This window comes from Heterocephalus glaber, unplaced genomic scaffold (genome assembly GCF_053883595.1).
Source record: "Heterocephalus glaber isolate CG9 unplaced genomic scaffold, H.glaber_assembly_v1.0 deba00001550, whole genome shotgun sequence".
In the NCBI taxonomy this organism is placed as follows: Eukaryota; Metazoa; Chordata; class Mammalia; order Rodentia; family Bathyergidae; genus Heterocephalus; species Heterocephalus glaber.
In genome coordinates, this window is record NW_028258343.1 from 21,281,951 (window position 1) to 21,342,946 (window position 60,996).

Sequence of the window (60,996 nt, forward strand, 5' to 3'; positions counted from 1 at the left end):
TATGTGCACCCATGTTCATAGTGGCACAGTTTGTAATAGCTAAAGCTTGGAAGGAGCCCAAGTGCCCATCAACTGGAAACTGGATAAAGAAGATGTGTTTTTTTCATAAAATGGAGTACTACTCAGCCATAAAGAATGAGAAACTAGAGACATTTATAGCTAAATGGATGCATATTGAGGCCATACTCTTAAGTGAAATAAATAGGACACACATGTAAATACCGAATAGTTTCTCTAGTGTGAGAAACTGAAAGTATAAATAAGGGTTGAAATGATTAAAATGAATAGTTGATCATTTGACATAGGAAGAAAATGTCCAAAGGAGTAGGGGTGATGGAAGGGAAAGGGGAAAGGAAAAATTATAAGAAAAGAAAAAAAAATGGAAATGAAGTCTATGTAAATAGGGAAGGGTGGAGGCGGTGAAGGGTGCACAAGTAATGGGGAAAAAATAAGAACCAAGATACATCATGTACAGGTACAAGCACCCAATGATAAATGTAAACATATTGTATACCTAAAATGTACCAATAAAAGAATATCAGAAAAAAAGAAAAGAAAAGAAATCCCTGCTAAGTACACCAGACCTATGAATGCTTTCAATTCACCTCGTGAGGTGCCCATTTTTAATATGGCTACTGGTCCATACAGAACACTTTATTTCTATTTAAGCCTTTGTGTATTTCACATCTTGTAGCACTTTGTCTGTTACAATTTCCAACACTGAATGGCAGTGTTGGCATTCTACTAGGTTTCATCCCTGCTAAGATCCTCATTATTTTTGGATCTAGTTCTAACATTGGATCAGTTTGTTTGGCTGCATGACCATTTTGCCACATTTCAACTAGTCAAATATGCACTCACATTGCTGTTTTCTTTGTCATCTGAATCAGAGAGATCTGCATCCCTTGTGTCTCTATCAGTCAATTCTTGCTCCATTTCACTGTCTCAGAAACTTCGGATCACATGGCCAACATCAAAATCATCATCATCATATACCCACATCACTCTTCTGTTATGAAAACATGTATTTTACCTGATGGATTATCTTCACCATCTATGCGTCAGTAATCTGATGATTATTTTTTACCTCCTTGCAAATCTGATTTTTCATGTGCCATTATACTGAATTGGCCTACTTTTTTGAAAAACAAATTCTAGAGTTGTGTGGGTGTATTAAACCCTCTGTGATGCTCAGATAAACACACAAAACCTGTAAGATGGAGCATCATGTTGGTGAAAATCCTGGTTTGACTCTTTTACACACATGCCCACACCTTGCCATTTATCATACCAAGTAGGTAAACACAAAGATTGCTTCCTATATCCCTCAAGGAAAGGTACTGAGACACACAGCTGGCTATTGTTACACTAAAATCAAAATTTACAGTAGAAAAGGTATATGTTTGTGAAACCCAGGGTTATGTTCTTAGCTAATGGAGAGCAGATATGAACACCATGGGAGGCTTTCATGAACTTCATGGACTGAAGCTGTCATCATGTGACTACCCGGGAGAGGAGGCATCTGGAGTGGCTATTGTGCATGTTGGAGAGGAGTCTTGGACTTGCTCGGGTATCGATCAAAGCTGACCAGGAGTCAACTGACCAGCTGACCAGCTTTACCAGGAGTCAACTCCAGTGCCAGCTTCACGTCCTACCCAGCTGCTGTCTCAGGGGAAATCCCTTCTGAGAAGATTTGCCAGAGTCCAGTCATTAAAAACCAAGGGGATGCTTGTGCAGTGCAGGTAAAATAGGAAGCATATTGCTGCCCGAATGCTCCGTGAGCCCTCCCCTCCCAAGGCACTGGGCTTTCTTAGCTCCAGCCCTGAGGACCTGGTATCTGATGATGAGCTGGCTGTCATCAGATCACAGGAGAGGACCCAATAAACTTTCACAAAGAAGGGCCAGGGATTTAGCTCAGTGGTTTCGCTGCCTGCTGCGCAAGCACAAGGACCGGAGTTCGATCCCCAGTACCAAAAAAAAAACTTTGACAAAGAAATGCTAATAGATAATATTGTTTACCCTTCCTAAATGGATGCCTTATTATGGAATTAAAATATAAATAATGCATTACATATAATACATGCATTATTCTACAGTGAAATAAAATACAGTAATACCTTGATTCACGAACACTTCTGTTCATGAACAATTTGGTTTGCAAGCAGAAGCTTTTGGCAAAATTTTGCTTCCATTCGCAAACTTCACGTCACGTGGCCAATACAAGCACAGCCATCCTCCCCAGAATTATGGAACAAATTAAGTTCGTGAGCTGAGGCATCACACTTATGATGAAGTTCTCACAATAAACCCATTATAAATTGAGCATATCCTGAAGTCAAACATGCATGTAACATATCTAACCTACCCCACATCATAGCTTAGCAACACGGCCCGCTGTGGCCTGCAGGGTGTCGACCCGTGAGGCTGAGTGGCTGAGGGCAAACCAGGCTACTGCCGCCCAGTGGCACGGAGCACATCATGCTGCGTATCACTGGCCAGGAAAAGGTCAAATCCAAAATCCGAACTAGTGAGTTACAGCTGTATATCACTTTCACACCACTGCAGAGTTGACCAATTGGAAACCGCACCACTGTAAGTTGGGGGTGATCCGGGTGTGTGACGTTTGGTCCCTCTTACCGGAAGCCATTACTTCCCATAGCGGAAGTGAGGTGGAGGGGGAGCTCAATTTCCCCAGAGTCATTGCTGAGAATCATCATTATAATAAATCTGTACTGAAGAGCGTGCAGCTCTCTCTGTGGCCGTGGACAGCCTCCCTGAGCGGACCTGCGGTCGTGGAAGCTGCATGTGCTGCCAGGACCGTCCCGAGACAGGCAGAGAGAGGACACCCAGCCAGGGGCAGACACCGCGACTCATCATGGGGCTGGCACAGTACAAAAAGAGTGTGGTTGCTCACACGTATAATCCCAGCACTCTGGAAAGCTGAGGCAGGAGGACTGCAAATTCAAACCTAGCATGGACAGTTTAATGACTTAGCACCACCCTGGCTCAAAATCAAAAATGAAAAACTGGCTGGCGATGTAGCTCAGTATGAAAGCCCTGGGTTCGATCCCCAGTACCAGGAAAAAAAATAGCTGGGTGGTACACGGGATTTTACAGGTGACACTTTCAATGACAAAAAGGGAGAGATGCTGCTCCAAGTGAACCTTTTGTAATTTTTCCTGTTCAGTAAACATTTAATGCACACCAAGCATCCAAATCACCAGTCTATGTATTTTCACAAAATGAACTGAGATTGGGAACAGAATATTTCCAGCCCCTCAAAGACCTTGTGTTCCCAGTGTGCTCCACAGCTATCTTCACCAGCTCCCAGCATCTCCCGCACCTTCTGCTTGTCATACTGAGACCGTCTGCTTCGAAATCCAAGACACAGTCGTTCGAGAGCTGAGGTTCCCTCAAGACACTCATTCTTCAAAGTGTCTGCCTTTCTGAAAATTCATCAACTCAAATTAGCAGACCTGACAGCGCCAGCTTGGAAAAGATGACTTTTTATCCCAAAGTCCCGCGCAGAAGAGTGGACACAGGAAGAAGCCACTGTGGGTGAGCAAGAGCATTATTACTGCGGCAAGGAACAGCGTGTGGCCCCGCCATAAACTCATGGTCCACAGGGCCGGGATTTACGCGGTACCAAAAGAAAACAACTCACAACACACTTCCCTAATGATTGACCTGCTGTCATTGTATTATTGTTGAGGAGAAAGATAGCTTTGCCTTTAGCCCTGTTCAAACCTTCTAGGAGGGAATATTAAATATATAAATGAGTGAGGAATGGACTTTAGCATTGTAATACATTATAAATATATCTGAGGCCTAAAACCCATAATAAATGGATAGAATCGGGACTAGTACACTTCATGCTTAAAGAGCAGCTGCTAATCTTTCTTGCTCAGACCTTCATAGATTGGAGAGTTGTTTTTCCTGCTTTTCACTCAAATGGCCCATCCCTTTCCCAGTGCCTTTAAAGGTGGGATGGTAAGTTAATCAAAGTCTGCTTTCTCTTTTAACAATTTTACTTTTTTCCAGAGAAGTAAACTGAGTTACAAATTCTCAATATTCTTTAGTAATGTCTTCCATGAACTACACATCTTGGAAAACAAAGCATGAGAAGAAGGCAATAAAGAATATTATTGCATAAATGTATTAAGCAATTGAATGGATCTATTTTATTGATAGCTGGCCAGCTAATAAAACAAATATGGTTGTAAATTCTATGGACTGAAAATTAACTTCAGTCTTGAACTACATCAACCTTTTATTCCACAGGAAACCCACAGGCAGTCACATCCACATTTTCCATGAGAATGGAAGGGGTCAACCACACAGAGACCCCAAATTTTACCAAAGCTGTCTTCAAGGAATGTGCACTCAGCTGTATTTAAATGTAACCCTCTCTGGTACTTTAGTAGCTAAGTCGTAACAAAATAATGGCACAATCCTGTACAGGCCTAGTCATCAAGGTGCAAGGAGTAACCAAAATTTGCTTGATACAGTCTCAGCTTCTCATGGAGCCCTATTTCAAGCTGGGACAGCAGCCACCTCTCCAAGGGATGAAGAGCATTCTCCTCCCCTCCTCGAAGCTTCTGTTCAAAGAAGGAAAACAAGTGTGACTCCAAATTATTTATTTGATGTAGAAAAGGACATAACAGAGGAACAGAGCAGACAGCTATCAGTAAACCAAGGGCAAATACGAGTAAACCCAATTGATTAGAATGGCTGCCAATTTTTAAAGTGATCTAGATGCCAACATTTTAATCTATTTCACCAAGGGGAAGTACAGAGGAAGTCAGGCTTACTGTTTTAAAAGAATGGCCTAGGATAAAGGCCCAGGCAGAGAGGAAGATCAGAGAGAAGACAGCAGGAGAACAGAGGCTAGAAGTGGCCCCTGGAAGGCGTAGCAGCCACCCACGGACCCAGACAAAGGCAGGTCCAGAATGGGCTTCAGGATACTGTGGAGGGCCCAGTTCTGGGAGCGCAGAAATGCGAGTTCCCGGGCTGCACCCAGACTGCTGACTTAGCAGCTCCGAGCAGGGCCTGCTGCCTGCACCTTACACTGCTCCGCCGGGACCCGATGAGAGGCACAGTCTGGCGCCGGATCAGAGCAGCGCTGTCAAGGCCCAGAGTAAACGTCCTTGGTTTGCGATCTCTGCCAGGGTTGCTCAGCTCTGCTGTGTGACACTAAAGCACACACGTGGCAAGTTGTGGCCCGGTGCCTGCCGTCCTCACCAGCCGTGGTTGGACACCGGAAAGGGGGTGGCAGAAGCAGTGTCCCAGAATGTCCTAACGGGTGAAAACACCACTCCCAGAAACGCTACGGATCCGCAGGGGCCGCAGCAGAGGTCCGGGCAGGCAGTGTTCCCCTGGGAGCCAGGCTGGGCCGGGCGCTCACGGGTCCGCCAGCGGCGCTGCCTTTCCAAAGGGCAAGGAAAATGAAGACTTTCTCAGCCTGGAAAAGGCAGAGGGGCTGAGGGGCCCTCGGGTGCCAGTGAGAGCTCGACCAGGAGGAAAATGGCCCGACGCTAACTGGGGTCTGCACGAGGGGCTGAAGTCACCATGAGCAGTGAACGTGTAACACACAAGGCCACATCACCCAGCTGAGATCTTTTGCTCCAAAGCTACCTCCTGCTCTGCCTTTTTCTGAGATAAGGTCTAAGGTGCTGACTTACCAGGCCGGGCTCACCTGTCGCATCCTCCTGCCTCAGCCTCCCGAGTGCCGACCACGCGGGCTCCGCTCAGCCTGCACCTCGGTTCTCCCACGTGAAGGGCGCGCGGTGGAGCCTTCCCACTGCTCCTCCGGGACCTTCGATGCTGACGGCTGCTCCCCGCCTGGCTCGGCTCGGCTCGCTGGCTCCCGGGCGGTCACTCTCCGTCCTGGGGAACCCGGCTCTACAGTGAGGCCGCGCATTGCGGATCTTCGAACTCACTTACTTACCGGTGTTTGTTGACTGAACCTACAGTGTCGTGCGTAACCCTGTCACCAGAGGGCGGCATGGCACCACTAAGTGTTTGACGGTGGGCGGGGAGCGACCGAGACCCAGAAGCAGCCCGACCTGCGACAATTTCCAGACACACTCCTGCCTGGGCTTCAGCTTATTCTAACACAAGGGCCAGCGCCCGAGTCGGCGGCTCTGGTTGACTCTGGGCTCTAAGGGGCTGTGATTCCAGCGCAGTGAGGCCTGCACCGGGCCTGCCAAATCCCACTCTCAGGCCCAGGCGGCAGAGCCCAGAGCCCGAGATGCGCCAGACAGAGACCCAGCCCGGTCCGCACTGCTCTGCGGGGACCTCAGGGCTCCGGGAAAGGGGGGACCCAGCCTTCTCCGCAGGGCCCGGGGCTCAGGAGGGGTGGACTACACGCTGTGGTTTCTCTCCTGCTTATTACAGAGGACCCTCAAGTTACGACCGATTGACATACGAACAACTTGGGTTATGACCAGAGATTTAGGGGGATTTTTTGGTTCCAGGGATCGAACACGGAATCTTGCGCTTTCGAGGCAGGCGGGGAAACCACTGAGCTAAATCCCCGGCCCAGGAGGTTTAGTTTTAACCTAGGACCTAAGTCTTGAGTTATGACCCGAATGCCGGCCACTTGTGCTTCCAGGTGGCCTCAGACACAGCTTTAACCCGTAACGAGCTCTGGAAGGAGCATGACAGCGTCCTTTCCCGTGTGGGGCTCACTGAGCAATCCCGGGCCGATGTCTCTCTAAGGACACTGAGATCTGCCTGTGTACAGGAGAGAGGCTTTGAAGGCTGTGTAGGAGCCTGAGCCTCAACTGACCAACCTGAGTTACAACCAGCCCCTGTGCATGAATTGAGTTTGTAAGTCAAGGGTCCACTGTATGTGGGCAAGAATTTCGTGCGAATAAATGTGAGGCGCAGATGTTGCCCCTCGGGAAAGCAGCGCGGGGACTCACGCGGGAGGAGGGAAGGAGCGACCGCCTGCATCTGGGCGGAGGAAGAGCTGTGTGCCCCAGAGGCGCCGCGGTTCCGAGGCCGGCCAGGAGGGGGCAGTGCAGGCCGGGACCGCGGAGAGATCTGGCTTCAGACCGGCTGCTTTCTGTGTCACCGCGCGGTGAAATGCAGCGCCCTTCTGCGGATCTGAAGGAATAAAAACACCAGATGGGCGGAGCCGGCCTGGGCGGTTTGTGAACCCCGCACTTCGAAGGAAAATCCTCCAGGGTGGTCACCGCGCTTCCCACCAAGGCAAGCAAACCAGTTGCATCAAGAGCGGAGCTTTCAGTGCAGGGGCTGAGTGGGCTCATCTCTGGTTGTTCCCGCTCTGGCCATTTAAGAATGCCTGTCTCACGCATAGTCACTGCTCATGGACTTTGATTTCCTCACTGGTAAAAAGAGGACACACGCAGACACATGACTCAGACTTCTAGGACTGGCTTTGGTTTTGTTTTCTTCTGTTTGTTTTGGTAAGATCCACCTAGGAGCTCTGTTTATTTGGCCTCCCCGTACACACCTTAAAGCCCAAAGATAATGTTTTGTATTGGTACACATTAGTAACATAGAATAATGAGATTAATTTTGGTATTTTTGTGAGTGCATATAACATATTTTGATTATTTTCATCCCTGTTACCCCATCTTTTTCCTCCTCCTCTGGTCCCCTTCCCATTTCTGAAAGTCTACCTTGAAGGGAATTGTAGACATTTTTAATTCATCTACACTGAGACTTCCATCCGCTACATGAGGCCACGTGTGGAATTTTTCAGCATCAGATTTTCCTTTTGGAGCATTTCAGATTTCATATTTTTCGGATTACAGATGTCCAATCTGTACTTTCTTTGTCGTACTTATCAAAACTGCAACACGCAGGGAGGCCGAGGCAGGAGGATTCCAGCATGGGCAACTGAGTGACTTGAGAACTTGCCTCAAAATAAAAAATATTTGGGGGGATGTAGTTCAGTGTGAAGGCCTGCTTCCCATCCTCAGTACCACAGAAAGAAACCTGTAATATCTCATGATTTCTGTTTTTAAATTCTGTCTTCACCACCTAGAGCTCCCACAGTGTGGGTTATTCAGAGGCGGAGCTGAGCCGCCCTCCTACGGCAGAGGCTCGGGATATGTGGAAGTGAATTCTCCTACGTGTGAGCTCCAGGCCCAGGCAGGCGTTCCTGGTGCTCTGCACCGGTGAGGGCGGGGCCTAGATCACACCAGGGCTGACTTGTTTGTCCTCTTCATGCTTCACTGCAATGAACAAAACAAGTTTTGTGCTTTTCTGGGAACACTAGTGGGAGGAGAGGGGTAATCAACCCCTGTGCGTGAATAATAAGTAATTAAAGTATCAGACTGTGGTAAGCACAGCAGACCTGTCTAGGGCGTCCCCAAAGCCTACTGTGGGTAATGGATTCCTGAGCTTGGACTTGCACCATGGAGAGGGCTGCCAGGCTTGGGAATAGCATGTGCAAAGGCCCTGAACACGAGTTTGGCAGCTTCCATCCAGAATTGCCAAAGGACTCACAGGCGTCCATTCATGCCACACTGCTCAATGGCGGCTGACTTAAAGCAGCTCAAGGAGAATGACAGCGGATGCATCAGAATGGTCTCCTCAGACACAAGGCCACAACGCTCATTTAACTGTCAGGACACCAACATGACCAGAGGGGACAAGTTTGACCAGGCAAGGGCAGGAACAGGCAAGGGAAGAAACAGAACAATATTCCCGCTTGTTCATCAGAGTATGTTTGGAAAATATCTAGAAAGTGGCTTCTAGAGTCAAGCAGCGCCCTTGGTGCTAGAGAGGCAAGAGTGAGCGAAACGGGAAAACACCTGTCCTCGTGAAGTTTGCGTTAGTGAAGGACAGATGGCCCAATTTCTAAAAAATTAAAGCTCCATGAAAGGCCAGATCATGTCAGCAAAACAGCAGTCCCGGGCTCACCTGGAGGTGGGCACTTCCCGGCCCCGACCAAATAACTCCTGAGATGAGCAACACAGCGAGAGAGGGGACGAAGCCCCTGCATCATGGACTGGAGACAGCTCCTCCTCCCGCACGTTTTCCCAGTTGTTCCACCAGGAGAATGTTACTCCAGTTATGAAGCCAAGCCTTAACGCCCATGAAGTGATGGGTAAAGATGCTCCCCTCGGCATCCCAGACACTGCAGATGAAGCTGAAACTTCCTCGGCCAGGGGAAGCAGGAACCCGTGCTGCTCAGGGTGACAGAAAGCCCTGCCGCCCAGCTGCGCCTCTGCTCAGAAACAGTCACCGCTCCCGGGAGGACAGAGGAGTGTGTCCCAGGGTTTTAACACAGCGCCTGCCCCTGGAGCTGGGGTAAGTCTCCTCAGCGAGGAGCCTGGCTGGGCTCCTGTGGCCACAGCGGGCTTTGACTGCGCAGCAGGAAGGCTCGGTGGCCTGGTAGGCCTGGAGGGGTCGGGGCACCAGCGGGAGGCTCTTCTGGACCGGATCCAAACCCAGCTGGAGCCCTGGGCCCACTTCTGGAAAGGATTACCAGCACTGATTACACTGCTTCACAACCCCTGGGGCTGAGTGGCCCCGGATGACACGACACGGTGGGGAATCACTGTCTCCTGCTATTTCTGATGTCCCTGCGTGATCCGAGCCCCACACTGTGGGGCGTGCGACCTGCTGGAAGCAGAGCACATAGGGGCTGGAGGGAGGAGACCCGAAAACCGGGAGAAACCTTCTCCTCTTGATGAGACACCTCCACGCCACAAATCACCAGTCTGCAGTGTCATGCTCTGCTTCTGCTCTGCCGGCCGGTGAGCGTGCACATTTTAGGGTAAACGTTTTTAAAACTGGGGAAGGAATTGGGGCTGAGGGTTGAAATCGGCTAGCAAACAGACAGAGCTGATACGCTGGACCCAAGCTGCAGGAAACTGGAAATTATGTCTTGCTCAGAGTTCTGTCCTCCTTCACTTCCCTCCTGTTACAGAATCTCATTTGAAAACATTACCGTGGCAAACAGTATTGGGTATTGCTCAAAGAAAAGCAGGTATCGCTTGCTCTGTTCCCAGGCTTCTTTCTCTCTCCTTGGAAGACAAAATATAAAAATAAAAAGGGAAGCAGGTGAGGCTGCTGATTGCTGGCAGGGGCTGGGGCGCTGACTGGAAGCCTCTGACTGGCCACAGTCTTCACACAAAGAGGACGGCTTGGAGATAAAGAGTAAAGAGTAAGCAGAGGGGCGAATGAGAGGGGAAACGCAGTGTCACGCAGGAACGTCCCGACTGTTGATGGCTGCTGGGTTTCTGCTTTGCAGTGACCTCATGGACCATCCCCGCAGGAACTGTGTGAACGGCGACCACTTTCCTGTCATTTCTCTTCCATACAAGCACAAGGGAGAGAGTTGTGTCATAAGTGCAATGCTTGTGTTTGGAAAGGATTTTTAAATGACAGCAGCCAAAAATTGCCAAACAATACCACTTATAGACCCCCTGAGTAGCTCAGTGATTCTCAGTGTAGAGTGTCAGTTAATATTTACAAATGATTCACAGTCACAAAACTGGAGATCTCAGGAATGGAAATGCAGCCCCGAGCTTTGAGGCCCTTCTCTCCTCTTTACTTCTCTGCTAACATCACCTGCCCATTTTCCCCCATCTCACCTGTGCGTCTTTCTAACCATTAGACTCACCACTGCTTGGCTGTATTGACCTTGTCCTTTTTGGCGGACTCAGACATTTTATGAAAGATCCAAGAGTCCCTGGTAAGATCCTTACAGGGAGACTTGCTCAATCCCAATCTGTCAGATGCCAGTGTTAGCTTCCTCCTGAGAGAGCAGAATAATAAGAACGCTGGGCCTGCTAACAACTGAAAGTGACATATGTCAGGTTTTAGCGACAAGATGAAAAGAAAGTTAAGAGATTAGTTTATCCATGCATAGCTCACTTCTTTTATTTAATAATGCTAATGCACAGTTAAGTAGGGCTTTTTTTTTTTGGCCAGGATCTATTTTATAGAAAAGGAAATCAAGCCCCAGAAACATGTAGAAGTCTTATAACTAAACTATGTTGGATACAGGGTTGCAAATGTAGCTCAGTGGCAGAGCACTTATCTAGAGGTACAAGGCCACAGGTTAGACTTTCAGTGATATTTAAAAAAATAAAAGAGCTAGGAGTTGAACCCTGGTGATCCATACCTAAAAGTTAAGTTCTTATCCTCTATACTACACAGCTTTCTGGGTGAAGATATATTTAAATGATCTATAAATACCTTTCAAGTTTTGACGCCTTTGTGTTTTCTTTTATAATTAAAACTAAATGTCATTTTATAAATTTACGAAAAGAAATGTGAGCATTAACTGAATCAAGCTGTGATTCTAGCTAGCTGGGCAGTCAAAACAGTGGAAGAATGCTTGATAAAGAAGAAGTTAGGAGGAAGGACTCCTTGGATCATGCTTGCAGCCAGCTGAGTGCCTGGGTGGATGACTACGGTGAGCTAGGTGGCAGTTCTTGAGCAAGTGGCCCAGGAGACTTCTTTTCAATGTCTATACATTTGTACTGTTGACCCTGGGTTCAGGAAGTTCTGGCTGATTACTGAAATGCCTTTAAGACATATTTTCTACTGTTCTGATGTAAAGTATGTGGCTAATTAAAATGTTAATCTTTTCAGAAACCAAGCTTTCTTCTCCTTTATCTTTGCAGGCACTTCTTTTCTGGTGAAACTGGAAACTTTTCATGTCATTCAGCTTTGCTCTTTTCTCCTGATTCTCACAGTAGATCTGGTTAAAAGAAGGGGGCAGTACTCATGCCACAGCCTGAACACTGGGTTGCCTTGAAATTTCCCCTGCCAGATTAGTCTGCTGCCCTTAATCTCAAACTGCTATAAAGTCTGAGCTAGGGTCAAAATATAGACACATTTTTTATAGAGTATAATACACATGGCTTCTAATCCAACTGTTAATGTAGTCCTTATTCCCAACTGAAATCTTCTGAACCTGGCCTTTACTGTCCACATTCTTATCAGCATTCTGATCTGAGTTCTGAATGGAATCACCTATCAATTTCTGTTTACAGCAATCTACGGCTTTGCAGGCCCAGTTTTCCAAATTTTTTCATAATCTTCCCACAAATAAGTTCAAGTCCTTTTAAACCACATGTTCAGCTATAGTCACAGCAGTGACCCCATTCCTGGTAACAAAATCTGTGTTAGTTTGGGTTCTTTAGAGGAGTAGAATTAATAGAAAATACATGTATAATTATTTAAGAGGATTTATTAGGTAAGCTTACAGCATCAGAGGTGGGAGAGTCCACAATGATCATACTGAAAAAGCCAAGGGATCCAGTAGCTGATCAGCTTTAAAATATGGAAGCTGCAGAACAAGAGAGATTGAGGATGCAGAGCCAGTCCAAATGTGAAGGCCTGGAGACTCACAGGAAGGTTGCTGGTGTGAGGCTGAAGAATGTGGAGACAAATTTCCAAAGGTGGCAGTAAAGACTGGAGCACTTCAAAAATTTAGAATATTTTCTTCTTCATTCCATTTTTATTCTGTTGGTTGGTGCCACCCAGAACCAGGGTTAGCTCCCCATCCCTCTGTTTGCTGTCCTACAAATCAGTAATCCATAGACACACCCAGAATTGTGCTTTACTAACTTGCTAACTGGATCTTAATCCATTCAAGTAGATAAACCACAATTAATGTTCCCAATCCAGCCCTTTTCAATTTCATAACCACACATCCCCTTAAACCACACTTGATCTTCAAATACAATGGCAAGTGCATAATATAACTAACATGATTCTACCATCTTGCATACAAATGGAAATACACCAATTCTCTTCCCCAGAACAGAAGACAGAGTTGTTTTGTTTTGTTTTGTTTTGGGGTAGGGGGTGCTGCTTATGTTTTTCCTGGCATTCCACACCTTAAATAATATAGTACAGATTTAACAATACTTAACTACCCATATTAAATCAATCAATGTTTTATGACAAAGAAAGAAAACAAAGATATCTACTTAACATATGTGTATACATGCACAAGCATATTAATAAAATAGGGAAGAAATACTCATGAAAATTACAATTTGGGTCATGCAGTAGCCATTAATAACTCCCTTCTTCTAGTGCCCATCCTGTATTCCCTTGGCCTTCAGCAAGCACCTCAGAGACCCTTGGTTCTTACCTGGCAGGGTAACCCATATCTTCATTTCAGAAGGTTCTGGGGCATTTGTCCTCCTGCCTGCCTGGATTGTATTATAATTTCCCACTGAAATTAATAACAGCATGTGCTAATACTAGGAGATTACCTAAGGAATCTCCTGTACTCCAAACATACTCTTCCTTACCTTCATTATGCATAGTAGTCCAATTTTCCTTTGGTAGTTTGGATCAGTAATCCCTGCCAACACTCTGACGACTCCTTTTTGGACTCTGAGCTTGTTGACTCAGAGGCAAGAGGAGCCCAAAATGACCAAGGGGAAGGATTAGCTTCCAGTTCAATGAAATGACTGCTGTTCCCCCACCCACACCCTGGAACTAAGACTTCTAGGGCAGTAGAGGATAAGGTCATGGGAGCAGGAAGCAAAAGTGTTGCCAGTGTGTCTCTAGGGGTAATGGTGGGTGGTGCCATTCTCATTTTCTCCTCTTGCTTCCTGGATGCTGGAATCTTGGCTATGGGAGACACAGCAGCACACGTTAGATACTGATTTAGAGCACGTATCACCACCTGGAGAATCTTGTCCTAGCCCTGCGAGCTACAGACATCTAGTTTGTGCAGTAATTGCATTTTTAAGGGCCATTCTACCATCGTGTCAATGCAGCTGCTTCCAGAGAGTGGGGAACGTGGTAGGACTAGTGAATTCCATGAGCATGAGCCACTGCTGCACTTCTTTGATGTGAAGTACCTACCTTGGTCAGAAGCAATGGTGTGTGGAACACCACAATGGTGGATGAAGCATTCTGTAGCCCCACAGATGTAGTTTTGGCAGCAGCATTACATGCATGAGAAGCAAATGCATGCTCAGAATAAGTGTCTATTTCCATACGGACAAAGCACTGCCCTTTCCATAGTGGAAATGGTCCAGCATAATCAACCAGTGAGCAGATTGTAGGCTGATCACCCCACGGAATGGTGCCATGCCTGGGACTCTGTTGATCTCTGCTGCTGGTAGATAGAGCTTTCAGCATGACTGTGGTCAGGTCAGCCTCAATGCATGGAATCTCATACTGCTGAGCCCATGCATAATCTTCACCCTTGCCACCATGGCCACTTTGTTCATGAGCCCACTGGGTGGTGACTGAGGTGCCTAAGGAAAGGAGCTGAGTGCTATCCATGGAATAGATCATTGAATAGGCATCCCTTCCACTTGATTATTAAAGCCCTCTTCTTCTGAAGTCGCCTTTTGGTGAGCATTTACAAGGGGCCCAAATACCATCACATCCTTCACCCATACAAAGAGATGACCTACATATCTCCTTCCCAAATGTCTTCCTCACCAGTTTTCCATGTTCCTTCCAAGTCCCAGACCATCCATCCAAACTGCTGACTACATCCCATGAATGAGTGTATAAGTGTACATTGGGCCATTGTTTTCCCCAAGCAAAATATATGTCAAGGTGCACTGGAGCACTTCCAGATCTGATGGCTGTGAAGACTTCCCTTCACTACTGTCTTTCAGGGATGTCCTGGAAAAGGGCTGCATGCTCCAGCTGTCCACTCTCAGGTGTGCCTGAGAACATGGAGAAGCATTTATAAAACAGGCTCCAGGCTTCTCTTCTGTCTGACTCAGTAATTGTTATGGTTTCTACCTGGCTGTCCCCACTAAGTCCCCTCACTCAAAGGTGATTGGATTGTCAGTGCAGTATAGCTGACTTGCTGTTAGGAGGTGGGGTCTGGTTGGAAGAGGTGGGTCACTGTGGTTGTGACCTGGGAGGATATATCTCCCTTCCTGTTCCTCCCTGATCTCTCCACTTTCTGTCCACCATGCCATGAGCAGCTTCCCTTGGACAGGCCTCTCTGTCATGCTATCCTGCCTTACAGCTTTTCAGCCATTATTTTCTGAAATGTGAGCCACAATAAGCCTCATCTCCTTTAAGCTGTGGGTGTCGGTTACTTTGTCCCAGGCACAGAAGAAGCAACTAAGACAGTGGTCATCAGGTAACACCCAGTTCGCGATGGGCAGCTCAGGTTGCAGCCTAAACTGGAGCCCAAGATCAAGGTTCAATTTCCACTAAGGCCCACAGCAGGCTGGGAGCTGCTCCTCAGAGGGAGAGTAGTTTTCTGCAAAACATGGTAAAGCCTTGCTCCAAAATCCTAAGGGCTTTCACTGTGCTTCACCTATGAGTCCTGCCAGAGGCTCCAAAGAGCATCCCTATCTGCGATTGACCCTCAGGTACCACTGTACCTGCTGGATTATATGGCCCCAGTGTCAGACAGACCTGCATGGCAACCTAGTCCTGCTGGAGCTCCTTCACTTGCTCTGGGCTCCACTCAAAACTAGCAGCGTTCCAAGTTACTCAGTAAGTGGGCTGGAGTAACAACCAATGACCATCACCTCTGTGTCCTTTAAGTCCTTGAAGGTGGCACTAATCTCTGTAGTCCCTCCAGATGCAATATCATTTTTAATGTACTCTTTTCCCTGGTAGAGGCACCTCTAAGCTTCCATTTGGCCTTTCCTACCACAGTAGCCCTGATCCTGCAGGTTAGGGAACCAATGTGAGAAATCTGTCAAGTACTGACTAGATCTATCCCAATTACACGCTCTGGAAATACAGGAATGACCACAGGATTCATGGACCTACTGGACCCACTGTGTCTTAGACCTTGGCTAAAATTCCATTGATCACCTCTATAGACCCCTGCTCTTATTGGAGGGCCACAATGAACCCTTTAGATCCCCTGGAATCGGTAATAGTTCACAGCCAGTGTCTGGTAGCTCCCAGGATGTCTGATCATGTCTTTTTCCCAGTGTACAGTTACCCTGGTAACCTTCCTTTGAAGAAGAATGGAAAAATGTGCACAGTATGCACAAATGTGCAAAAATGGCAGGGCATCAATGTCCTTCCTCAAGGGCTCAGGGTCCTCAGTGTTCTTCAAGGGCTTCTGGGTCTGTACAGTATCTTAAATCTGGGGGTTGGCTCAAGATCATGATTCTCTTTTGCTATGATCTGAGGTAGATTTTTGTTCATTTGCCCTATAATTTTTCCTACTGATATAAATCCAGTCAAAATTTAGTAGGCCTTCAATCTATTTCACTTCTGGGAACACCATGTCTAATCAGCCAGTGGCACAGGTCTACGTAAGTCAGGCGATTCCGATTGTGACTTTTCCTCTGCTGTCTATTACAGGATGGACGCCATCCTGTCATTGATGGTTGAGGGTCGTCACCTGGTCCTGTCACTCCAGGATCCAATGGTACCCATCACATTTGAGTTCCCCAATTGAATGACTGCCATCCCCATTGTAGAGAGTCCCACATGGAGAGGGCAATGACAGGGTTCTTGAAGGATGCTGGTGCTCCCTCCATGCTTCTGTTCCTTAAGATAGTAGTGAAGGGTACACTTTTTGGACCTTCAAAGGTTACACCCTTTGGACCTCAGATATGTTTTATGTAACAGATCCCCAATAGCATTCCCATTGCCCTGAAGCTTTTCATACCTTCATTAACAGGAAACCAAGGAGCCTTAGGCATCTCTAGCTCATCCCCCATGGCCCATCTTTTGATCTATATTTTACCCCCCCAAAGATACTATATTTGTACCTTTTTGAACACCACAAAGGGCAATATTAAACCCAGAATCTGTACTTAATGGACTCATATAAAGCAGCCTAACAAAATGCCCTGTTGCTAAGTACATTTTTTTTTCAGTGATAATGACAAAATAGCAGCAAGAAGCACTGGGAAATGATGAAGATCCTAGGTCACTGTTATTATGAAAATACTTTCTACACAGTGCTCGATAAGTATGGGTATTACAGCCTTCCAAATTTTATCAACTTCAAAAATGTTGAAAACAATGTATTTGATTAACTTTCATGACATGAGTTAACACAATCACACTTCATATTTCTTTCTCTTCCAAATTGCCAGGTGAGCTGAGAGAAGTAGTCCTCTGTCCCAGGACAGTGTAGCTTACACTCATTTACTTTGTGGTTACACACGGATGAATTAATGGGGGGAAATGAAATATTTTCTTCTAGACCATTTTTATAGGGACTAGAATGCCTAAAGAGATGCTGAAGTGGTAAAGAGCCGTGCTAGGCAGGTTATGCATTTTCTTTTTTTTCTTTTGGTACCGGGGCTCAAACTCGGGACCTTGTCCTTGTGAGGCAGGCAGCAGAACCACTGAGCTAAATCCCCAGTCCCAGGTTATGCATTTGCAAAGCTCAGAAAGTAACTGAAAATGGCAATAGGAAAGTAAACAGAATAATCCACGCAGATCTTGACCTTAGCCTTTTGGGGGAGCACAGATATTCTACCCTGTGCTTACAGCGCCTAATCCGTCATCCCAGCAAGAAGGACCACAGTGCAGGCAATCACCTCGGCATGTCACCAGGGAGAGTGGGCTACCTGCCCCACTGCTCATTGAGTGACAAGGTTTAGGTGGCTGACACAGCCCCACAACAAGCAAGACTAAAAACTCACAATGTGAATGAGGATCGTGTAAAAGCAACCGCATGGTGCTCTGCGAAATCCACTGCTCCCTTTTTAATAGAGACAAAACAGTTTGCCTAAAACAGATGTCAGCAAGAGAAGAAAATCCTCAAGAAGACAGTTAGTTGCATCCTATGTGCAATTTCGTAAGCTACCTAGACCAACTAAGAAATAGCTTATGACACCAAAATGAAAATACAGGCATCTTAGAGTTTGCTGCAGTAAAAGGTGTGTAAATTTCAAAAGCCACACAAATCTTGTTCCTGTTCCAAGCCACAGAGTGGAGGAAAAAGCAGCTATAGTGGTTTAAGAATTCCTGTTTTTTCCTGCTTTGTTTTCTTTCATGTTTTTAGTATGCCAGTTTTTCTTAAATGAACTTTTCTAGATTCTATCTTTAAAGATTTTATTATAGTATATGTAACTTGTATATGCATGCGTGCATTGTGTATACATGGGAATGTGTATGCTAGCTTTATTAAATCCAGCAGACTTGGCACTAATACAATATTACACAATACATAGTGTATTTCCAATTTGTACTAATTATCCTAATATTCCCTGTGGAAATTTTTTTATTCCAATCCAGGATTATACATTGCATTTGTCAGATTTCTTAGTCTCCTTTAAGCCAGAATAATTCCTTGATCTGTCTTTCTTTTTCTTTTATGACATTATTCATTTTGCAGATTGGAGGGCAGATATTTTATAGGAATGTTGTTAAATGTATGTTTTATGCATTTTAGGCATGAGTAGTATATTATTTGTATATCAAACAGCCTCAGCTGTGTGTCTCATTGATAGTGACATTAATTATGAAGATTTGGTTGAAGTGGCATCTAGCAAGTTTCTCTACCTTAAAATCACATCTTAAGTTTTACAATCAGGCCAGTCCCAGCACCCGGAAGGAAGCTCCCTGCCTCCATCCCAGGCTCCTAGGGCAGAGAAGCTCAGCGGGTTCCAGCACACAGAAAGAAGCTCCCCACCTCCATCCCAGGCTCCTAGGGCAGTGAAGCTCAGCTGGTCCAAGCACCCAGAAGGAAGGTCCCCGCCTCCATCCCAGGCTCCTAGGGCAGAGAAGCTCAGCGGGTTCCAGCACCTGGAAGGAAGCTCCCCTGTGCCATCCCAAGCTCCTAGGGCACAGAAGGTGAGCTGCGTGGGTGCCAGAAGCACCCTCCCCTCCGTGGAAATGAGAAGACACATAAACAAGTCTCAAAAACAGACTTCCAGATCACCTACAGCAACCCCAAAGGGAAACGAGATGGAACACTCTGATACTCAACCACCTGGACTCTCTGAACTGGCAACAAAAGAGGATCTGGGAAAAATGAAATCAGAAATAATTACTCAGATAACAGCAAAGATTTTGCTCATGGTGCAAGACATGATTAATAAATCTAGAGAGGACACAGATAAAAAAATAGAGAATATGAGGAACATGATGGAATCCCAACATAGGAAACAAATGGAATCCATAAAACAGATACAAACAGATTTCCAAGAGATTAAAAACTCCATCGAAAGTCTGTGCAGCAGAATGAACCAATGTGAGGATGGAATTTCACATATAGAAGATAAGATTGCAATTAGTGAGGAGGAAAAGAAAAATTGCTTTAAAATTGTAAGGGAACATGAGAAATCAATCCAGCAGCTGCTAGACAATGCAAAGAAGAATAACATAAGACTGATTAGAGTCAATGAAGAAAGAGGAGAGAGTGCAGATGACATAAAAAAATTCTTCACAGAAGTGATGGCAGAAAACTTCCCAAAGAAGGGAAAAGAACTTGACATACAGATAAGTGAGGCATATAGGACTCCAGCTAGCCTGAATCAAAAAAAATCTACACATAGGCATATAATAGTTAGGATTCCAGAAATCCAACAGAAGAATAAAATTCTACAAGCAGTGAGAGAAAAGAAACAAATCACATACAAAGGAAAGCCCATCAGAATCACAGCAGACTTCTCAATGCAAACCCTCAAGGCAAGAAGAGCTTGGAGGGATGTATTTCAAGCCCTAAAGGAAAACAGCCTCCAACCCACATGGATGTACCCTGCAAAACTATCTTTCAAAATTGATGGAGAAATAAGATACTTTCATGATAAAGAGCACCTCAGGAACTTCATGAATACCAAAGCGGCACTCCAAAAAATTTTAGACAATACCCTAGGGAAAGACAATGAGTATCACAACCCCAGGAAACCCAGCAAAATGAATCCATTGGGCATGACAAATTAAACGCAAAGAGGGAGAATCCAACAAAAAGAAAAAGTCATGACAAGACTTTTAAAACTTTTAACTTCATCTCCCTAATGAATGTATAATTCAATCTTATTATTGTACTGATTAGTATTTTTCTGTTTCTAGAAGTGCACACCATTCCTTGTGCTATACTGGCTATTTATCATCTTCTTATGTCTACATTTTAATTGGGTTGTCTATTAATGAGCTCTAAGAATTCTTTACATATTCTGGTCATAGGTTATGTATTGTAAATACAGTCTGTTTAAGGACTACTTTTCATTTTAATGATGTCATTTAAAGTTCTAAAATTTAATGGAATCTCATCAATTTTTTTTCTTTTATACATCATGGTTTTTGTATCCCAGGTAGTTCTTGCCTACCCTGAATTCATAAATGTTTTCCCTTATACTTTCTTCTTAAAGTTTTACACTTTTAGGCTTTCTTATTTTTCATAGATCCCTTCAAGTTATTTTCATGTATAGAAAAAAAGGGTTGAGGTCAATCTTTTGTATACAGATACCAGGTGTTCTAGTGCCGTTTGCTGAAGACACTATCTCTTCCTCAGCTCTTGAATTGAGTTTATATTCTATAAAATGCTAATGTTAAATAATCTTTCAAATCTCAGTGGACCATATATGTGTGGTTCTATTTCTAGATTATCTGTTTTATTCAAATGATCTATATGTCTTTCCTTACACCAACACTGCCTTGATTACTGTAGCTTTAGAAGAAGTCTTAAAATTGGGTGCTAAACATCTTCCAACACTGTTTTTGTTTTTGTTCTTGGCTTTTCTGGGTCCTTTGTACTCCTACATAACTTTTAAATTTCAATATCCAGTTCTTCATTTATAGCAAGTATACACAGACCTGAATTTTTATATACACCTTGTGTTTTCTAATCCTGCTAAATTCAAGTACATGTTCTAGGGGCTCCTAGAGATTTTTTAGTATTTTCTCTGTAGATGATCATTTCATCTACATATAAAGATTTTGCTTCTGCCATGCCAATCCTATCCTAGTTGTGTCATTTTATTGCCAGACTATTTTGGTTTAGACCTATGTTTCAAAGTCTAATGGACAGATGAAGAGTAGGCAGATATGCCCTTGTTCCCCACCTTAAGGAGAAAGCATTGTATCTTCTCCATTTATATAAGGCATTCTCGCTGGAAGTATGGGGTACATGTCTTTAATCTGTTGAGAACTTTCTGTTCTACTTCTAGTCTCCTGATAGCTTTGACCATGAACAGCTGTAGAATTTAATCCAATGCTCTTTCTCCAACTAGTGACAGGATCATATGGCTTTCTCCTTTCCTCTGTTAAAATGATGACTTTGGGTGGTGGATCTTCCAATGCTGAACCAACACTGCCATCCCTATAACAAAACCACTTTCTACATACCCCCAGATCTGACTTCTAAGAGTTTGTTTTGTTAAACAAATTTCTATCTATGTTCATACTTTGTTCTTCTATTATCTTTATCCAGTTTTAGGATTAGCACAATGTTGAGTTCCTAAAATGAGGGGAGAAGTGTTGCTTCTTTTTTCTCCTTTAATTGTTTGATATAATTTATCAGTTAAAATGCTTATGAGTTTGCTGTTGTCATATAGGTAGGTTTTCAAGCTAGGAATATACTTTCTTTAATAGGTGCTATTCAAATTTTATATTTCCTCCAAAGTTAGTTTCATTAATTTGTCTTCTAAGTTACTTCTTAGAAGTTGTCAAATTTATTTCAAAAAAGATTTTGTAATATGCTTTCTATATCCTTTTAAATTCTGTAAAATCTGTGGTAATGTCTCCTAGATCTTAATATTATAATTTAAAAAATGTATAACTGATATTGTGTAACAGGAGGAAAAGGTCTAAAAGAGCAGGGGAATTGGGAGGGGTAGGAGAAGGGGAAAAAGGGAAAGGAAAAAATATGCGAAGAGGAAAAAAATAGAAACAAGGTCTTTGCAAATAGGGAAGGGTGGAGGGGGTGAAGGGAGGGCAAGGGAAGGGGAAAAAAAATAAGAATCAAGAGACTCATGTAATGGTACAAGATCCCAGTGATGAATGTAACTGTATTGTATACCTAAAATGTACCAATAAACTAAATGGAAAAATAAAAAAAATTTTTAAAATTAAAAAAAATTTTTATAGTCAGTTTATAATCTGTAGAGATTCATTGAATTAATGCAATTTATTGTTCCTCTGAAGACTTACCCACTAGTTTTAACATCCATTTATGATACTTACTTGAAATTATTATTGATGTGTTGGCTTAAGAAATCATTTTGTATCTTTTGAAAAAACTATGTTAGTAGAAAGTTTTAAAAGAATTTTGGAGTTTTGTCATTTTTCACTTTTATGCCTTTAGATATGTTGAAAGTCATCTATACAATTTTATCAAATACGTAATTTGTTGATTTATTGGGAAATAAGAAATATTTTTTTTCCACTCTCATATCTTTGAATGAAAAGCCTTTCCTCTTGTATGAGTACTCTACTGGGTGTGTGTGTGTGTGTGTGTGTGTGTGTGTGTGTGTTGTAGCAGTATCAGTAATAGTAGTAGTAGTTACTATTACTTAAGCTGCCTAAGAAAGTTTTTGGACATGATATAAACTATATACGGTTATAGTTTTCCAGTACAATCCTTTTTTTATTCCCCATGCAGTTGTAAGATTTTTCCCTTCCTGAATAAGGGATTAGTGGATGTTTATCCAAAGATGAGTCCTTTTAAAGTCACATGCCCTGGGGTCCTTTAACCATTTAATATCAGTTCAGAAACATGAAAACCATTCCATAGATTGGAACGTCCAGGTTTATTGGAACTACCTGCACACTTTGTATAAATAGAAGTTTAATAGACCTTGCCAAGTGAATAATTACTGAACCTCATAAAGAACATAATGAGAAGTCAGAAGATACAGATCTTTCTAGCAACAAATTTGAAAGTAACTATGCATTGAATACACCAAACTCAAGATTATAAAAAAGTTAACTCATATTTCAAAAGTTACATTTTTGCCTACCCAGAAGTAATGGGAAGAGGACAGGCTGTTTCTTGAATTATTTGTAAATTATATCCTGGTCAGGAGAAAATGGAGCCAAAACATAAAACAACGGTTTTAAGAGAAGCAAGTCAGGAAGCATCATGCAGGCTCGTACTGCCGTTTCCCGCTCACCTGCAGCAGGGAGGGGGCTGAGACCTGCGGGCGGGCCGGCTGAGGCTGTGCTGCTGCTGAGGGCTCAGCGGGTCTTGCGCCCCCCGCAGACAGGGCGGAGAAAGTCCCTCCTCTGACGCAGCTGCGAAAACAACTGAAACCAATTCGGGTACAGGGCCCTGTGTGTTTCAGGAGTTGTGCATTGGTGAACTGCCAGTTTCACTCACAGGGTGGAGCAGTTCTGAACCGGAAGTCGGAAGACATAGGTGTGAGTTTCTGCTTCTTCACTTAGAGATTTCCCTTGAGCATTCACCTAATCCTTCTGAGCCAGCTCTGCCCAGAAATAATGGGGAAGATAGATTAAAATGCTTCTGAAATAGTAAAGCGCTAATGGAACCATTCTCAAAGTCCATCTAGGAAACTCATAAAATGCTGGGCAGTTTTGTTTAACAATCTGAATTTCCTTAATGAGTCGTTTATAGGTATTAGAATAGATTGATCTAGTAATGATGCTAATATTTGAAACTAGTGAGGAAGACAAATAGCATCTTAAATGTGCTCTTATTGAAGGTTGTATCCCTTTTGCTCCTTAAGCATGAAGATTCTAAAGGAAAGATTTTGATTCTTTCTGATAAAGCAAACAAATATACTAAAATATAGTTCCTCAATGCTATTTTGAATTTTAAAATCTTTTTATCTTGGAAGGATTTTAATACCCAAATATTCTAAAATAATTGCTATGAACACTTCCCCAAAGATTAATTAAAAAAACCACACACACACACACAGACTTCAGCTAGATTCTAGCTAGACTGGAAGGGACAGGTGGTTAATGAGTCTTCAGGTAAAGAGAAACCACCTGAGGCTGTTGCTATGGTGCCTAAGGCCTGTGGGGAGCCAGGTGGGAGCCGAACATGAAATGCCCCCCGTTGCATAGTGGCATCGTGCCCAGCGCCACCCTCTGTGGCCTCGAGATCAGAGAATCGAGGGCCCAGGCTCACTCATGAAAAGGGTTTTGAACTATCAGACAGGTGCCTCATTATACAATAAAATCTCCTGAGACTCAGAATAGGGGCTTTCTTCCTTTATGTGGATAACCAGCTCCGTGTCCATAAAATTACATGCTTTCCCACAAAGCAGTCACTTTGTGACCTTTGATTGTCCTCCCACGGATTTCCTAAGCGGACCCTTTGTAGTTGAGCTGTCAGTATTTCTGGCGCCTGTTTCGTGCCCTGACAATCGGGGCCTTGCGGGTTCCCTTGGAATGGAGTGGAATCTGAGAGGAAGGTGGCTCTGGAAGACACAAGAGCTTAATACATCAGACTTGACTGCATGTGTTGTGGCTAAAGGCAATCAGTGTTACCTTACACACATGCACACACACCTCACACTGATGCTCAAACTCCACCAGCCCAGGAACCTCCTTTCTGTGCCCACTGCTCGAGGGCACCCTGGCACTGAGGACAGTGCCTGGAACATCAGACCAACTCAGTCGGTACCCATGGAGCGGCTGCTGCTCAGAGCCACACGGTGCAGTGTTATTTGTACATAAGCTCGTGCTCCCCAGAGCCACGCTGAAGAGTGTGAGGTTTGTGTTCTCTCATTTCAGCTCCACTTTGTTCTTCCATCAAGTGCACTTGGCTCCCTTTGAGCATTAATGAAAGGAAACACGAGGTTCGGAACTTTTCGTGATCACTGTGTCCAGAAACGGGGTGCCTACTTCACATCGTCACTTGCTCCCCAGAGGTCTGGTAGCTTGGCTGCAACTGAAAGGAGAAGAGAAGCTGCAGCAGCCTCAGACTTCTCTGCCTGGAGGCTCGACTCGCAGGGCCTTCCTGTCACGGTGGGGGACTGGCCAGTCAGCAAGCCGCCTCGCTTCCTGAGCACGAGGGTGGACGGCCATCGTTTACTATTTCCCCACAGGCCCACCTTTGTCTCGGTTCCCTCTCCTGAGCCCAGCAGGCCAGAATCACCTCTGCAGACTGAAATGTGGGTGCACGGGCCAGCTAGAGGGGCCGGCTGTGGGCCACGACCCGTCAGGGTGTGCTGCTGCCCTGCCACAAGCTTCCGTCTGAAGCCAGGACCTCTGCTACTCAGTGAGAAAGGGCCTCAGCACATCCAAGCTCCTGCGTCCACGCCCTGACCGCTAACGTGCCTGTGTTGGAACAGTCACTGGGGAGGAAGTCAAGATCCAGTGAGGCAAGAAGGGTGGGCCTAATGCCACGGGAATAATATCCTTCCAAGCAGAGAGAGACCGGAGCTCGCTCACACCTGACTCCCTCTCTCCCTCTCTGTCACTCCCCTCCCTGCCCCCAATGCCACGTGAGGACCCCCGAGCAAAGGGCACAAGAGAAGGCAAGGAAGAGACGCCCCACCAAAAAGCCAACCCGGCAGCACCTTGGCCTTGGGACTTCCAGCCTCCAGAACTGTGAGTAAATAACCTCCTCTTGTTTCAGTCACCCAGTATCACTTCATCGTGGCAGTTAAGGGAATCGCTTACCTACTTATTGACACCCTGTTAGGCAGGGAGGACATAAATATGAATAAAGTGTCACAAACATGCAAGAAAGAAAGACAGAGAGACAGAAAGAGAGAAAGAGGGAGGGAGAGAGGGGAACTGACCCAGAAATGGTCACATTTCCCTCCTCTCAGCTAGTGAAGTTTCAGCTTTCTGCCACTGGCATAAAGCCCATTGCCTTCGAAAGCCACTCAGGGAGATGTCACGATCTTTAACCTACAATGGACCTATCAGCCCACAATTTCAGCAAAAGTCCAGAGCATGGGGCTGGGGTTGCACTATGTACAACTTTTGATGTTCTCACCCTTCAGAGTTAGCAGTGCTGCCCCTCACAGATGACAAGGCCTGGCAGGGCTCCCCGGGATGCTCTGTAGATACAGAACTGGCCCTAATGAGCCTCAGTGTTGCCCAAGAGGAGTCCATGCATGGAAACCCTACTGACCTCACTGTACACCTGAGCTGGCGACAGTCTGAACCCATTTACTCTGAGATTTTAACAAGCGTGAATTAAAGGCCTGAAAATTATCACATCAAAAATACTCTGTCATGCTTAGAGAGAAGAAGTCTTTTGGTTTATTGTATGAGTAACAATCCAACAAAAGTATAAGTTAGATACAATCAAATAAAAGGGAAGGTAGGCTATGTACATCCAAACATAATTCTGTGAATGGGCTGTCTAGATATATTTGATGTAATAAAAATGTAGAATGTTACAGATATCTATACATGGGCATGATTAGAAAACAAAGCAAAGACAGTCATTCTGTTTGCTCGCTCAGTAACTCACAAAGATTTTAACTACGATCCACAAACTGGCCTTGGGAACACCAGCGCTGCGTGTGCCCCAACACAGTCTGGCTCTAGGGCCTGCGCTCTCCAAGGTGCTGCTGGAGGCAGCCTGAGTAGGAAGCCCGATCAAGATTCATAATGGCACAGATCTGCAGGGCCTTACACTTCTCATCACAAACTACACTGCTGTCATAACTCACAAAGAAATAATTGTAGTATTTGACGAACTGCTTGCTGTCCGGGGTTGCAAACTGCTTCGCCAGTCCATATAAACTCTGCGGCCGCAGATCTCCAACGCCGTAGGTCTGAGTCAGGCTGTACTCCAGCTTCCAGTTGGATTCGCCCTTCAGGTTTGCTTCTGTCAGGTTCAAGTAATACTGCAACATGTCCTGCAGTTAACAATAGTCACAGCTCTGGGTCATTTTTTGGCACAGAAATCATGATGCAAGGTGGAGAGTGCTTCTTAACCTTTATACGGTATGTTGAATTTAAAACCATTAGCATTAAAATTGGTTTTAGAGAAAAAGAGATTCAGTCACAATATCACTTCTTCTATCATCACAGGGAAAAACAGCCATCTCTCAATTAAATTTATTTTGGAAAATGCAATTAAATCAATAATTGCTTTAATTGAGGCAAACTCTTTTCAAATTGCATTTGTAGGAAAGAGCAGTTGTCCAACCTGAAGTTCTTATAATCTAAGCGGTCAGTCCTTTGATGCTGAATTTTTCTAAAGCATAGAGCCATGAATAAGCTTCAGAGAACTTTCGTCTCCAAGGTAAGTGTCCAATTCAATTTTTTTCTTTAAAAATTTTTTTCAAACATCTACTAAGCACTTAGTATGGGTCAAGCATTTTTCTAAATGCATTACATGGATCTGTTGAAATTATTCTGACAGCAGCTCACTGAATTCAGTTCCAGTTTGATTTGCAGTTTGGGAAGGGATACCATGGGAAACAGTGGTGCTGGGTAATACAGCCCAACACAGTGGGGCTCCAGCGGAGGGTTATTCTTTGGAGAAGTTGTTCAGTGCTCATGTAGTTCACCCTGAGGTGCCACCAAGGAAGCCTTCATCTAAATCAGAGGGAGGTCCTCAGAGGGTCAGAAAAGCCTCCCAAGAGTCAACCTCACCAGCCCACCCTGGCCAAGCATGGACAGACATTCCAGGACAGAAAGAAAGGCACTGTCCTGAGGTCTCTGCAGAGTGCAGCTCTGAGGCCAGGCTGAGAAACCTCCACTGATCCCACAGAGCCCTCCAGGTGTGCGGCTATGGAGCCAAGCCCACAGTGGTGCCCACTTACCAATAACGTGTAATCTCCAGGGTTGTACTGGAAGAGGCGGACACCCGGATTGTTGGTTTCCTTTTCTAAAACATTCCTCACTGGTGTAACAGCAGGAGACACAAACAGAGAACTCACTGGCCGTCCTGGAAAACACATATGCAGATATATATTTTAACTGAGTTTAGTTATATTAAAAACATGAGCAGCTTCCAGACGAAGAGGTTCACAGACATAACAAGCAAATGATGTGTGATCATCGGTGGAGCCTGACTTGGAGCAATGACAGGGATGCATCTGACGGCCTAGGAGAATTTCTAATATCAACACCACAGAATTACTGCTGGCTTCACTAGTTAAGGAAATGTTATAGTTATATGAGTCATTCACATATTTTCACAATGAAAACAGAAGTATGCAGAGCTGAGCTGGATCTGATGTCTGAGATTCACTTTTATAAGTGCTTCAGATGTACATATATGACATAAATGTCACATGTGGATGACAGGTAAAGCAGTGTGGCGAAATCTTGATACTGACAGATAATGAATATGAATAATGAGTGCATATGGGTTTGTTGTATCATTCTTTCTGCATATATATATATATATATTTGAAATTTTTCATAATTAAAAAAGTCCAAGTTTATCACAAGTACACACACACAAATAAAAACCCAGTTTGTTCTGTACATCTACCAAAAACAATATTCCAAAAAGTACATAATAAGAATTTGGTTAATGTGTCACTATATAATATAAAGATCTATTGAAAAGTATATTTTTCTGTGTTAAAAAATTATCAAATGCTAAAAAGTAGTCATTTTTGCCAAGCCAATTCATTCTAGATGAGAGGTAAATATTTCAAAAAGGTTCCCCAGTTACTTAAGAAAATGGACAGTTATTTTCTTCCTATTCACTATAAAATCAGAATTATTATTTTGTGAACTCTCCATTCCTTGCCAGAACTTCTATTTCTTTTCTGTCGCTGCAAGCGAGCACCTCTGAGGAAGGCTTAGCGTAGCCGAGGGATCATGTAAGGTGTGTTGTTTGTTAGATCGGAGAGCTACGAGAAGTCCAATGAAAAGAACCTCAAATCCAGCAGGTAAGTCACAAACAGCATCAAGTCTCCAGGTGTCTAAAGAACCGCAGAGAATGGAAGGCTTCAGTCTTCAGTGTGGACAACAGGCAGGATGGCCCCGTGCAGAAGCCTGCTGCAGGAGCCAGTGACAAGCCGCGTCTTGAGAGGACACTGGTCCCTCAGCAGTGTAAGGCGACTCCGAAAAGGCTGGAGCTGCAAGTCTGCTGAGAAACCTTGAACTTCCCGCGCCCGGGACCCCTGGGCCGGCACAGCCTGCTCCAGCCCTCGGACCAGGAGATGCAAAGCGCCCGTTGCCCTACCTTCTCCGTCGGAAAGCACCATGAGGCTGTCCCTGTGCATGTGGCCGTAGAACTGCCCGGCGACGACAGCGCTGTACCTCCGGAGCAGCGCCACCAGCCGCTCGTTGTAGTACTGCCGCACCGCAGTGATGCCCGTGGACTGGGGCAGGTAGCCCACGGGCACATGCGCAATGAGGAACACCTGGGGCGGGGCGGGGGGGGGGGGATGGTGAGGCCCCTCCCCACTCACGCCTGTCACAGCTGAGTGACTTACGGATGCCCAGGGGCTGAAAATGTATTAACTCTCTTTCTCTTTGGTTTGGTTTTGATTAGTACATACATAATATTTGCATTCATCTTAAGAAGCAGGTACGTGTGGCACATCTTCATTCTTTTTATTCCCCTTCTCTTCCCTTCCTTCCCCCTCCCTCGGTCTCTACAAACCTTTCCACTTGCAAAAGATCTCCCTGTTTCCTGTTGTCAACCTTGGTGCTTTGTTTTAAATTATTTATACTTTGGGTTTCTCATACAAGAGAAGCTATGTGATATTTAAGCTTGTGTGTCTGATTTATTTTACTTAACCTTATAATCTCAAACTGCATCCATTGAAAATGTATTAAAATTTTAAAAAACAAATATAGCATCTCTTCCATTTATGATGAAAGAAGAGATGAAAATTAAGAAGCTGTTAAAGTCACTATATTAGCTCTCATATCATTTATACTACACTTCTGTTGATATAAACTGAGTCTTGGTCACTGTAACTGAGGTCTTGGTCACAATTTTTTTACATTTTCGAATTTTATTGTTTTTCTTTTCTTAATACCGGATTCTATCCCAAGTTCAATAAATAAACAAATGGTGTTGGTCTATGGGATCTACCTTCTCTTTGTTTTGCTGAGAGCTAGTCAGGGTATTTTCCAGCCATTCAAACTGGTGTGCGGGGTCCGTCTGGTTCAAGGTCACAGCGTTGGGGCCATAGTACAAGTTCGTGTTCAGACTGACGATCCTCAGGTTTGGGTTACCCGGGACTTTCTGTGAATAAAAGCCAGCTAAAAAAGCAATTTTAAAGCACATTTTAGAAGCACATACACACATATATTCAGACACTGTCAAAGCAAATTCTTAAGGTTTACAATGTAGTCAGGAAAATTCAACTTATTTCTCAGAGTTTAGGTAAGTATAAGATTTAACAAACATTTATTAAAATGTGCCAACTCCAATGGTGTGCACACTGAGATAATGACAGTCGTATCCAATATTCAGAGGAAAAGATAATGAAATGTTCAGGCAGTGAGCAATGTGACTGAAGTTGATGTTAAAACAAGGATTCACACGTCAACCCCTACTTTTTTATGATTGGAGAGTTGATAAGACAGAGCCTAAAGTAGGGCACACACACTGATCTCACTAGAGACACTGAGGAACAAACGTCAGATCAACCAGAGCTGCAGTCTGCTCGGAACAGGCTGAAAAGCCTGGCCCCATGAACTCCTCTAGCCCCACTGTGTCAGGCACCCAGGAGTCCACTGCCAGGGGACTCTCAGATCTGGCCTTGACAGCCTGGGCCTGCTCTAGGCCCGGACGGATGGCTCGCCAGCCACACCTTGCCTTGGCTTTCCGTCACTACAGGTCGCTGCTTCTTTGCTGTTGTCATTACACTTGGAGTTTTTGCTCTGGTGGTGGGAGGCCTACTTCTGCAAAGCTGGCCCTTACATCCCGGCATAGAAGATGACCACAGTTCTCCCCAGGGACTCTGGGAGGGCAGAGCTGGAACCCTGCATGTGTGGCATCTCTGCTCAACACTCTTTTGCTTTTAAGACTTAATAGAAAGACCTTTACATTTTCAGCATTCATTCCATCCTCAAGGGCTCACCGGAAAGTGGGCAACCTCGCTGGATGGACATCCTTGGGAAACTCATTTGACTCCCTGGTCAGTGCTGCCTGTCTCTCTGCAGTGAGCGGGGCCTCCTTAAAATCCACTGTGACTCCTTTGGAGTCCTACTGCATTCTGCGGCTCCTCCTTTGATGTCCACAAACTCTCCATGTACATTTCTGGCTCGGGTAGGTAGGGCCAGATACAGGTCCCCAGATGAATCAGAATTATGGCCTGATTCTAAGGTAGCAAATCTCAAATTCATATGTATTCTGATCTGCTCAGTGTTAGCAAAAACAAGGACAATATGGTGGCAGAAGCCCAGGGTTTAAGGAAAAGAGTGAAGGAAAAATTTTGACTGGGGAAAAGTCTAGCCATTAACTGAATTATCTCCAAACTTTAAAAGCACTAAACCTCATTGACCAGATCTTTTCTCCCAGAGAAGCTCACACCAGCTGAGGGCTTCATATCAATGGGCCAGAGGCACTGGACAGGGGGGCTTTAGACAGTACCAGAAAAGGCAACAACTCTGCAGTGCTTTTCAAGCCTCCCCAGGTCTGTGTGCAAAGCTTCATCAGTCTTACTTTGCCAGCTGCTTCCTAAAATAGTGCTGGCTTGGTTACAGGTTAGTGTGCATGCCATCTGTTTTCCAACTCACAACACATACTTCCATTCACATTCAAGTTTGACGTCAGTGTTTGCTTGGTGAGGAGCATCCTGACAGAGTGAAACAGGAAGGAAAGGGCCCACTACAATACAAGCAGGTGCCCCACACGGGTCCTGAGGCCATGTCACTACTCACTGTCCTCTGGGGAAATCGGGTGCTGAGGTGCCTGGCAAAGCCGGCCCAAGCAGACCTTGAAGTCTTCAGCTCAAACAGCATGAGCGAGAGAGGAGACCCAAGCCAGCCTTCCTCTTACCTTTCCTGAGGGTACTCAGGGCCTCTTCATCCAGCCACGCTTTCCAGAGGTCGGCCACGGCGTCGTACACCTGACTGGTGGCTATGGGCAGCTGATCCTGGCCACAAACAACAGAACCCGCCACTGAGACTCAGATACGTGGATTAGTTAACGTCAGCATGACGTGACATCGACTATTCTGCTAAACATCTGTAGGTAAAGCACGGCTACTCAGGCTTCAAGGGATTTTGAACTTAGTTGGGGGAAGGGGGACAAAACATAATCAAACGTCACAGGACGCTGGGCCAGTGCTCCCGCGGAGGTCCTGTGGGCAGAGGGCAGGGACACCGGCCTGGGGTGGAGAGTGAGGAGAGAATCTAGTTCGGGTCTCAGACGATGGTTTCATCCAGCTGATGAGGAAGGCATCAAGCAGGGGGCGCCCAGCACAAACAGGCTGAAGGCAAACGCCTACAGAGAGAAGGCTCATGCGCCCTGTCGCCAGGGGCGGGGTGGATGTGTGAAGGGATGCATCTGAGCACAGGGCTGGAATGAAAAGGGCCCGCATGTGGGCTCTCCCACTAAGTGTCTGCAAGCCGTGCACACGACTCAGCATTTCTGGGCCTCCGTTTTCTCATTTATGAATGGAGGGTTGGTCCAGTCTGGGGGTAGCAAACTCGTTTACAGAGAAGGGTGCTACATCCCTCAGGCTTACGAACCACGGGTCTTTATGACAACTGTTCTACTCTGCCAGTGTAGCACAAAAGCACCCACAGAACGAAAACGGGGTGTGTTCCACGAAACTTCACTTACAAGCACAGGCCATGGGCCAAATTTGAATCAAGTCACAGTTTGCCAGGCCTTGGACTAAATAGCGTTCTCTGGGACCTCTTGAATCTATACAAATCTGAGATTCTACACTGTGGAAACAGGACACTGTCACCACAACTGGAGCCCAGCTGTTATGCACAGGTAGCTTAACAAAGAGCTACCTGATGGCCAGGAGCCAGGACCACATCAGGCGTTCTGAACAGTTTCTGCCTTGAGTAACATTTTAATTAGGTAAGCTGGATGTGAACATTCACTTCCCTCTTTGACTCCTATTGTAGTTTGTTACATTTTGTGTTTTTAATTATCATTTAGCTTTTATCAGAGTACACAGCTCTTTGTGTGCCATTCTGGAAAATGTAAACATCTGTCAACATTGATAGTCCTTGCCAACCCTGTCAAGGAAATGCAATGAGCAAGAAAGTATTCAAAAGAAAGGCGAAACAGGACTATAAAGGAAAACAGGAATTAACCACAACAAATGGATAATTTGCTTCTGAAAACTCACCGATGTGACTTTTTATTAATTATTTAAAATATCCTTCGAAAGTCCCCAAGGCATCTATCTTTCTTTACTCAATGGTTACCGTTAACAGTATGCTCTGCCTACACGAGACTGCATGCCACCGCCGGCTTCATTACTGTCATAACGTGACACTAGTCCGGGAATAATCCTCCAAGTACTTCTGGAAGGTGACCTCAAACCTACCTGTGGCCAGTAGTCATGATTGCCCAGTGTAGGGAACACCTGGAGATTCGGAAAGAAGCTCTGGATGGTCACTGTCATGTTAGCAATCACCTTTACGACAGCGTCTGTGGACAGTTCGGGAACCGGAACGTGAGGTGGGCTATCGCTGAAAAGGAGGCAGGGTTGTCAAGAACAGAATCAATTTTTATAGAGAGCCTCTAGACAGAGACCCTGACACACCTATCACTGTACACTTGTGCTTGAAAATAGCAGACTGAGGTTAGAGCTGGCCATGCTGGCTTGTGCCTGTGGTCTCAGCTGCTCAGGAGGCTGAGGCAGGAGACTCATTTGAGCCCAGGAGTTTGAGAACAGCCTAGGTTAACATAATGAGACCCTGTCTCAAAAAAATGCAATACAAAAAACGAACTGGGAATCCCAGTCTATTTCATTGCCTCACTAAAGATTTATATGCAACAAAAATTTACTGTATTAGTAAAGCACAGATCCCAGAGTCAAAGGCCTGGATTCTAAAGTCAGTCTAGCTATTCCTCGCTGTGTACACTTGGATGCGTTATTTAGATGCTCAGTGCTTTCTGTAAAATGAGAGCAGCAGCAATGGTAACGCTTGCTGTAAAACGATTAAGTTGCAAGGTATAAATTAACTAAAAGAATACACAGCATGAAGTACACACTCTACAAGAATGAACCAGGGTCATTACCCCAGGTCCAAAAACATAAGCCTTGCCCCTCTAGTGTGATGGGTGGGACTAGTTAATTACGCCACCAGAAAAAGACAGTTTACAAAACTGTCATCCCAGGCCAACCCCACTGTCTTCTTTTGTGCCCGATCCCTTAATCAAGATCAACTGTGACATTAATCAATACCTCAAGACATCGATGCAAGGGTGCTATCAATAGAATCGGCTCAGAATTAACAAGACAAATTTCTAAAATCTGCATTACAAAAAAACAAACAAACCACCAGGACCTTGAAAACTGTCCTAATAGTTTTTAACCAGCTAATTCTTCAAACACAATTACTCCTCTCATAGAACGCAGCGCTCTGTGGAAGCTCAGTCCACTGTGGCTAAATGCTAGATAATCCAAGTGTCTGCAGAGTGACTCACCCCGTCCAGATCATGAAAGACGCTTCTTGCCCTGAATTCTTAATAAAGTCAAAAGCTGACAAAATGAGTCGATACGGAGCATCACACAGAACATCCCCGAAGGGGCCCGGGTTGGAGGCATTGGCGCCTTTGGACGAATTGCACACCTTGGTGTGGTCATCTGTGATGTGGTAAGTAGGGTCCAAGTGTAGGTCAGTCACGTGCCAAAAGCGTCCTGTGGTAAAGAAGACCACGTGGTGTTTATGCACAACAGAGTACTGCTTTGCATAAAGAAGGTCACATGTGAGTCCTTTGTAGGAAAATGGATGCAGCTGGACACCATAATGTTACACGAAATAAATCAGGCACACAAGCTTATATACCACATGGTCTCTCTTACATGAGAAACCCAAAGTATAAATTTTAAAAAGAGCAAAATAAAAGATAGGTAATAGGAAACAGGGAGAGAGATCTTTTGCAAATGGGCAGGGGACCAAAGCGAGGGAGGGAGGAGGAAAGAGAGGCTAAGGGGATGAAAAAAGACTTAAGATGCATCATGTCCATGTTCCAACTCCCCATCACGAATGTGATTATTATGTAGTGAAAACATCTACTAACAAAAAAATTTAAAAAACAAAATTTTCCTGTGGATCACAAAAAAATGTAGATAAATCTAATTCTCTTTTGGAATTCCCATAGAGATATTTATAGTAAGACCAGAACCAGTTGTTCCTCTCCGTGATGGAAGAAAGCCTTAGTAATTTACATGTTCTTGCACCATGGAGTTAAACAATCCTCCTTGTGAAAGATGAAAATGCAAAGAACAATAGGAAGAATACAGGACTTGGGTGGGTCGGAATGGAGGAGTTCAGTATTAGCATGACTACCAAACACGGGCCATACAACAAAGATGAGTTTGTTTATTGGTGTATACAGGCACATCCTTCTGAGAGGCCAGCGATGTGACATTGTGTCTTAATAGCATGTCTCCATCAGAACTGAAGGCCTGGGAAACTATTTACATTCTTCTTATGGAAAAATGATATGAAAATACAATGCTGTTTGTCAAGACTACAAAAATGGAAGTCTGTAGAACCAACAAATGAGTATCTCAGTTTACTTTTTATATATCCTTACCCCTCAGAAAGAACATAAATCTTTAACAATACCGATATGCCAAAAATAGGAATTCCCAGAGGTTTTTAAAGATAGTTAATAGATATATACCTTCTAACATATCCCGGCACAAGGCATTAATAACATTACAGGAAGCAGTTATTAAAGACGTCTGCAATGGCTTTTCAGGGAGAAGCCAAACCCATTTGATAGCATCCCTGGTTATTAATCATTGGAGGAAAGCTTTCCATGTTGAAGGAAATACTAACACAAATAGTCGTAGTCATACCTTTGTCTATTAAGTATTTATTATGTGCCAGGCACTGCGGCAAGCAGCTTAAATACAATACACCATTTCATTCTCAGAAGTACTCTATGAAATTGGAAGCATGGTTCTGATTGCAAAGTTGACAAACTAAAGCTGGATCAGTTCAGAAAGCTGCCAGAGTGCACGATGATTCAGCTCCTGTGCCCCCACCGAGTTTCCTTATGTATAATTTCCATGTCAATTCAATGATTTTGATGCCTTCTTATATATAATTTTTAACTTGTTTTAACTGAAATATTTTCACTCTTTCTTGTAGGTTTACATAATTAAAAGGCAGATTTAATCACTATAATTTTCCCCCCTTTTCAGAAGTATAAGAACCTTTAGGAAACATCTAATTTCCAGAGTTACAAGAGAACGTATTTCCTTTGAGTTAATCACTTTATGTATTTAAGGAGCATATTCTGTACATTTTTTCTCAGTGCCTTTAACTGAGTTTGTTTGTTTTTTTTTGTACCAGGGATCAAACTCAGGACCTTACGCTTTTGAGGTAGGCAGCAGAACCACTGAGCTAAATCCCAGCCCCTTAACTTTGATTTTAAGTGACTTTCAAAATAGACTCTTAAAATACACACATGCACAGGTTTTTTAACTTTATGTCTGAAATCACACAGCATGTACTGTGCCAGAAGGAACGAGTACAATGCAAACTTCTATCTATCCAAAGATGACAAAACTTAATAAAACCCACAGCTGGAAAAATAAAGTGAAAACAGTCCATTTGCTAAGGTGGAAAAACGAGTTAACTCTTTGGCTGTTCTTTGCCAATGCTATTATAATTTTATAAGACAAGTTCACACCCAAGCAGTGGCAGATGAAAGATCCAGGTGGGAGTAGACATAAAAAAGTCACGATAGTCAATTACTCGGTTCTTAGACACCACTGGAATACATCTGCCAAGAGTAACTTATTTTATGCCACAATTCAGAAAATACCCTAACTTTTATTTCCAGCTTAGAATCCAGCACACAAAGTAGAGATGACAAATAGCTCAGAATCATTGCAGAAGCTGCCTTTCCTCAGGCATAAATATGCTGCACAGTGCATGTCATTTTTATGTGAACACGTGACTGTAAAATTTGTAGAATGTAAAGGTGCAGTAGGCAGGGGCTAAAGCAGAATGAGGTGGTTGGAACTAAGACTGCCTGACTTCCAGTGGGCGCTCCCCACCTCTAATCTAGCAGGGAGATGCTGGCCTCCTTCGTCCACAGCTCGGGGATAGTAACACTGCCCATTGCAGGGGATAAAAGACTTGGCAAGAGTAAAGGAAGCCCTAGGAGGGGGAAGGCACCTAGTAAGCTCTACATTAGTGTCACTGTTATTATCCCGTGTTACGGTTTCTATCTAGATGTCCCACCAAAGCCCCATATGCTCATAGATGGGGCTTTGGGGAGGGGACTGGATCACGGGAGTATAATACACTACCAGGTGAGAGTGGATTTGTCCACTGATGAGCTGACAGCTAAACATGATGTTGGGAGGTGAAGCCTGGCAGGAGGAGGTGGTCACCAGCGTGGCCTGGAAGGGTCTGTCTCCCACCTCTCCCTTGGTCTCCCTCCGCTTCCTGCCTTCCATGCCAAGAGCTGTTTCCCCTCTGCAAAGCCACCCTGCCTTGGAGCCAGCAGACTATGGACTGAAACCTACAAACTGTGAGCCACAATAAACCTTTCCTCCTTAGAGCTGAGGGCGTCAGGTATCTTGAATTTGAAGCTGAACTTCACCTCTTCCAAGTTATAGCCAACACGGATTCAGTACACACAGAAAGGTCCAAGTCCCAGACACCAGCAATGAAAGCTGATCCCGAACGATCCTCTCAGCCTCCGTGTTGTTGCCACACCTTTGTGTCAGACAAAGGGTAAATATTCAGATTCACTGGAAGACATCTTAAAATAGAACCAAACAGACGGAGGTTTAGCTCAGTGGTGCCGGGCCTGCCTCCCAAGCCCAAGGTCCTGAGTTCGATCCCCCGTACCAAAAATAAATAAACAAATAAATAAATAAACAAATAAATAAATAAATAAATAGAACCAAACAACAGCGCTCTGGCCGGCTGTTAACCTGAGCGTCATGAACAGTGGACCTAGGGAGGCCTCAGCTCCCAGCCCCGTGACACTGTCTATACAATGCTGCGCGCGCGCGCGCGCGTGTGTGTGTGTGTGTGTGTGTGCATGCACGTGCCTGCTTCTAAGGCCACAGACCTGGCTGGGGGCACAGCACGTGCGTGACACACGCTCATCTGGGTCCCGTTTCAAAGTTCTTTACGCCACCAATTACTTTTACGCAACACAAAATCCTTAAAAGGATTTCCAAAAATGGATGCGTGCGGCTGTGCGAGCTCAACATATCTAGATAAATGTTCAAATGCTACCGGAAGATCGTAAGGGAGATGTGACACCTAGCCCTAAAGCGCCCACTGAACCCTAGCTCAGGTGTGGGTGGACCCGCAGCGGGCTGTCTAGGCGGGTGTTTGTTTACGTCTGCTCCTCCTCCGGTGTCGCCCTCTGCCACCTGCACTTGGCAGCTGAAACTGGCAGAGGCCAGGCCTAGAGAGCCTTTTACACAGCCCTGGAGGCAGAGGGAGGCTGGTGGCCCCATGAACAGGAAATCCTGCAAAACAGAACAAGCAGCCTGCAACCGCACGTCGGGCAGCTCCGCCCTGCTCCGCGGGAGGAGCGGGGTCCCCAGCAGGTCCCCACCACCTGGGAGCCAGGCAGCGGCCCAGGCCCGGGCGGCAGAGGCAGCCGGGGCGCCCGGGATCGCGGCTCCCTCCGCGGGACCCGGCTCTCCCGCGCCCCAGGGACGAAACAGACCCGACAGGGCCGGGAACCAGGGTGCAGGAGCCGTGCGCCCCCGTCCGTGGCCGCAGCCGGGCCAGCGACTGGTCGTCCGGGGCTCGCGCGCTCCCGACGCCGTGCGCGCCCCCGCCCCGCGCGCCCCACTCACCCGCGGGGTCGCCGGGCAGCGCCAGGCCGAGCCCCAGCAGCAGGTAGCCGAGCAGCGCGCGCGCCTGCGCCATGGAGCCGAGCAGAGACGGAAAGAGCCGGGCAGAGCCGGGCCCGGCCGAGTCGGGGAGGCCGCGGTCACGTGCGCCGGGCGGAGCGCTCAGGCAGCGCTGTGTTTTCGCAGCTGAGTCAGAGCACGCGCCAGTCGCGGCCCAGACTCGCGGGGGAGCAGCGGGCTGAGCGCGGGCTCCCGAGCTGACCTCCGGGACCTCGTGCCGACAGCCCACATTTAGAAGGCGTGGGCTTCCTTTGAAGAAGAAAACACCTTGGCCGTGACTCACCCCAGGAGAGGGCCGCCCTGTCCTGCCTCGGCCGCCGGCGAGCGTGGAGGAGCAGCACTGGCCCAGGCCTCCCTCCCTTGCCGCAGCTCCTGCCTGCCGTCTAGGGTCTGCATTTGCTTTGCTTTTTCCAATTTCCAAAGCTCTCACAAGAAGTAAACTGGTTGCAAAATAGTTCTTCCCTTAAGCAAGCACTGCGAGCGGAAGCTCTCTGGAGAAAGTGCATGGAGTGGATTAAAAGTCCCGCCGACCGCTTGGCTTGCCCTCGGCGAAGTAGATCAGCTCCTCCTTAGGCCCTTTCCCCTCGGGCGCAGTTGACTGTCTTTCTCCTAATCCAGAGAAGCTGAGCGTCCTCCGCCGACCCTGAGGGCTGCAGCGGTTTCCTCGGTTAGAGTGGCCGCTGACCCGATGCTCCGCCCGAGTAATGGGCAGCTGTACTGATTTCCGGCTTTCCTTCCTTCCAAGGCTGTGCACCTTTGTGGAACTTAGCATTCAGGGTAACTTGAATCTGAATTTCAATTTAGTTTGAAATGGTCAATCTAAAGCGACTTGGTCGCTCGTTTGACTCAGAATAAACTACTCTCATTTCTTTCAGAGCAGAGTTGTTATCTTAAGATCACATAAGAGGAGTCGTGCACGTTTTGAACCCTACAAAATGTTTCCAAGGCTAAAAAGGTAAACTTAAAATGAGTGGGTAGGAGCACAACCCTCCCTCCACTCCCTTTGCTTTCTTTAGTTCTCCTGCATACTCGCTCTCCAAGGAGCACAGGGCCTCGGGGTCCCCAGCATCTCGGATACAGCACACCCTGTTTGGAGGTCTCCCATGTCCCAGGTGCGGGTCTGTGATACAGGGGAAATAATAAAGCTCCCAGCTTGCTAGATGTCAGATGCATGCAGTTCATTTTCCCCAAAATCCAAGAAGGAATTCTAAGGAAAAATGGAGGTTAAGAGTGGGAAGACTTTATTGAGCGAAAGAGCTCCTAAGAGACAGGAAGGGACCCAAAAATGGGTTGCCAACGAGCCTACTTCTCAGAGGGAGTTTTCTAGAGCAAAATCACAGGGTGGCCACAAAATCACGAGGTGAGTTCAACGTGGATCAAAACTATGACCAACCAGCAAGGTTACAAGTAGAGTCATTTAGCTAATATTGATCCTGTGGGGAAGCAAGTCGAGTAGCAGGTGTACATGGAAAGAACCAGACCTTTTTAGGAAAGGCTGGGTCAGGAGGTCCTGGTCTCCTGCCTGGTGACTGATGTCTGCCTAGACTGTGGGACCAGGTGATGCCAATTATAGTATACGCTTCAATTTACTGTGTATCCCTTGGGGAGTATGTGGGCCTGGTCATTATCTTGAGGCCTGGCCGTCAGATGTAATGTATTCTCGTCCTCTGCACGGAGTCCCTTGAGGGCCTCCCCCTGTCTGACTGCCTGTATGTCTACCTAACTTAGCAGTCTACAATACTGGGGGAGAGAAAACATGTAAGATGAAGGCAGAAGACTTCTGTGGACTTATTGTCAGTGGCCCATGACTGCCTTTTGCAAAATAGCTTTTAGCCTAGTTTGTATCTCTCAAGCCTCAGAATTTCAGAAATGCTCTTGCCAGACCCATTGTTCAAATTGCTTTGGTCTCAGCTATTTTCCCTTTCCTTTAACTGCTGGGGGAGGTGATGTACAGAAACAGGAGAAGTCATTATGACAGGCTTCCAAGGGACACGGAACTTGGAGGAAAATGATTGACAACTATGCTCTAAAAATTTAGGAAGCAGAAATGTGAGTCATCTTTCTGGAAGTATGCATGCAGTCTGTCGCTCCACCCTTGATCTTCAGCCCACAGTGACATTGCTTCCTGATAGGTCACCCAAGTCTGGAAGACCTGTCTGTTCTTTACTCTGTCGGAAATTCTTATCAACAGGGAGTGACTTGGCCTCGGGGCAGGGCTGAGGAGAGATCCCTCTAGTGATAAGCCAGGCTCCGAGCCTCTAGAGCATGGGCTAAAACCGAGCAGAGTTACAGCTCAGCTCTCCTGGGAAGCAGAGGGTGGGCTCTCTTCTCAGTCTCGCCGTGGGTTCCGCACTTTAAGATCATCTGTGGACTCTGCAGGACCACCACCCTCCGCTGTGTGACCTGATCTTGGCAGGGATCATTTCGTGTTCAAATGATACAGCCTACAGGTGCACTTCAGCCTTTTCTGCCCTACATTATAGTAAAGTACGTGTTGAGCATTCCTAACCCTAAATTCCGGAATTCAGAAGTGCAAACTTTCTGAGCACTGGAGTGACACTGCAGGTGGAAAATGCCACACCTGACCTCATGTGACAGAGCCCAGGCAAACATGGACCTAAAAAGATTGCAGCAAGTTGCCTTCAGCCTATACGGGAAAGCTGTAATAACCTGGGCGTAGTGGCACATGCCATAAACCCAGCTCTCTGAGAGCCTGAGCAGAGGATGCAGGTCCCACCCCAACCTGGAAAACTTGGTGACTTCATGAGACCCTGTCTCAAAATAAAAAATGCAAAAGGCCTCGGGACATAGCTGAGTGCTAAGGCCCTGGGTTCAGTCCCCATACTGCTTGTCCTAAAAGAAGTATGTGAAATAGAAGTGAATTTCGTATTAGGCTTGGGTCTCATCCCTAGAATACCTCGTTATGTGTATGCAAATATTCTGAAATCAAAACACTGAAAAATCCAAACCAGTTCTGCTTTCAAGCATTTCAGATAAGGGATAATCAGTGTGTCCTCCAGCAGTCAGGTAAGAGCATCATTACAGTGAATTTGCAAGTTAAAGGAACTTCCCCTCTATTTTGTATCTGTAAGTTACTTGGACCTTGCATTAACCTATAAAAGTTGACTGAAATCACTAGGTCGCTGAATGATTATTGAAGTATTTGCCATGAAAAATATTTACCTTCCCCCTCTCCCCAGAGGCTAACAAAGGAATTGTTTCCTAAGGAATAATCAGAGAAAATAAAATCTTGCACCAGAAGAAAAGTTGCATTTCTCGGTATTCTTTACTAGTCATGAGAACTTGGATGTGCCATTTCCTCATCGGTAAAATAAAAATATGAACACCTGTCTTACTTGCTTAACATTGTGGCACTGAAAAAGTGTGTATAAAGCTTTTTGTAAATCATAAAATACAAAAAAGTACTTATTTGCTTGTACTTTACAAATTGGAACTCAGAGCTGGTCACAAACATATTATTTGGTTTGGTCAACTCAGTTCCAAGGACCCACTTCCTCCTATTGCCCCCAGAAAAGAACTGGACTGATGTCATGCATGCGCTAGGTACTGTGTTAGCACTTCTGTTCGTCCATTTCAATAGCTGCCTGGAGACTCGTTGTAATAAACCAGGATCAAATCCATTTCTTTTCCTGTTTACCTTTCAGAAAGAATCTTTGATGAATTACTTATCAATTACATGACATTTTGATTCTTTGACAGCCAATAAAATGTCAATAAGACATTTTGAAGCATATCATTCTATTTCTTCAGATCATCTGTTTCTAGCAGCAAAAAGCCCAACCCACCACCGACAAGACTTCCTTAGCTTCTGGACAAATAAATTTAATCATCACAAATTCTTCGTGAACATCTCAAATAAAAATAAACCATCTCTGCATTTCCTGAGGCTTTTTAAATGAGATTTTATACGAGGTGCCAACTTGGCTGTCTGACTTGCTGCTCTCCAAATGGTTATTTAAAACTCTCTGGTACAATCCCTACACAGCTTTATGACTTTAAAAATAACAACATTTTATGAGTGTGTAAGATTTTTTATTCCAATTTGATTTGTATTTTGAAGGAAGTTATAAAATTTATGTTTTATATAAAAAATTGTGATAAAACTTTAATGGAAATCATAATGCATGATAAATTTGCATATCAAAATTAGGCTAGCTATTTGGAGTAGCACGTTTTTCAGTCACTGTTCTCTGCCTCCCCCTCAGGAGTGACCTTCGTTCCAGTCAGTGACGGGCTCAGCTGCAGCTGAGAGAACAGAATCATTGGAGAGCTGATCCGGCCCCACCCGGGACGGCTCTACATCTTCTCATAGTGGCGAACACAGACAATGTCACCAAAAGTGAGAGTCTGAAAGAATCCAAAGAGAAGCCATTTTACACGGGAATATTTGTAGCTGAACCATGAAAACTTTTCATATATATATATATATATATATATATATATATATATATATATATATATATGATTTAACTATTAGGCAAAGAATACTGTCATCTACAAGCATCAGATACTGCATCGGCTCTTCACTTCTGAAGGTGAACTAAAGAAAACCCTCTGTCTAATGAGTGAATGGCTTGTATACACTGCTCATGTCTCTAACATGAAGATGAAGAAAACCTGAGATCACAATCTAAAGCATTCCTTTGGTTTTTCAGTTATTAGGCCCACTGAGCAAAGCAGGTATGAGGAATGGGGCATCCATGCTCTTGTCTCAGCTCTGCTTCAAAAGTGAATGTGATTTGTAACAGACTTTTCATAACCATTTTCCTTCAGTAATCTAGACTGATTTCTTTAGGAAAGCCAGTCATTTGAGCTAATGGTGTTGGAAATTACTTGTTTGAAAATCAGCAGAAAATGTGACCCTCCGCAGGCTCTCAGCACTTCCACTGCTATGCTTTGGCCTGGGTGGACCGCCAGGTAAGGGGTGCAGGGTGAGGAGCATTGGCCACGTGCCTGTGATGTCATGTCCAACCGGAAGACGTGCCATAGAATCACCTAACAAAACTGAGGGCTGGATGTACCGGATTCCAGTACTGTGGTGATTTCCATGGGTGTAGTGTACCTTTGTCATCCATGGCTTACTCTACTTCTCTGAGCACAATCACACATGCCAAAGTTGAGCTCTACTTCTCTGAACTTCAGATTGAATCTTCTAAAAGCACATCCTTTCCTTTGCTGATCATTGCAGAGAAATGTGGCCAAATATTCTTTTTTTTTTTTTCTTGGTACTGGGGATTTAACTCAGGACCTTGCACTTGCGAGGCAGGCAGCGGAACCACTGAGCTAAATCCCCAGCCCCAAATGTTCTTTTAGACAAAAGTAAAACTATCACTCTACTCAGCACCCTTACTTCCACGTGTGAAAAGTAGTATGGGAACTCCAGTCTAGGAGTATTCAAAGCGAGAATAGTCAGTGTTCTTACACAACAAAAAACCCTTCCTTAGCAAGAGTATGTAAAGCACCACCCCAAAAGAATAGATCAACTTGATAGTGTCAGTACCATCCGAATACCATTAGTTTACAGCAAAGGGCTCTATCACAGCCTTCTCCCAGTTTGTGATGCTACTCCATTATTTGAAAAGTTATTTGTAAATTCTTTTCTTTTTTTTTTTTTTGTGCCAGGGATCGAACTCAGGTCCTTGCACTTGCTCAGCAGGTGGCAAAACCACTGAGCTAAATCCCTGGCCCTTATTTTCTATTTTATAATTTCCACATGCCTACCTAGTTTTAAACATGTATGTTTTAAAAGCACATAATCCATTTTGAAAAAAAAAAACTGGAAGGAAATTAAAGAGGTTTTTTTTTTAACTTTTTGTTATTCTTTTCAGTTACTTATATAACCTTAATAAGCTAAAATATAAAATGTTTAAATATCCCATATTTATTATAGGAAACATTAAGTAACTTTTCTGAGATTCAGTAAGTCTGATGTTACTATCATATAATTGTTATGGCTGTGTCTAGCTGTCTCCCCAAGCCTCACGCGGTCACAGGTGGGGTTTTTCAGAGGTGGCCGGGTTAGCATGTGTGACACTGGAATTGATTCATGGTGCATGGTAGGATCAAGATCGCTGGGGTTACAGGTGTGAGTGCTGCCCGCCCTAAGCAGCCTGGATAAGATACAAAGGACAGAAAGAGCTGAGACCACCCCTCATGGCTTTTGCTGTCTTTGCCTGCAATGAACTGTTTCTCCTCTGTGGTCCCCTCTGCCATGTGTCTCTCTGCCTTAGTGCCAGTGGCCTGCGAACTGAATCCTCCACAAACTGTAAGCCAAATGAAACTTTGCTCCCTTAACTTGTGGGTGTCAGGTATTTTGTCTCGGCAATGAGAAAAGGAACTAAGACGATCTTCTTTATATATTTTTTGTGGTTATTGGTTTTACATTTAAGTTTCACTGGAAGGTTAGATACTCACAGTATTGCAAAAATTGTTGTTTTGACACAGTTTTGAGTAAACCAATGGCACATTAAAAAACCCTAAACAGGCCTTTTTCTATAATCAAAGCGTCTCAGCTAAGATAACAACTAGGTCTTTTGATTTCTCCCATTTATATATTGTTAAAGAACCTTGCTAGTGACATGGTATTATTTTAAAGGAAAAGAGAGAAGAAAGGGAGAGAAAAGAAGGGAGGAAGAGAGAATGGGGCCGAAAATACGGTCATTTGTCACTTACCAGAACCATTTTGCCATCCTTAATTTCTCTCACAAATTTTGTCTCCTTGCCATCCCATTTCTGTGTGTGAATGAGTTTGTCTCCCTCCAGGCTGACAACAGACTGAGACCAACACAGAATATTACAGTAGGAACAAGTCAGACTTCTGATAGGGAAGTCAGATGACATACGCTGTGGAAGGACTTCGTAGTTGAGTGAACTGTCACCAGCTACATCCTCCTAGTTCTTTACCTTCTGCTCCTCCTAGGTTATCAGGTAAACTCCACTCCTAATCTGACTGAAATACGTCCATGTAGATGCAAACTTACACAGTGGAAATTAAAACTGAACCAGGCCTTTCCCCTTCGTCACCCTTTGGCTCTTAAGCAAAGTCTGAGGAAGAAAACTCGTCAGAAAACCGGAGGTAATCGGGGAGGTAAACAAGGCGCAGTATTTCTATTGCAAGGACACCGTTTAACACCTCCTGGAAGATAAGCTTGATGTAAGATATCAAAAGTGTGTGACAAGAGACAAACGGGTCAGAGATTTGGGTCTCAGAACAGAGAGGCCCCAAGGGCGGTAGCTCAGGGTCTTTCTTCCTTCTCCCCAAATGGAAATACTGAAAACATTCTGTACAGCCAACTTTGAAGAAAAGAGACAAAGTCAAGGATCAGGGATCTCTGTTCTTCCCCTCCCCATCCTCACTCCAAGAAGAAGTAGCTTACCTTACACTTCCTGTCATCTACACTGATCTCGTCAAACTCCTCCCCCAGATGGAAGCTGATCTCCGTGTTCTTGAACGTGCACTGGGTCCTGATGACCACCTTGCCCGCTTCCTGGCTGATAATCACTGTTGGCTTGGTCACATTCCCCACCTGCCTAGTGGCAAAGCCCACACCTACAACAGCGAAAGGAACTGGTAAAATCAGCAGCCACTTCCACAGTGGCTCACAACACGCATCCGCTGCCCATTCCAGGAGCCCAAGTTCGCAGGTGTAAGTCCCGTTAGACAGGGATCACGATTAACGACTAGTCCATGAGTCCTGCCACTACTGAGCACGAATAGTGAATGCCGGGAGAGACTGGCAAAGGCACACTGCTTCACGTGCGCTGCAGAATAGCAAACGCCCCGTCCATGTGGCCCCGGCCAAGAAACTAGGCTGCTGCCACATTAAAATCCGAGTCTGGCCCAGCATAGGACAATGTGATCTCTTGTTGACCTGATGGGTGGAGACGGGAACCTGCAAGGTTGGAAACGGGACAGAGAGAGCCCAGCCTGTCTCAGTCTTACCCACCTAGGGCCTTCATGTACTCGTCAAAGTTCTGACTGTCTGTCAGCTTCCAGGTAGCACAGAAAGCCTCCACCATCCTTGCCTTTCTTCCCTCTAGCTTGGAAGACAGATGAGGCCAGAAACCCACGTTCCTGTTCCTTGCCTCTGAGACCCACAGGACCCACACCTCAGTGGCTGCTCCGCCTTCTTATTTGGAAAAGCAGCTGGCCCCACGCCCTGCCCGGGATTGCATTGCAGACTCCCCCTGCAGAGTCCCTCTCTCCAGTAGGCTGTCGCGGGGGGAGGGGATGGAAGGCGAGCGTCTGTGCGCTCTGTGATTGGCTCAGGCCACTGGGTTAGCAGAGCAGGTCAGCTCTACCCAGTCCACGCTGCAGCCCCGGGCCTGAGAATGCTCTGCAGGAGTCCGGAGGGGCTGGGGCCAGGGAACAGGGAAATGAGAGAGGGTCTTTCAGGCTCCGTGAAAAAACTTGGCAGAGGCCTTCTCCAACTGTGGAGCAAAAGGAGAGGCACAATAGCACATTGAAATTGATTTCCGTTCATGGCAGAGCTGGTTTCAGATGAGGACCCTCTTACAGAAAGCCATTGAAGCGCCAGACTTCGCACACAAGAAAGTCTGAACAGTGTGCTTTGTTTTCTCTTTTATTGGCAGGGAGCACACAGGCAGGCTAGACTCTGCCGAAGTGAGAAAGAGGCCTTTGCTGATGGACTGCCTGAAAGCCTCCAGGGTGTCAGGGGACGCTGGCTGACGTGGCCCTTTCTGCCAGCAGGAGTGAATGGAACGCTGTCGTTGTTCTCTCTAAGCACGTGAGAACCAGACAGGACGGAAAGGGGCCCTAAGGAAGAGTGAAACCAGGATTCCCTGATGAGGTGCCAAGATGAAGAAGAGCATGTTCTTCCCCCCTTTAGCAGACTATAGAGTCCACGTGGAAAGGCTGGACAGAGGGTCATTTAGTAAGACTGTAAGCAAATGCCCTGCGCCGTAGCAACTTTTGATTTCCTGAGGCCTCAACTACACAAATACAATCTGTGTACATGTTGGGAGCTGCTGATGGGGAGGAAGGAACTGGAGGAGCCGTGGGAATGGAGAGAGCTTTGTCTTCATTTGTCCTAGCTGAAGGCACCCGAAGAATGGCCAAATTCCTTGAAGGTTCTGATAGAATAATCAAAGAAGGTCTCTGAAACTCCCTTCCACGCAGACATTCTCTCTACTTTGCCAGTGTAGACCACCAACGAAAAGCAGCTTCCCAGGAGGCAGCAATCTGTTGGACCCTTGATGCCTCTGCTCTTCTCTCTCCTTCCCACTTAGAACTCTCTGCTTCTGTCCTCAACAAATACAGCAGACAGGGCTGGCTATGTGATTGCACTTTAACATCAACTCATGGACTTCTCCACGCCTGCTCTTGCAATTCACATTATATTTAGGAATGGTACCAACATCCACCCCGCCAAGCCACAAATCACTTCTAATGCTTTACACTCCAAAATCAAGTTCAAAGTCAAGGCATCTCATTTTGCCTTTTTAAATTTGGGGGGTAAAATTCAAATGACTAATTTATGCAAACCAATTGACATTATTGTCAGAAAGTATTCTTATATGTTTTATCTAATAAGATATGTTTAAAGTGGTTCAGTCTTGAAGTGCTTTTCTAAAATATCCTGAGTCATTTCTTTTTTAAATTACGAGAAGGTAAGACAAATGAGGACAAGGAACTTGTGCTCAGCATCTTCATCTTAGCTTTTATAGATCACGGTGCTAAAATGTTTGCCTATACCCATTTATTTCTTCCATTCCTTGATAAAAATATGAGATTATGATATATTTAGTCCAGTGGTGGTGAAGCTATGGCATGCTTCTTATTTGTTTTTCAAGACAAAAGATGTCGATGTATGCATTTTTTTTCTATACTAAAACCTCGGTATTCAGGTTTAATTGCAGTGTTGGCACTTCACAATGAATAAGTGGGCTTTCAGTTGCGGTTTGGGCACTCATCTCTAAAAGGTTCACCATCACTGATATAGTCCAACTTAGAGTGCATATTCCTATGAGTCTTTTATATTTCCTATAATATAAAACACAAAAGTCCCACAATTCATAAGCAGTTTTTCCACTGCACATAAATAAGCAGAAGAGAATATTGCTGCAAAGATGCCAATAGTAGAAATTCTAGGAAAAGCCACTTGACTTCTTCATGACTCCCTAAACTCACACATTTAATCTAAGTTATTCAGAATGAAATGTATTTATACCTAAGAGTGATTGCTCTCAAACCGAGCTTATTTGCTCTGATTACTGGGGTTTTTTGTTTTCATTAAGTTTATTGGTACATTTTAGGTATACAATTCAGTTACATTCATCACTGGGAACTTGTACCTTTACATGATATATCTTGGTTTTTATTTTTTCCCCATTCCCCTTACTGAGGGTTTTAATAGAAGAAAAAGTAAAAAAAAATAGAGACTGTGTGGTCCTAAGAAGGATTAAAAAAATAATTATTTTTTCCAAGTTTCCTAAACCTGGGAGCAGAATATGATCCTGCTGAGGCTTTTATAATACACATGCACCCCAGGTTTAGAAACAGTGGTTATAACAAATCAAACACTTTCCAAGAGAGATTGCCTTGTGCATTAGCTAATAGCAAGAAGGAGCTAAAGAATCTATTCTAAAGACTTATTTTTCCAAAAACAAGAGAAAAAGATTTATTTTTTAAGTAGTGAAATAAAAGGAACAGGGGGAGAGAAGATGCTTTGAAAGATCTTGGCAAAATCTCCACATGAGGCTGAATCTCCTGGCACCTGCTTTGTTAGTTTGTCTCTTCTTAAGAAAATAATCTTATAAAGTTTAACATTATTCTTAATCTAAGTAAGCCAACCAAGATCACGACACTTTCTTGCAAGATACCCAAGTGTGCACATCAAGAGAAATCAAATAACATTCAAAGAACTTGCTTCAGGTTCTTTTGCTATCAGATTATACAAAATAAAATAGTAGTGGGATAATGCTGTAGTTGAAAATGAAATGTGATTATGCAGTGAAGCCACTGTTGACCCACCCTGTCTCCCATGATAGGTAATGTGCTGTAGACATCCCCAGAGGCACACCTGTCTTCTGTCATGGGTAGATCTCTCATTGTACCCACCCCACAATCAACCAACTGCACAAGCTCGTGGCCAGGAGAGATGGAAGACCCTTCCGGTTCTCAAGCAGAGATGAATGTAATACTGGAGATAGAATTTGATGGGGTGAGGGGGTGAGGAACTAGAGGAAAACCAGTGGCTTATCAGTCTGTCCCTTGGTGATGTGAGATTCTACCTGACTGTTCTTTGAAGAATATCGTCGAGATCAGAAAGGAAATGGATTCCCAGGTGTGTCACAGGTGGAAAAGACTTTCTAGGGAAATATTCTTCTCATTTACTTCCTATTTCATACAGTTTTCCCTCCATGTTTCCCTCCTTTTACTTCTATTAACTAAGTGTTCCATTCCCCATGTTCTCTGAAACATGAAGTCTATATTCTGCTTCTGATCTGATAAAGTGACTCAAGAAAGAACTTTTCCTATTACAAGCTCATTGTTAACAGAGTACCAGGAACTGCTCTCCTCTGCCATCTAGATGCCACAGCTTTGCCAAGGAAACTCTCCTCTCTGCCTCCTTCACACATTCCCACTTGTCTTTCAGAGTTTAGCTCAAATATTTCCTGAAGCAAGATGGGTATGTAATCCCATGATCGTGTCATCTCATGGCTTCATTTATGTCTTTCACACATATGATAATTTCAGTTAAACACTTCTGCGATCAACTTGGTGTCTTCCTCCCTCATAAGAAAACAAATACCTTGATTCGTCCTTTTTATTCTCCAAAGTGCCTCACACCTCGTGACCAGCCCAGTTTCAAGTCCACAGGGTCTGCTCGACAAGTGTTCAAAGTATGAACAAATACAGAGGGAAATCAGAGAAACAAATTTAAAATGCAGGAATCCATAGCCTACTTGTTCTTGTCCGGTGTTTATCCAAGCTTTTGCTCTGTGCCAGCTGCCTGGTCTCCAGTGTGGGCTCTCTACGCCTTGTCCTCATCTCTGCTGTGTTAGTGCTGGGAAAAAACAAAGACTCATTGTCTTTTTAGCTTTTGTTCCCTTTGAGGTAAAAGCACGTAGACTAGTCCAGGAGAGCATTAAAATGTGCTGTGGCTTTATTAATTTGACAGTAGGCGAGTGTTGTGCCTGTCACTATGGAAGCCTGATGCCAAAAATGTGTAGGGGAATTGTCTCTTTCAGTGGATTCTCTGCTCTGTTTATTATGGGCTATTTCCTTTTTGGGGGGAGGGGGTTCCTCTTGTCCTTGAAGAGTTCTCTTGTTTACTCTGTACATGAAATACCAAAGTAAAGTTTGAACAGTGATCACCAGACAGGTAGCTCTTAAAAAATATCAATCTAGGATCAGCTGAAGACCAAAGAACCCACTTAGCCAATTTTAACATAAAAAGGACAAAATACAGGGGGAAACATGCTTACAAAAGTCTTGGAAATGTTAAAAGAATGGGTTTTAGCTGAGCTGAGTTTCCAGGAATAAGCACAGAATACCACCCGAGAGACCAGCCTGCTAGGGCAACAGTGATCTCTACTGTTACCAGGAAGCCAGAGAATCGGGAGGCTGCTTTCCAACTGCAGCCCAGGAATCCCTGCCTTCGGAACTGTCATCCATCGGGGGACGAGGGAGCTTCGTTCAGAAATTCGGAGTCCAGGTCACAGCCGCGGGACAGATCTCAGCAGCAGGCGGGCATCTCGCGCACCTTCTCTCCCCTACTTGCTTCGGCTCTCTTCTTACACAGGCACGTGGGTAGCAGAACTGCATCCAGGACGGCACCGTGTGGGGTTGGGGCGGACGTGCTGCGCTGTCTTCTGCTGCTTCTGCAGGGCCCAGAGGACAAAAGAGCGCAAGGGCGCGGGTCAGACAGGCCCATCTCCCGCCTCGTCCGTGGCACGGAGACCGTTGGGCGGGCTCCAAGAGTGTTTGTTCCGAGAGAAGAGCCAGCCACGCTGGTCCGGGCTGCACTCCGCACCCCTGTGTCCCCCTCCTCCTCAGCTGGGGCAGCGAAGGCCGCCGTGAAGACCCTGAACCCCAAGGCCGACGTGGCCCGCGCACAGGAGGCCCTGGCGGTAAACATCCGATCGGCGCGGGCCCTGTGGGATGTGCCCAGAACCGGCTTGGGGGTGCTGGTTTCTGGCGCTGGAGACATCACGCTTACTAAAGGTGGCAATGTGCTGCTTCACGAAATGCAAACTCAACACTCCTAGCCTCCTGAATAGCGAGAGGAGCAACAGCCCTGGATGATATAACTGGCGATGGTACTCCTTCCAGCGTCCTCATCATTGGAGAGCTGCTGAAACAGGCAGATCTCTACACTTTGGAGGGTCTTCATGCCAGAATAATTACTGAAGGTTTTGAAGCTGCAAAGGAAAAGGCCCTGCAGTGTTTGGAACAAGTCAAAGTAAGCAGAGAGATGGACAGGGAGATGCTTAATCCATGTGGCCAGAACATCCCTGTGTACTAAAGTGCATGCTGAACTCGCAGATGTCCTAACAGGGCCTGTAGTAGATTCCCTTTTGGCCATTAGAAAAAAAGATGAACCAATTGACCTGTTCGTGGCTGAAATCATGGAGATGAAATGTAAGTCTGAAACTGATACAAGCTTAATCACAGGACTTATTTTGGACCATGGGCTGGGCACCCTGATATGAAAAAAAGAGTGGAAAATGTGTGCATCCTTCAGGAAACATTAGTTAAAATTCAAGCGGAACATGCAGAGTGAGGTCAACGTGTGGGTATGGACCTGAACACCGGACAGTGGATGGCAGCAGCAGAGCAGGAGTGGGGATAACTGTTGTGTGAAGAAGCAGCTGCTTCACTCCTGCCCTGAGAGCTACCAGACCCATTCAGTCCTCCGAAAGGCAAACAGAAGCCTTCCTGGTGCCATCAGAATCCCAAAGACCACAGAATGATCCTGAGGGGTAGAGTTGTGGCATTTTGTCCAAGCTTCAAATGATTTTCAAAGGAATTCTCTTTTCCACATGAATAGAAGGAGACAACTCTTGGCCTCTATTCCGATTATGATGTTGTGGAATTCTAATTACAGTATTTTTTAGTTGCATTGAGTGTACACACATAAAGCAGGTCCTTTTTACCCAGAAAACAGGCGGTTTTCTTTTAGCCGCATTAATATAAAGTTATATGTTCTACTTTGTTTATTAAATAGCCACTGAAAAACAGAAAAGAGAAGAATAAAGGAAAGGTGGAGATCTGATATGACTAGAAATACTGCAGAGTAATGATGGTTAAAATCATTAGAAATACCTGTGGAGAAGTACAATCAAGCAGACTCCAAATTTCCCCAGAGAGGTTTCAGTGTAGGCGCTCTGGGAGTAAGGCTACACTTTATATTAAAAACAAAATCTTAGGTTGAAATTCTATGTATGTAATGGATTGAATGACTTATGATTTATAAACTAGTCCATTCCTAGGAAAATAACACTTCCAAGTCTGAATTCTAATATTTCTTCAATTTAAGTATGAAGGAGGACCACAGACCAGTCCCTATTAGTCCCTTGATCTTCAATGACTGCAGAAATGGTGATTGCAGGACCTATACCAAGGTTGCCTCTGTATGAGACACCGTCATGTGATATTCAGCAAGGGAGAAGCATGACCCGTGACTATCCCAAAGATGAAATGTGTTAAACAAATGTTAACCTACGAAGCTCAGTGTTGCAGTGGAGATTATCCGCAAATATAATACAGATTTCCAGGATCGCAAAGTGTAATCCACCCTCTGTTAATTCTGATAGACACATTTTTTAGGACATTTAGAAGTCTTGTCCCAAGAGAAGATCTGGTCCACTTGGGCCTTCAGATGAGTATTTTCATACTTAATTTACAAAAGAAATAGAAGGCTTATAGAAATACTTTCTGACAGAATATTAAGTCTCATGATACATTATTTTCAAGACAACTTATTAGAGCAGCTAGCAATATAGTTTGCTCAGTAGCATTATTGTAAATTGTAGGTGGGTCATTGAAATGTGGGATTTTTTCATCCACTAGTTGATTGGAAAGCATAATATTACTGGATATCTTTAAATATTAGTGACATAAAGTTAAAATAAAATAAAGTTGGGACATTAACTTACATTTTTTCATTTCAAAAGCAACTTTTTAAACTAAAAAGATCAACTGGAGACATTTATTTTTGTTGTTGTTTTTAAGCACATAGAAATATCTTTACAAATATTTATACCCAGAAAGTTAGTGAAAGGTTAGCCTCCTTTTGGGGTTGTTAAGGGAATAATAACATTTCATCAGTTTTCTGCTCATACTATTAATTTTTATCCATTTAGAAATATTTAATATCTTGAAAATGACATTTGACATAGATAAATATGAATAAGTTTACAGAGAAATATAGTATATCAAGGAATTCCTAGAACTCAAATGATTCACTAAACATACTTTTCTGCCTCTCTGGTAGAGAAAAGAAGGAACATGCTATTCACAGAAGAAAATAATTTTTGGTATAAAATATTCACGAGATACAATCAAAACATAGAGTGAGTGTTTACGTTTTTTTTAATTATTACAATAAAAGGCACATTACCTTTAATCCCTCTCAAAATACTTTCCCTTGCTTCAAACACACTTATCCCACTGTTCTTGCCACTTTCTGAAGCAGTTCTGGAGTCCTCTTTCGTGAGTGTTTTAGTTGTGCTGTCAGGACTGCCTCAGTGTTGTGGATCCATTCAAAATGTTTTCCTTTCAAGGTTTCCCTTTTGACTTTGGAAAAGAATCAGAAATCACATGGTTGCCAGGTCCAGCGAATAAGGTAAATGAGGACATACTGTCACGTTTTACAAGCCTGCCTTTCCACTGCATGGCACTTGGCAAAGCACTATCTGTTTTACCACACGTTGTAAAGGCACTCTCGAAAAAGGACTCCAGAACTGCTTCAGAAAGTGGCGAGGAAGATGGGATATTTTGAGGGGATATTAATGGTAGTGTGTCTTTTACTGTAATAAAAATTTTTTATTTAACTATTCACCGTATATTTTCATCATACCTCATGTATAAATGTTTTGTGTTTTACATGCAGTGAGCTTGCAATGATATGTTTCCATAACTAATGACAATAGTTTATATTTTAAAATACGTAGTTGATGTATTATAAATAAGCAGTGATCTGGCAAGACGACTGAGTCTCGAAGAGGAACTGTCATTTGGAAATCCTTTCCGTGTCTCTTGGAAGCCCTATGATCACCATGATGTCTTTAAATCCCTGGAGGTGAGTTTTCAAGAGTCACCCAGATTCCTGCTGCTGCCCACACCAGTGCAAAATGTGAGGCCATAGTTTTCCTTGCTATCCTCATGAGCAGCCTGTTTTGGATCCTGTCAGACAGATGTGGAACTCTCTTTCCTTCATTTTCACAGAGAAACCAACTGACAAAAGGCATTTGTGCATCTGTCACATTTTTGTGATGTTTTAGGAAGACAAAGCTTATATCACAAAACCCTGTGTTTGAATAGTGACAGCTTCTGTCTTTTCCATAGGTTTTCTTCCTGCTAGATTCATTTTCACTGCTCAGCCAGGGCAATTTAGTCATCTCTTTGTTTCCATGACACATGTTAATCTATGACTTCAGCATCGATAACTTACTAAAGTATTTCCAAATAAAACATAGCCCCTTCCCCAAGAGAGAATTCTGATACAGTCTGACTATTACATGGAGTAAAAAGTTAGATTTGCCATGCTGCTTGGTTGGTATAACCTTATTTGTCCACACAGGATCAGTTTTCACTTTCTCGATTAAATACATAATTAATTGTTTTCACTGATATATCGAAACACGTGAACTCTCCATCTGAAAACAAAGCCTGCCCCTATTGTCCTGCTTCCTCCAGCCCAAAGTAAATGTCTTATTCAATCTAATGTTCATCATTTTCTTAATTTTACCTAGTTTTAGTGCATCTATACATTTTCCTAAAATATAGGTATGAGTGTAGTTTTGTGGTTTTAAGATATGTTACACAGGTCCTTAACCTTCTGGGAATTAACTGTTACAATGTGCAGTAAGTAGCTCCTTTTGTGTTCTTAGCTTGAATTGCAATTAGTGAGTCACAGGTCAATCTTCAGTTTTAGAACGCAATGCCAAATTGTTTTCCAAAGTGGATCTACCAATTTAAACCCTACCAGCCGATCCATATCTTACCAGATACTTGGTATTGGTAGTTTTCTGACATTGGCCAATCAAACACACATAAAATGACATCTAATGTGTCCTTGATTTGCCTATTCCTTGTCACCTATGAGGTGAGTGCCTTTTCACGTGTCCATTGATCTATGCCTTCCTCCTCATTGGCATTTCTGCTCATCTGCCCAATTTTTCTATGGGTTGGTTGTGTTTTTCTTATTTTTCCTTCTTGATCCTAATCCTTATAGAACATGGATGTCAGGAATGCCTTCCAGTTTACAATGTCCTTTCCTTTTCTTTACTGTAGTTTTGATAACCCAAAGCTCTTTTAATATTATCGAACGTGTTACTATTTTTACATTGTGGTCAATGTATTTTGTGTTTCCTTTAAGGAAATCACCTACTCTAAGTCCAAAGGCTAGCCACTTATATTTCTATGAAGAGTTTCAAAGTTTCAATATTTGAGCCCTTAGCTATCTGGAACAGATCTTGTATGTCACAAAAAGTAGAGATCAAGTTCATTTTTTAACATGTAGATAATCATATTTTCCTTTCCATTTGCGGAACAATGGCAACTTTCCCTACTGAAATGGAATGCCACCCCTGGGATGTACTAAAATTCCATATATACAGTACATTGATCTGATTCTCTGTACTTTTAGGCTAATTGATCAATTTTACAATCCCTTTACTGTTACTAACATGTCTAAATTTTTACAGCTTCATGACAATCCTAGTGATAATTAGAAGACAATCCTAATGATAATTAGAATAATTCTCCCAACCTGGTATTCTTCTTCAGGAAATATACTGGCCATCTGTGGTCCTGTGTTCTAAAAATATATAGAAAATTCTATTATCCATGACATTCTGCTTTTTAAAATTAAAATTACATCTACATCATAGGTAAATTTAGACCGGTGTGGTGCTGGACATCTGTAATCTCAGCACTCAGGAAGCTGAGGCAGGAGGATCACCGAGAGTTGGAGGCCAGCCTGGGCTACCTACTGAGTTCAAGGCCAGGCTGAATTACAGTGACCCCTTTCTCAAAAAAAAAAAAAAATTGAAAGAATTGACACCTTCAGAATATTATCTTCCTATCATGAAAATGATATTCTATTTATATTGTCTTTAATCTTGTCTAATAATGTTTTATAATTTCCCTTGCAGGGCTTTTGTACATATTTTGTAGGTTTATTCCTAGACTGAGCCAACTAAAAATAGGGCTTGTGCCTTAAATATATTTTGTAGTAGTTTGCTAGTGGTAGCTTAGTAAACATATAGAGACTGCTTGCTACACTGCCCTATTACTTTTAACAATCCATAGAATGTTTTTCAACATAAGTGATCATAACATATGCAATCAGTGGTATTTTAATTCCCTCCTTTCTAACTTAATTTTCCTTATATTATTGCACTAAACACTTCATCTCAAGGTCAAATATTAGTTATATTAGCCATTGTCTCAGAATTGATTTTTAATGGACTGTTTTTAATGTTCACTTACTTACGTTACCTACAGGTATTTTGTAGTTCATATTTTTATATTAACAGCTTACCTCGAATCCCTAATTCCCTAATCGTTTTTAGCATGCATGGACTTGCTGACAAGATACAGGCCCTCGGCCATCTAGCACTGCGTGGACTTTGAAGGATCAAAGCATGGGAGTGTTTGCCCTGCCTCGCCATCTGTCTCCTGGCTGTGGGGTGGTGGTCAGGCCAACCTGAAACCACGCAAGACATCTCTCCTCCAATACAGCACGTGGGATCACTGCACCTCGGGTCTTTCCTCTTTCCCTAATGCCCTGTACATTCTGTCTTCTCGAATTATGCTACTGGCTGTAGCATATTGCATAAGTGTTACCATCTTGAGCGAATACTTATAAATCACTTTAAATTGTAAACAATAAGTGCATGTAATGGTATGTCCAAAAACCTCAGAGAATTCGGCATTGAGGCCAGAAGACCATTATCAGTTTATTTCACAGTTGATTCCTGTTTTCTGATCCCGTTAATATTAATCTACACTCTTAACTATTTAAAAGAAAAGTTATGCAATTACCATTTCAGCAGCAATTTAAATAAATGAGAAAAGGGTGTGGGAAAGTCGCCCCATTGTTTGTAGTAAATTCCAGACATAGATGAATATTTCTCTTTATTTAAAGAGGCAAAAAGGAAAAATTCAAGTCCAGCATGAAATCATGGAGTATATATTCCAAAAAAGAAGAGTAGAGTACACACTACCTTGAAAACAGAATAAAATGACTCCCTTGAAAAATGATTTTATCAAAGCAAATAGAAAAAGGAAACAAATCTCTTTGGTGTCTCAATGGGTACAAGTGTCTCCCATGAAACAGGAGCAAGAATCTGTCAGAAGAGAACAGATGGAAACAAAGATGAGCCTGGTGAAAAGGGCAGGAAGGCTGAGGTTAGGAAGGAAGCAGACGTGCCCAGGACTCGGAAGAATTCATAATTAAGTAGGAAGAATCAGATGAACATAGACAATAATGACTAGAATATTGTTGGAGGAGAATGTCCCAAATGCAGAGAATTTATGAGTGGCAAAAATATTAGGTATGAGAGAAAGAAGGAAGACTTAGTGAGCTCAAATGGTACCAAGAAGTATAACGAAACAATTGGAATAATATAAAAATTAAAATTGAGAAAACCTTCTATACTGAAAGTAGGTATTACTCTATAGACCAAAATGCCATACATTGAGAAAATAAATGAGCAGAAAGCCCAAATTTGCTACTCTAGAAATATTTTGAACTAAATATAATTCAAACCAATAAGTGCAAAATTAGATAAAAGCCCATTAAACATTAACTTAGAGGAAAATGCATAAAAATTATTGAACTGGCCATAGTCTTTTCTAGTGTGGCTTTTAGACTCCGGTAAACATCGAGCAATGTTGCAGAGGTTTTGAGGAACCTGTGACTCATTTTTTATTGCATGTAAATGTAAAAGAGACTTTGCTGTTTGACAATCAGTCGATTGTCCCTCTCTTCATAATGTTGGACGTGTGACACCTCCCTGCATCCGGAGACGGACCTGATAAGCCAACTCACTCCACAGTTGCATCTCTGGGCATTTATAAAGTTCCATTGCTTGACAACCTCATCTGAGTCTGCTCTGAGCTAAGATCTAGGTTTACAATCAAGTCGTGTTTCAAAACGCTCAGGACCAAGTCCAGAATCTGAACAATGGCAAAGGCTCTCGGGCAATGATTTTCACCTCGCAGGAAAGACGCAGCTACTTACATCCCGTCCCGAAGGGCGGGCCTTGGGTTCTGGCAGGGAGCGTGGGCTCAGTTTAAGAGAAACTTTGCTCAGAACTGTGCTTGGTGTGACTTAAAGCACCAAGAGAAAGCATGAAGTTTTTATCAGAGTAGGTAGGGCATAAACAATGGAGCATGCCTTAGGTCAAGGTTGCCTTTGAAGATCTTTTCAAAACTTTAGGAGATCACAGCTGAGTTAAAATTTACACATTCTCCCAGAATCATTGTGTTATTTACATATACTATTCCAATGTAGCAAGCATGAGGTTGTGACTCCATTTATTTGTGGGACTGCATGATTCCAAAATCAATTATTCCCCTAGCCTCTATTGTACTTGTAAATTAATGGTTAAAAATGTGCTTGTTAGTTCTGGGATAATAGAATCTGTAACGAAACAGAGTTCCTAAGTAAAATTGCTCAACCCCTTGTTTGTCCGGAGAACGAATGTTCCCGGGCCCACTACCTGTAGAACAATCCATCAGTGTGTCTGCTGACCATCAGTACGTGATGGTCATGAGCATTAGTGTTTGTGTCTGCTGACCATCAGTACGTGACAGTCGACCACTAACCTTTGTTCCTTTTTTTCGTAAATCTACATGTTAACCTCCCCCTCAACCCCCTATAAAACAGCCTTGGACTCTGAGCCAGTTGCCTCTCTTAGCTACTTTGCTTTGGGAGTGCCGTCTGGCCAGACTAATAAAGGTCTGTTTTACTTTCCAACTTGTCCGGTGTGTTCCTTCCCGGGTGTTCGTCGCTGCAGTGTCGCTGCAGTCAGCTCCTTGGAGCGTTTGGTAAGGCCCTTGGTCTTACATATTCAAAAGCTTAATAGTTTTTCAGTAACACATTTATTCTCTACATGTAAGTCAATGTTCTCAGTCTCTTTATTCTCTTCAAGATAGCTTTGGGTTGCAAAAACAGTGACAACAAAAACAACCCTAAGCAAAACTCCACAACCCAGAGATTAGCATTTTTAATCTTAAATCTGTTCAAAGCCAGTGTTTCCATTAACTAGTATAATAATCTCTGACTGCCCCCTATTAAACTCCTATTATGAGCCAAGTCTCTTGTTTTGACTTGGAAAGATTACTAGCCAGGTCCGAGCAGGGGATACACCCTTCCACAACGTGACACTGTGGCTGATGACTCCCAGCTGGAGAGTGATAGGGTTACCCTGGGTCATCTTTTGGTTTCTCCTTTCTCTAATGTCCTAAAATTCTTTGGTATTCTGCGGTATTGAGCCCACTTTCAAATTTAATTTCATGGAAATCCTACTGGACACGTTAAGAGACCTTTGACCTGTGTGTATGCTAACAGTGTCCTTGTAGGAAAACATTGCCTAACCTTTCATGAAGCAATCCCCAGGTCCTCCATGATTCTAACTCAAGGCAAACAGAACAGTTCTACCGAGGTAATACAGTCAAATAGAAAATACCTGTAATCTTTTAAAAGACAGGATTGCGGAAGGGAGACAGAACTAGGCAGCTATGTTTGAATTGAAGCTCAGGTAAACCCAAGCTACCTTTAGCCTGGAATCTCATCAGTTTGATCAATTCAGTGTATGTTGCAAAAGATTTGCTGTTTCCACCAAAAAGCCTGACTGATTGACACAAGATACAAGACTGATTGCTCAACTGTCCAACTGAACGATGAATGTAAGGTCTTCTTCACCTTTATTTTTGGAGGATAAATGAAATAAAATATAGCCAATAGGTCAAATGTGCCTATAAAACAAAGTGTTGAAAAATCCAATTAATCCAAAAGAT

General features: G+C 44.0%; 2 protein-coding genes across 3 annotated transcripts; both read right to left on the reverse strand.

Annotated features, from left to right (window-relative positions):
• Positions 1 to 26,020: 26,020 nt before the first annotated feature.
• Smpdl3a (sphingomyelin phosphodiesterase acid like 3A) lies at positions 26,021 to 39,147 on the reverse strand. 2 transcript variants are annotated; one of them, XR_015442571.1, is made up of 8 exons: positions 38,700 to 38,853; positions 34,334 to 34,547; positions 33,228 to 33,372; positions 31,715 to 31,811; positions 29,801 to 29,970; positions 28,630 to 29,120; positions 27,561 to 27,685; positions 26,021 to 26,648 (listed from the first exon to the last, which is right to left on the reverse strand). XR_015442571.1 is itself a non-coding variant. In XM_004860143.3 (8 exons), the coding sequence occupies exons 1-8, from the start codon at positions 38,770 to 38,772 to the stop codon at positions 26,331 to 26,333; spliced, it is 1,323 nt and encodes a 440-aa protein (XP_004860200.1). In that variant the 5' UTR covers positions 38,773 to 39,147; the 3' UTR covers positions 26,021 to 26,330. The 2 variants fall into 2 exon arrangements, 1 of the variants encoding a protein (XP_004860200.1); XM_004860143.3 differs by having other exon boundaries at positions 28,940 to 29,120; positions 38,700 to 39,147.
• A 3,640-nt stretch (positions 39,148 to 42,787) lies between these two features.
• On the reverse strand, positions 42,788 to 46,927 carry Fabp7 (fatty acid binding protein 7). The gene is made up of 4 exons (XM_004860144.3): positions 46,724 to 46,927; positions 46,154 to 46,326; positions 45,450 to 45,551; positions 42,788 to 43,124 (listed from the first exon to the last, which is right to left on the reverse strand). Exons 1-4 carry the CDS (start codon positions 46,794 to 46,796, stop codon positions 43,074 to 43,076), a joined length of 399 nt encoding a protein of 132 aa, XP_004860201.1. The 5' UTR covers positions 46,797 to 46,927; the 3' UTR covers positions 42,788 to 43,073.
• Positions 46,928 to 60,996: the final 14,069 nt, after the last annotated feature.

Coding starts and splice junctions, on each gene's coding strand:
- Smpdl3a (XM_004860143.3), bottom strand. CDS start 38,772: ATGGCGCAGGCGCGCGCGCTGCTCGGCTACCTGCTGCTGGGGCTCGGC. Junction 27,686..28,939: donor GGTGCTTTCCGACGGAGAAG/GTAGGGCAACGG, acceptor TGTGTTTTCCAG/GACGGCCAGTGAGTTCTCTG. Junction 26,649..27,560: donor CTGGAGATTACACGTTATTG/GTAAGTGGGCAC, acceptor TGTTAACTGCAG/GACATGTTGCAGTATTACTT.
- Fabp7 (XM_004860144.3), bottom strand. CDS start 46,796: ATGGTGGAGGCTTTCTGTGCTACCTGGAAGCTGACAGACAGTCAGAAC. Junction 46,327..46,723: donor CGAGTACATGAAGGCCCTAG/GTGGGTAAGACT, acceptor TCGCTGTTGTAG/GTGTGGGCTTTGCCACTAGG. Junction 43,125..45,449: donor AGGATGGCAAAATGGTTCTG/GTAAGTGACAAA, acceptor GGATTCTTTCAG/ACTCTCACTTTTGGTGACAT.